Raw genomic sequence first — 60,252 nt, forward strand, 5'->3', positions numbered from 1 at the left:
GTGCAGGTGCTCGTTCAGTCTCTCCTCACTTCAAGACTTGACCACTGCAGCTCTCTTCTGGCTGGTCTCCCTCTGCGCACCATCAGACCCCTGCAGCTGATCCAGAACACAGCGGGTCGGGTCATCTTCAACGTTCCTAAATTCAGCCAAGTTCAGCTCCTCCTCTGCTGCGTTCTCTCTTCACTGGCTTCCTGTAGCTGCTGCCCTCATCAGATCGCTGTCTTCAAACCCAGACTGAAGACCCTCCTCTTCTGAGAGGATTTGGGTGCAGAGTACAGTATTATGGTCTCCTTATTGACTTGTGTTTAGTAGAGTCTAAGATTAGAGGGATCTTTTTATCAGGTACTGAATTGTTCAATGATTATCCTGAACAAATAACTGCTCTTTCTTGTATTGTTGAATTTGATTACTTGAACGTTTGTTTTATGGAGTGTTGCAATGTTCATTGTTCTTCAGTAGTGCTGAACAATATTGTAGTTATTTATAAGAAAAAATTACAGCTTGATTGGTTTAGTGTAATGATATGTCCATGTTAATGTGATGTCATCATTTGAAATTATTTATAGAATGAGAAGTGTATATAATTCTAATAAAAATATTTAATGTTTTTAACTATCTGTCAGGCCCTGGGTATCGTGCCCTCCCCCGGGGCGATCCTGGGTCACGGCCCACAGGCCCCTAAAACTCATAAAGAGGGCCGGCTCTGTCCTGGGGTGCTTCTTAGACCCAGTGCAGGTGGTGGGAGACAGGAGGATGACAACCAAGCTGGCATCCATGCTGGAGAACAGCTCCCACCCCATGCATGAGACTCTGGCAGCACTGGGCAGCTCCTTTAGCGACAGGCTGCTTCACCCCAAGTGTGTGAAGGAGCGGTATCGCAGGTCCTTCCTTCCTGCTGCCGTCAGACTACACAACCAGCACTGCTCCCAGCGGACCACATACACACACACTTAACTACACACACATGTTCATGTTCAGGGAATACTATGTGCAATATCCCACCCCCATGTGCAATTAAGAGTATTTTACTGTAAATAATATTGTTTATTGCTTTTTTAATTCTTATCTATATTGTGTGTATATAGTGTAAATTATTTATTTATCTAAATTTTTGTAACTGAGTGTCCTGCTATCCCTTTCTGCTGTTACACTGTGAATTTCCCCACTGCAGGACTAATAAAGGACTATCTTATCTTATCTTATCTTATCTTATCTTATAAGGACTTCCACCTCATTTCCGGTTCATTTGTGTTCATTTCGTGTTCATGTGTTGCACCTGGGACTGGGGGCATTTAAGGAGCCTCTCTACAGAGACTCACTGCTGTGTTCCTTTTGGCAGGTATTCTGAGTCTGGTTCTAGAGGCAAGCGTGCTATGCTGCTTCCAGTTCATGCTCCTTGACGGCTCAAGCTCACAGGGCATACTCAGGTTGGGCTTGCCCTGTAATCTAGTTCAGGCAACTGGTTCTCCAGCTACCCCTTTTGTTTACTCAAAGCTGGCTCTGGTTCTCAGTTCTAGTTTCCCCTGCATCCCAAGCTAGGCTTGTGGGTTTCTGTTGGTCCCTTCCCTCATTTAGATCTCAGTTCATTCCTGCTCATCCCGTCACTCCCGGCTCCTCCCAGTCCCAGGATTGTTGAGTTCACCATTTGGTTTGTCATCTGCTGTTTGTGCTCTAGTGTTGGCCATTAGTTTGCTGCACCTTGTTTGTACACCCTTTATGTTTGAATAAAATCTTGCTTAGTTTCATCTCTGCGAGTGTTCATCCTGTCTTTGTCTGGCCGCACACACTATGACACTATACACCATTGCTTATTTTGTCAAATATGTTTTATCTGCTGTCTAATTTCAAAAATATGGATGTTGGCAGTGACTTTCATGTACACTAGTGTATGCTGACATTGGAACCACTGTAAATATCATTTATAGCCATGTGTATTTAAGTCAAAGTTGGTATCAGTATCAGAATTGGAAAGAAAAAAGTGGTATAAATATGCTTCTTATTCAGATTGAATCTGTTAATGGAAATACTTTGAAAAGAAGTGAAGGTGTCAGAGTGTTTCTGATTAATATCTAAAGTATTTTGGTAAATTACGCATTCTCCACCTCCTCTGCCTGATCATTTAATTCTAATTTTAGCCTGCAGGAGGTGCTTCTGATCACTTATTCATTTTATTCACAGTGACTGTTTCTGTGTTTCGTGGTCTAATATTCAGTAGACCGAGCTTTATGTCTGAGGTTGTGCTGTTACCGTTTGAGTGTGAAAATTTAACACTAATTTAATTATTGAAATGAACTGATGTAGTTGCTAAAGAGCAGTGATGTTTACCTCCGTTTATCCAAGAGGGTTTGGAAACTCTACATTCTAGGATTAGATATGGTTTGTTACTACACCCAGGATTTGATTACATTCAGTGATAAGAGTGTTAGTGGGGTCAGGATGTTGGATGATGATCACCACCCCCCCTTTATCACCCCCAATTTACCAACTCATCCCAGATGTTTCGGATGGAGCTCCTCCACCACCATTCCAGAGAAAACAGTTCCTCCACTGCTCCACAGCTGCTGGAGGGCTTTATACCCCTCTAGCTCAGAGGAAGTTATTGGGGAGGAGATGGGGTGTAGTAATGGGGCAAGATGGGCTAAATGGGGCATTAAGGAAATGAGGTGGAGTAAAGTAACATTGAAGAGATGGTGTAGAGTAGTAGGGTGTCGAGATAGGGTGGAGTAATGGGTGGTTCAATAAAACGAGTGGAGTAATGAGGTGTTGAAGAGATGTGGTGGAGTAATGGGGCAATGAAGAGATGTGGAGCAATAGGGTGTTTAGGAGATGGAGTGGAGTAATGGAGCATTAAGAGGATGGGGTGGAGTAAAGGGGTGTTGAGGAGATGGGGAAGAGTCTTGGCTCAGGACACAGAAAGCCAGGCCTTGGCACTTTTTGTGAAACAGGTTTCTCAGGTATCTGATATTCATGATCTGATGCTGTTCTTCATATTTCACACTTTATTTTAATTAGTAAGGAAATGGAGACAAAGTCAAATAATTGTCCTTTGAAAAGAAACACATTAAATGCTTCCCAGTTTTATCACAGGAAGTGTGGAAATGAAGCCTGTTAATAAATCAGACTACAGAGAAGGACAATCTTCACTCAGGTTTAAAACCCCAACAGGATTAAAAAACATCACCAATAAACCCAGTTTAAATACGAGCTTGAGACCCAGACAGACACCAATTTATAGCATAATGCTAATTCTTGCTAATTCCTGCTTATTCGTGTTAATTAGGATTAAAGTTATCTAAGGCTAAAGCTAAGAGTATATAATCTCTATAGTAATCTTAGACCATTCGTTTCAATTCATTCCCCTTAATGGATCACTGGATACATTGATGAATTTCACTCAGATGTTTTATCAGATCTTCATGTTGTTTATCTTTCAGCTGTTTTGGATTTGGGTTGGTCATAATTGAGGACAGTGTCCCCTCTATCTTCTTCAGGAGCTTGACCTGTCTCTGAAGTTTCTCTCGTAACTCTGGGGAAACACGTGCAGGAAGTGAGGGAGGGTGAGCAATATCCACTGACCTTCAGATTCTGATAGATATAGATACTGATTTATTTATCTTCAGATATAGATACTGATTTATTCTGAAGCTCTGCAGGAAAGCTTCAGTCAGGGAGTGTTCGAACAGATCCACACTCACTAATTCTTATTTTACTCACCTGCAGTCTCGGCTGCTGCTGCTGTAGGGACTGGACCTGTGCTGCCTGATCTTTCACCTGGCGATTTGTGCCCAGGGGTTCCAGCCTAAAGAGGGAGGTAGAACATCAGTGTTTAGGTGCAGTGAGGGGTCAGTATGAGGGAGTGTGATCTACCGTGTTGAAGGCTGTAGTGGGTGTGACTCTTCTGCACTTGGTTTATTAAAGATAACATTGAATCCAGTAGAAATAAAGGGTATGCATTGATGACATGCCCCCTGACTGAGTGGTGAAGCACGGCTGCAGCTTTTATTGTGGAAAATGGCCAAACTGAGACCGAAACAAGCGATTATCTGCTCAAGGTAAAGGCAGCGACCCATCCACACTACTAAACAGCCATTGGTCCATGGACAGCACTGTGTATCCAGAAACGTCCAGCTAACTGAGGATCAAGTCTTACCCTCCTTTAGAGGATAAAGCCTCGTGTCTGAGAGTCGAGTGAATGGTCTTAGGAGGGTTTCTCACTGTTTTCAGGATCATTTAGTAGACAGGCTCATCCAGGTTTTGCTAGATTTACCTTTTAATCAATCTTAGCATTTTGCTAAATTGGCAACTAAAGTGAGCTTGTTTTTTCCCCTGCTTTCAGAGCGTTATTTCAGCACTCACTGAGCTCCCACATGTTTCAGTGCCTGGATTCCAGAACTTCAGTAATCCATTAGCTTCTCTGGTCTTTGTCCTTCAGCAGTCTGTAGAAGAAGAGCTCTGGATTCCTGCTCAATCTGTTTGTACAGTCAGTCGCACAGCAGCTCTTTCCTGCTTTTGTGTTTTAGCAGCGTTCACACTGAATGCTACAGCTGCCACTGCCACTCAGTGTGCGTGGCCACAGTGACCCCCGGCATCTGTGATGTTGTGCATACCCTCTATTATTTTAGATATTTTAAACATTCTTCTGTAATTTTGCATTCTTAATTACTGTTCATTTGCATAATAATTAAAAGTTAAATTATAACAGAATGTCTGTGTTGAAGGAATTCTGAAAATACCTGAGGTTTGATCCACTGTGTAACTTTCTCCAGTGCTCTCTGATTCCTGGAGCATTGCAGTAGTCCACTATCCTCGTGGAACAGACAGTCCACAGTGAGTGTATTCCCTCTGTCTACACTCCTGCTGCTGTCTGGTACCGTGGCCTCCGGGTCAGACGTGTGATGGAGAACCACTAGAACAGCAGGCTTGGTTTCTGTAGCAGCACAGAGCTTCATTCATTCACAGGAATATAGAGATGATCCTAACTGTCCTCAAACCCTAACAGTACTATTCTACCTTAAAGCTTCAGACTGAGCACACAGCTGCTACCTGATAACTGCTGAAGCTTCTTCAGAGCTGATTCAATGTCGGTTCCAGTTCGAGAGACAACAGGACAGAAAGCCAGAATGACATCACACTCCTCCACAGTAGACACCTCCTTCAGGCCGGGTTTACCGTCTATCAGCTTTCTTATGAATCCCTCATCTGAACCCAGAGTCTTTCCAGACACCCAGGACAGGAACTTCAGGTCTCCTAGAACAGAAAACACACAGTTATCATCCTGGTTCTGCTCTCAGCAGCTGTGTGTCAGCTCGGACGAGGGTGTGATGTGGTGTTCAGGGGCTGGATTGAGCAACAGAAACACAAGATTTTAAGAACAATCTCCACCTCTAATCCAGTTAAATTAGATATTACTGTCTAATATCTGTCATTATAACTATTTAAACTGATCATTTTAGAAGATTACCCTCTGAACTCTTTCAAGATGAGTGTGAGGCCATCGTTAGGTTAAAAACGTTAGATTAGAACATTTTTGGAGAATACCGGTTGTTCTTAGAATCTTTCTGAAGTGAAGAAAAATCTGAAAATTATTAGGAAGGTTTTGATAAAGAATATTAGTTCATCTTTTCATTCATATTTAGTCCATATTTAGAAAAAAAACCCATCCAAGCGGAATTTCTTTCTTAAGACTTTTGTAAATCTGGCTGCAGGTTTACACACGTTACTAAACTAACCTCGGCAACACATTAAATCTGTGCTGAGGTTTTGGTGTGTTGTAGAATTATATTTCATATTACGTGCTTTAGTGTTTGTTATGGTCTGTATTAGAGATGGGGAAAAATCGATTTGAATGTAAATGATTCTGAATCGATTCACAAATGTCAAATTGATTTTCTAAATGTAAAGGGTTTGGAGCGCATTGCATTATGGTAACTGTAGTGAGGTTGCAGTCGTGTGCAGCACCTGAAATGCTCTCTAGCGCCCTCATTTCTTTTTCTCTCTTTTTATGTTAGTCCCTCGGCTTCTTTAGTTTTATGTGCAATAAAAGCTCAGTACTTCACCGCCAGCCCAGTTTAACTCATCTTTGTCAGTGGAAGTGGCCCAAAATGAGCATTACCCCAGGATAGATTAAAGTTAAACTGTTAAACTGTGGAGCTTGTGTTGGAAAAGTTGCCCTGAGCAGTCACGACTACGGTCGAGAGGCTGAGATCTGGAAAGGTTACACAGGGTAAAACTACCTTTTCCACTGCAGCTCCAATACAGAACTTTCCAGTTCTCGCTACATTATTTGTTTCATTAATAAAAGATATTGGTCTAAAACATGAAATCAAAACAAAAATAAACCCTGTATAGAAAAAAGAAGCATTAATAATGCTCGGAGCCCTCTAAAACGTAATCGAATCAAATCCTGAGGTGCCTAGACCCCTAGTCTGCACCTAACTGTTTTAGTTCAGTTGATCTATTTTTCCTGGTGAAGGTAAGTGCACGGTTCTGTTCCACTGAAGAGTCACTAAGTAAGCAGTAGATAACACCTATTGTTGCTGCTGCCATTGTAACGAGGTATGGGTAAAACACTACAGCCTGTATCACACGCCTTTGTGTAGTTGTTAAGATTTCTCGGTTCATCCACCTAATCGTCACTAATTCTATGTCTTCGCTTTTTAAACTCTTGAACTAAGTAAAACCTAAAGTAGTGTCCTCACCAACAGAAACAATTTAACATAAGAGGTTTACTGTGCTACAGAACCCAAGCCTGCTGTTCTAGTGGTTCTCCATCACACATCTGACCCAGAGGCCACGGTACCAGACAGCGGCAGGAGTGTAGACAGAGGGAATACACTCACTGTGGACTGTCTGTTCCACGAGGATAGAGGACTGAATAATATATAAAGGATATAATGACTAAATGGACGGGTTGTGAATTTTCTTGCTCCATATTTTGTAAATTAGTCAGTTGTCCTCGTTTTAAAGGGACGCTTTTGTCTCCCTAATTTTGTTTTTATGTTGAAGCTGTGCTAAAGGTAATGCTTCATGACAGGCAGTTATGACATGTTAATAACGTAAACTGGCATTCACTCCACAACATCTCACCTGCAGCAGCTGGTGGCTCTTTTTTAGATTTTTTTACCTGTTTTTAAAAAAATGAAAAACAGAAAACAGACATTTACATTTGTACATTTGTTAACGGTGTTGTAGAGGGACTAATAACTGAAGGATTTCAGTCTGTTCATTAGCAGTTCTGTACATTTTCAGCAGTTAGGTATGCAGAAGGAGAACTCACCGGGGGTTCTGGACCTGTGGAACATCCTGTTAGAGAGGCAAAATATAAAACATCAATATCTGTTATAGCTGATCTTATTAGAATTTTTACCATGTTCCTTTTAGAATTCATATCACAGATCGAATGTGACCAGTAATAATATTGATTAACTCACTTGTTTTTGATCCATCCTCTTGATTGAGCTGAAAAGGAGAACATCAGTGTTTATCAGTGTTTACACAGTAAAGGATCTAAATGAGCATGTGTGACACTTATCCACTTTAATCCTCTATAAACTGTTTAAAACGAGTCATTTGAATATTTCATTGAATTTCAACACTTGACCAGCATAGGGTATGTTTGAATCTGAGAAGTTAGACATCCAACTTGTCCACTACCTTGACCATCAGACACCACCCTAGACCATCTGAAAGCAGCTAGCAATAAAAGCTCGTCTTAGCTGGGGTTTTCAGCAAGTCAGTCATAATCAGTTTTTGTCTGCAGCGTTCCCCACTGTTCCATCAGTGCATTTTAACACGCAGTGATAAATTTATCACACACAAATGATGAATTAGCCCCAGTAGACTAAACAATTACCCACATACATATTATTATTATTATTATTAATAATAAGAAGAAGAAGAGTAATAGTAATAAAATAGTAATAAAAATAATAATTGATTAAATACCGCGTCTTTTATCCACTTTGTGACTGCATCCACTGCTGGTCTCGTCTTTATTTCCACTTCTTTATCTTCTTGGAACAGACAGTCCACAGTGAGTGTATTCTCTCTTCTTACACTCCTGCTGCTGTCTGGAACCGGGGCTTCCGGGTCAGATGTGGGATGGAGAACCGTTAGATTAGAACATTTTTGGAGAATACCGGTTGTTCTTAGAATCTTTCTGAAGTGAAGAAAAATCTGAAAATTATTAGGAAGGTTTTGATAAAGAATATTAGTTCATCTTTTCATTCATATTTAGTCCATATTTAGAAAAAAAAACCATCCAAGCGGAATTTCTTTCTTAAGACACTTTTGTAAATCTGGCTGCAGGTTTACACACGTTACTAAACTAACCTCGGCAACACATTAAATCTGTGCTGAGGTTTTGGTGTGTTGTAGAATTATATTTCATATTACGTGCTTTAGTGTTTGTTATGGTCTGTATTAGAGATGGGGAAAAATCGATTTGGATGTAAATGATTCTGAATCGATTCACAAATGTCAAATTGATTTTCTAAATGTAAAGGGTTTGGAGCGCATTGCATTATGGTAACTGTAGTGAGGTTGCAGTCGTGTGCAGCACCTGAAATGCTCTCTAGCGCCCTCATTTCTTTTTCTCTCTTTTTATGTTAGTCCCTCGGCTTCTTTAGTTTTATGTGCAATAAAAGCTCAGTACTTCACCGCCAGCCCAGTTTAACTCATCTTTGTCAGTGGAAGTGGCCCAAAATGAGCATTACCCCAGGATAGATTAAAGTTAAACTGTTAAACTGTGGAGCTTGTGTTGGAAAAGTTGCCCTGAGCAGTCACGACTACGGTCGAGAGGCTGAGATCTGGAAAGGTTACACAGGGTAAAACTACCTTTTCCACTGCAGCTCCAATACAGAACTTTCCAGTTCTCGCTACATTATTTGTTTCATTAATAAAAGATATTGGTCTAAAACATGAAATCAAAACAAAAATAAACCCTGTATAGAAAAAAGAAGCATTAATAATGCTCGGAGCCCTCTAAAACGTAATCGAATCAAATCCTGAGGTGCCTAGACCCCTAGTCTGCACCTAACTGTTTTAGTTCAGTTGATCTATTTTTCCTGGTGAAGGTAAGTGCACGGTTCTGTTCCACTGAAGAGTCACTAAGTAAGCAGTAGATAACACCTATTGTTGCTGCTGCCATTGTGACGAGTTATGGGTAAAACACTACAGCCTGTATCACACGCCTTTGTGTAGTTGTTAAGATTTCTCGGTTCATCCACCTAATCGTCACTAATTCTATGTCTTCGCTTTTTAAACTCTTGAACTAAGTAAAACCTAAAGTAGTGTCCTCACCAACAGAAACAATTTAACATAAGAGGTTTACTGTGCTACAGAACCCAAGCCTGCTGTTCTAGTGGTTCTCCATCACACATCTGACCCAGAGGCCACGGTACCAGACAGCAGCAGGAGTGTAGACAGAGGGAATACACTCACTGTGGACTGTCTGTTCCACGAGGATAGAGGACTGAATAATATATAAAGGATATAATGACTAAATGGACGGGTTGTGAATTTTCTTGCTCCATATTTTGTATATTAGTCAGTTGTCCTCGTTTTAAAGGGACGCTTTTGTCTCCCTAATTTTGTTTTTATGTTGAAGCTGTGCTAAAGGTAATGCTTCATGACAGGCAGTTATGACATGTTAATAACGTAAACTGGCATTCACTCCACAACATCTCACCTGCAGCAGCTGGTGGCTCTTTTTTAGATTTTTTTTACCTGTTTTAAAAAAAATGAAAAACAGAAAACAGACATTTACATTTATACATTTGTTAACGGTGTTGTAGAGGGACTAAAAACTGAAGGATTTCAGTCTGTTCATTAGCAGTTCTGTACATTTTCAGCAGTTAGGTATGCAGAAGGAGAACTCACCGGGGGTTCTGGACCTGTGGAACATCCTGTTAGAGAGGCAAAATATAAAACATCAATATCTGTTATAGCTGATCTTATTAGAATTTTTACCATGTTCCTTTTAGAATTCATATCACAGATCGAATGTGACCAGTAATAATATTGATTAACTCACTTGTTTTTGATCCATCCTCTTGATTGAGCTGAAAAGGAGAACATCAGTGTTTATCAGTGTTTACACAGTAAAGGATCTAAATGAGCATGTGTGACACTTATCCACTTTAATCCTCTATAAACTGTTTAAAACGAGTCATTTGAATATTTCATTGAATTTCAACACTTGACCAGCATAGGGTATGTTTGAATCTGAGAAGTTAGACATCCAACTTGTCCACTACCTTGACCATCAGACACCACCCTAGACCATCTGAAAGCAGCTAGCAATAAAAGCTCGTCTTAGCTGGGGTTTTCAGCAAGTCAGTTATAATCAGTTTTTGTCTGCAGCGTTCCCCACTGTTCCATCAGTGCATTTTAACACGCAGTGATAAATTTATCACACACAAATGATGAATTAGCCCCAGTAGACTAAACAATTACCCACATACATATTATTATTATTATTATTAATAATAATAATAAGAAGAGTAATAGTAATAAAATAGTAATAAAAATAATAATTGATTAAATACCGCGTCTTTTATCCACTTTGTGACTGCATCCACTGCTGGTCTCGTCTTTATTTCCACTTCTTTATCTTCTTGGAACAGACAGTCCACAGTGAGTGTATTCTCTCTTCTTACACTCCTGCTGCTGTCTGGAACCGGGGCTTCCGGGTCAGATGTGGGATGGAGAACCACTAGAACAGCAGGCTTGGGTTCTGCATGAAAACAGTGAAACATTCATGTCCACCGTGTTCCAGTAACTCTGTCAGCCCAGAATCTTCCTTCAGAGAGGTTACTGCATTAATGCTCCAGTCTGAACACGGTGAACTGAGTACCTGATAACTTCTGATTCAGTTCTGCTTCAATGTTGGTTTCATCTGGACAGAACAGCAGACTGACATCAGCCTCTGCTTCGTTAGACACCTCCTTCAGGCCGTGGATTTCTGCCTTTAATGATTTAATAAACTTCTGAGCTGAAGGACGTTTCCAGTCCCACAGCAGCAGAACTTCAGCTCTCCTAGAACAGAAATAACACACCATCAGCATCCAGAGAAATCAGTGGTACACTACATGTCCAAATATTTGTGGACACGTATTCTCATTTAACCTGGTTGCCACAATGGAAATAAAACATCAGCACATTGGTTTAAAATGAAGTTCTTCAATTCTTGTTTGTGGCTTTATGAAATTTAACACTTGCCATTGTCAGATTTGTGGAGAATACACTCTCCTGAGACCGTCGAGGGGACAGATTCAGTGGACTCTTACTGATTTAACAGTGAAGTGAGCTCTGATTCACATTACCAGTCACTTCAGGAAGTGTTTCTGTAGAAAAGCTGCTGGAGTTCAACATCATTAACTTATCTAAAGAGACCAGAATTTAGTACCTTAATGTTCTGATAAATGGACCCTGGCAGTGAAAGTGAAGCGGCTCTCTGTGTTCTCTCTTCATCTTCTTTCACTAGACACATTTGACATTTGATCTTCATCTGATCTTCTCTGAGAGATGGAGGTGATCTGACTAAACTCTCACACCTGAAGAAACGCCTTTAATTACATTTATTAAACAGAATGAATAGAAATGTCATTTTCCTGTGAGGAGAAAGTTCACCCCCCACATTTATCACTCCTTCTAATGTGTAGAATCAGAGTCAGGAGCAGAAGATCAGCTGCAGATGATCAGATCATGGTTGGAGAGGATGATTCTGGACAGGATCTTTCCAGTTTTGTGTGTTTATATTATGTTCAAGATCATTAAAGATCAATAACCAAAGAACACTCACTGGGTTCATTGTGTCAGTGACACATGATGGACGTTAACATTTAAGGACATTAAGCAGTAGAAATGACCTTCTCAGTAACAGAGGAGCTGCTGTTGGGCCCTGAGTTCACTTATCTGTGACCCTTTCTGTTTCAGTCCAATCAGAAGCTAAACAGCCTCGTTTCAGCCCTGAATGCTAGTTTATCATTTGACTCACAAATAAGTAACTTCTCAAAGATGTTTTATCTCTTGAAAACATCAAGAATGCACGACACAGTGGTGGAACAGGTAGGAGCTGTGGGTTCAATCCTTGATCTGGTCTATGTCTGGGCAGTTCTCCCCTCTGCCCCTAGGGTGAGTGTGTGTGTGTGTGTGTGTGTGTGTATGTGTGTGTGTGTGTATGTGTGTGTGTGTGTGTGTGTGTGTAAGTGAGTGTGTGTGAGTGAGTGTGTGTGTGTGTATGTGTGTGTGTGTGTGTGTGTGTGTGTGGTACCCTCTGATGGACTGCCTCCCTGTCCAGGGTTTTTTTCTGTCTTGTATCCGAATGGGTTCTTCAACCACCCTGACCAGGAAGATAAGAACATTTAAAATAAGACCTGCTGACCTTACACAACGCTCAGAAATACAGTTTCAATCCACTAATCATGAACATGAAGGTGAATATTGGACTTTCAGTGATTTCTGTTCTCTTTCTGGGACAGAGTGAATATATCCACTCCTCCATTTAGATCATTAGTTGAGTGCTGCTGAAAGCTTAAGTTTCCAAGACAGAGAGCTCTTAACTTCAGTTGAAGATGTGTGATGTCACTCCTTCGGCCTTTATCTCTTCCTGTCTGCTCGTCCTCTGACACTGCTGACTCACGTGTCCCTTTCCATGCTTCCACATCACAGCTTTCCACCTTCTGATCTCTTACCACTTTGTGAACTCCCATAATAACCTGGTATTACCTGTTTGCTCACCTTGTATTTTAGGCATCTTCTTATGTGAGTCTTCTTTTACTCATCTAATCTGATGCAGGGAAATCAGACAGCATGCTATGTGGAATGTACAATAAGCAATCACAGTAATCACATCACATTAATCACATCATCTTAATCACATCAATCACAAACAAAGAGAGAGACAAGAGCACTGAACAGAAGACTGGACAGAGGAACAAGGACCAGGTCATTAATGGGGACGGACACAACACAGTGACAGGAACAGGGACAGAACTGAAGTAAAGGTAAAGACAGATCTGCAGGGAGGTGAAAATATTACATATCTGATTCAGCTGTTTTACAGAGTTCTGAACGAGCAGATCAGGAGTAACAGGTACTTACCTCCACCCACAGATCAGACGTCTGAATTTTCACTCAGCTGAACTGGAACCAAAAGTCCAGAACATTCTCAGAAGCTCCAGAATCATAAAATCATGATTATTCAGGTCTTTACTTACATTTAATATTTAAATTATTCTACAGAAAACACCTCATTAATATGCATTAATACATGCAACAGAAATCAGAGAAAACAAACACTGTAATAATCACACACACACACACACACACACACACAGCTCCTGAATAAATAACTGAACAGCTGTTTTTAAACAGAGCAGAAGAAATACTCTTCCTCTGAACTCACTCTTTACTGCCCTCCTCAGTTCACTGTGTAGAACTGCACTTCTCTAAATCACCCACTGCTGTTTGAATCAGAATCAGAAACATCTGATTCTTTATTTACAGAGAGTTTAGAATGAGCTTTAAGCTGGAGGTGTGTGAGATTAGACAGTATCTGAATATCAGCTTTAATGAGGTATTTTACAGTGAGCTACAGTGATCTTCTGTTCATGCTCATACCACCAGCATCTATCTGCTCCACCGTCCACAAACCTGAGTGATAGTGTGTAAGCAGCGAGACGACAGCTCCAGCATCTCAGTGTACTACAATTCCCTGTGTCCTCGAACCCCTGGACCTGCAGCCTTTATCTAAAAAACATTAATTACCAAAAGCTAAACTAAACAGATGAGTTTCAGCCTAGATTTAAAGACTGAGACTGAGAGTCTGAGTCCCCAACATTATCTGGAAGGCTATTCCAGAGTTGGGGGCTTTATAAGAAAAGGCTCCTCCCCCTGCTGAGGTTTTCTGAATTTTGGGAACGAGTAAGAGGCCAGCACCCTGAGATCTAAGTAGTCTTGATGGTTCGTAGAATACAATAAGATCCTGCAGGTACTCAGGAGCGAGGCCATGTAGGGCTTTATATGTTAATAGAAGAATTTTATAATCAGTGCTGAACTGAACTGGGAGCAGTGCAGTGCTGATAGAACTGGACTGATATGGTCAGATGTTCTAGGTTTAGTAAGAACCCTGACTGCAGTGTTCTGAAGCAGCTGAAGTTTATTGAGATTCCTGCTGGAACAACCTGACAGTAGTGCATTACAGTAATCTAGTCTTGAGGTCATAAAAGCGTGTACTAGCTTTTCTGCGTCTTGTAGTGATAAGGAGTTTCTTAGTTTGGAGATGTTCCTAAGCTGCATAAAGGCTGTTCTACTAATATTAGCTATATGTTGCTTAAATGATAAATCTGAGTCGAATGTGATGCCAAGATTTTTAGCTGCTAGACCAGGAATAATGGAAGCATCAGACAAGTCTAACATTAAGTCTGAGAGTTTATTTCTAGAGTCTTTTGGACCTAAAAGGAGAGCTTCAGTTTTGTCACTGTTGAGGAGAAGGAAGTCATGTGACATCCAGAGTTTTATATCCTTTACACAGTCCTCCATTTTCTGTAATCTAGGTTTAACATCAGGTTTGGCTGATATATAGAGCTGTGTGTCATCTGTAGAACAGTGGAAATGATTCTGAATCAGTCCAGCAGATTTTTCCTGTACAACATCCGGAGAATTCGACCCTTCCTCTCTAGAGAGTCGCCCAGGTGCTCGTTCAGTCTCTCCTCACTTCAAGACTTGACCACTGCAGCTGATCCAGAACACAGCGGGTCGGGTCGTCTTCAACGTTCCTAAATTCAGCCAAGTTCAGCTCCTCCTCTGCTGCGTTCTCTACACTGGCTTCCTGAAGCTGCTGCCCTCATCAGATCGCTGTCTTCAAACCCAGACTAAAGACCCTCCTCTTCTGAGAGGACTTGGGTGAAGAGTACAGTATTATGGTCTCCTTATTGACTTGTGTTTAGTAGAGTCTAAGATTAGAGGGATCTTTTTATCAGGTACTGAATTGTTCAATGATTATTCTGAACAAATAACTGCTCTTTCTTGTATTGTTGAATTTGATTACTTGAACGTTTGTTTTATGGAGTGTTGCAATGTTCATTGTTCTTCAGTAGTGCTGAACAGTTGTAGTTACAATTTGTAGTTGTAGTTACAAATTGTAGTTATTTACAAGAAAAAATTACAGCTTGATTGGTTTTGTGTAATGATATGTCCATGTTAATGTGATGTCATAATTTGAAATTATTTATAGAATGAAAAGTGTATATTATTCTAATAAAAAAATATATATATATAAATAAATATAATAATAATGTTTTTAACTATCTGTCAGGCCCTGGGTATCGTGCCCTCCCCCGGGGCAATCCTGGGTCACCGCCCACAGGCCCTTATAAGGACTTCCACCTCATTTCCGGTTCATTTGTGTTCATTTCGTGTTCATGTGTTGCACCTGGGACTGGGGGCATTTAAGGAGCCTCTCTACAGAGACTCACTGCTGTAAATTGATTCTCCACGCGTCCGTGGCGTGTTCCTTTTGGCAGGTATTCTGATCTGGTTCAAGTTATCTCCGAGTCTGGTTCTAGAGGCAAGTGTGTTACGCTGCTTCCAGTTCATGCTCCTTGGCGGCTCAAGCTCACAGGGCAGTCACAGCGTACTCAGGTTGGGCTTGCCCTGTAATCTAGTTCAGGCAGCTGGTTCTCCAGCTACCCCTTTTGTTTACTCAAAGCTGGCTCTGGTTCTTAGTTCTAGTTTCCCCTGCATCCCAAGCTAGGCTTGTGGGTTTCTGTTGGTCCCTTCCCTCATTTAGATCTCAGTTCATTCCTGCTCATCCCCTGTCACTCCCGGCTCCTCCCAGTCCCAGGATTGTTGTGTTCACCATTTGGTTTGTCATCTTCTGTTTGTGCTCTAGTGTTGGCCATTAGTTGCTGCACCTTGTTTGTACACCCTTTATGTTTGAATAAAATCTTGCTTAGTTTCATCTCTGCGAGTGTTCATCCCGTCTTTGTCTGGCCGCACACACTATGACACTATACACCATTGCTTATTTTGTCAAATATGTTTTATCGGCTGTCTAATTTCAAAAATATGGATGTTGGCAATGAAGTAATAATTGAAATGTACACTTTCATGTACACTAGTGTATGCTGACATTGGAACCACTGTAAATATAATTTATAGCCATGTGTATTTAAGTCAAAGTTGGTATCAGTATCAGAATTGGAAAGAAAAAAGTGGTATAAATATGCTTCTTATTCAGATTGAATCTGTTAATGGAAATACTTTGAAAAGAAGTGAAGGTGTCAGAGTGTTTCTGATTAATATCTAAAGTATTTTGGTAAATTACGCATACTCCACCTCCTCTGCCTGATCATTTAATTCTAATTTTAGCCTGCAGGAGGTGCTTCTGATCACTTATTCATTTTATTCACAGTGACTGTTTCTGTGTTTCGTGGTCTAATATTCAGTAGACCGAGCTTTATGTCTGAGGTTGTGCTGTTACCGCTTGAGTGTGAAAATTGAACACTAATTTAATTATTGAAATGAACTGATTTAGTTGCTAAAGAGCAGTGATGTTTACCTCCGTTTATCCAAGAGGGTTTGGAAACTCTACATTCTGGGATTAGATATGGTTTGTTACTACACCCAGGATTTGATTACATTCAGTGATAAGAGTGTTAGTGGGGTCAGGATGTTGGATGATGATCACCACTCCCCCTTTATCACCCCCCAACTTCCCAAGTCATCCCAGATGTTTCGGATGGAGCTCCTCCACCACCATTCCAGAGAAAACAGTTCCTCCACTGCTCCACAGCTGCTGGAGGGCTTTATACCCCTCTAGCTCAGAGGAAGTTATTGGGGAGGAGATGGGGTGTAGTAATGGGGCAAGATGGGCTAAATGGGGCATTAAGGAAATGAGGTGGAGTAAAGTAACATTGAAGAGATGGTGTAGAGTAATACAGTGTCAGGATGGGGTGGAGTAATGGGTGGTTCAGTAAAACGAGTGGAGTAATGAAGTGTTGAAGAGATGTGGTGGAGTAATGGGGCAATGAAGAGATGTGGAGCAATAGGGTGTTTAGGAGATGGAGTGGAGTAATGGAGCATTAAGAGGATGGGGTGGAGTAAAGGGGTGTTGAGGAGAGGAGGAAGAGTCTTGGCTCAGGACACAGAAAGCCAGGCCTTGGCACTTTTTGTGAAACAGGTTTCTCAGGTATCTGATATTCATGATCTGATGCTGTTCTTCATATTTCACACTTTATTTTAATTAGTAAGGAAATGGAGACAAAGTCAAATAATTGTCCTTTGAAAAGAAACACATTAAATGCTTCCCAGTTTTATCACAGGAAGTGTGGAAATGAAGCCTGTTAATCAGTCAGACTACAGAGAAGGACAACATTTATTACGTATACAGAGTAAAATACATCACAGCAATCTTCACTCAGGTTTAAAACCCCAACAGGATTAAAAAACATCACCAGTAAACCCAGTTTAAATACGAGCTTGAGACCCAGACAGACACCAATTTATAGCATAATGCTAATTCCTGCTAATTCCTGCTTATTTGTGTTAATTAGGATTAAAGTTATCTAAGGCTAAAGCTAAGAGTATATAATCTCTATAGTAATCTTAGACCATTCGTTTCATTTCATTCCCCTTAATGGATCACTGGATACATTGATGAATTTCACTCAGATGTTTTATCAGATCTTCATGTTGTTTATCTTTCAGCTGTTTTGGATTTGGGTTGGTCATAATTGAGGACAGTGTCCCCTCTATCTTCTTCAGGAGCTTGACCTGTCTCTGAAGTTTCTCTCGTAACTCTGGGGAAACACATGCAGGAAGTGAGGGAGGGTGAGCAATATCCACTGACCTTCAGATTCTGATAGATATAGATACTGATTTATTTATCTTCAGATATAGATACTGATTTATTCTGAAGCTCTGCAGGAAAGCTTCAGTCAGGGAGTGTTCGAACAGATCCACACTCACTAATTCTTATTTTACTCACCTGCAGTCTCGGCTGCTGCTGCTGTAGGGACTGGACCTGTGCTGTCTGGTCTTTCACCTGGCGATTTGTGCCCAGGGGTTCCAGCCTAAAGAGGGAGGTAGAACATCAGTGTTTAGGTGCAGTGAGGGGTCAGTATGAGGGAGTGTGATCTACCGTGTTGAAGGCTGTAGTGGGTGTGACTCTTCTGTGCTTGGTTTATTAAAGAAAAAATTGAATCCAGTAGAAATAAAGGGTATGCATTGATGACATGCCCCCTGACTGAGTGGTGAAGCACGGCTGCAGCTTTTATTGTGGAAAATGGCCAAACTGAGACCGAAACAAGCGATTATCTGCTCAAGGTAAAGGCAGTGATCCATCCACACTACTAAACAGCCATTGGTCCATGGACAGCACTGTGTATCCAGGAACGTCCAGCTAACTGAGGATCAAGTCTTACCCTCCTTTAGAGGATAAAGCCTCGTGTCTGAGAGTCGAGTGAATGGTCTTAGGAGGGTTTCTCACTGTTTTCAGGATCATTTAGTAGACAGGCTCATCCAGGTTTTGCTAGATTTACCTTCTAATCAATCTTAGCATTTTGCTAAATTGGCAACTACAGTGAGCTTGTTTTTTCCCCTGCTTTCAGAGCGTTATTTCAGCACTCACTGAGCTCCCACATGTTTCAGTGCCTGGGTTCCAGAACTTCAGTAATCCATTAGCTTCTCTGGTCTTTGTCCTTCAGCAGTCTGTAGAAGAAGAGCTCTGGATTCCTGCTCAATCTGTTTGTACAGTCAGTCGCACAGCAGCTATTTCCTGCTTTTGTGTTTTAGCAGCGTTCACACTGAATGCTGCCACTGCCACTCAGTGTGCGTGGCCACAGTGACCCCCGGCATCTGTGATGTTGTGCATACCCTCTATTATTTTAGATACTTTAAACATTCTTCTGTAATTTTGCATTCTTAATTACTGTTCATTTGCATAATAATTAAAAGTTAAATTATAACAGAATGTCTGTGTTGAAGGAATTCTGAAAATACCTGAGGTTTGATCCACTGTGTAACTTTCTCCAGTGCTCTCTGATTACTGTAGCATTGCAGTAGTCCACTATCCTCGTGGAACAGACAGTCCACAGTGAGTGTATTCCCTCTGTCTACACTCCTGCTGCTGTCTGGTACCATGGCCTCCGGGTCAGATGTGTGATGGAGAACCACTAGAACAGCAGGCTTGGTTTCTGTAGCAGCACAGAGCTTCATTCATTCACAGGAATATAGAGATGATCCTAACTGTCCTCAAACCCTAACAGTACTATTCTACCTTAAAGCTTCAGACTGAGCACACAGCTGCTACCTGATAACTGCTGAAGCTTCTGCAGAGCTGATTCAATGTCGGTTCCAGCTCGAGAGGCAACAGGACAGAAAGCCAGAATGACATCACACTCCTCCACAGTAGACACCTCCTTCAGGCCGGGTTTACCGTCTATCAGCTTTCTTATGAATCCCTCATCTGAACCCAGAGTCTTTCCAGACACACAGGACAGGAACTTCAGGTCTCCTAGAACAGAAAACACACAGTTATCATCCTGGTTCTGCTCTCAGCAGCTGTGTGTCAGCTCAGACGAGGGTGTGATGTGGTGTTCAGGGGCTGGATTGAGCAACAGAAACACAAGATTTTAAGAACAATCTCCACCTCTAATCCAGTTAAATTAGACATTACTGTCTAATATCTGTCATTATAACTATTTAAACTGATCATTTTAGAAGCTTATCCTCTGAACTCTTTCAAGATGAGTGTGAGGCCATCGTTAGGTTAAGAATGTTAGATTAGAACATTTTTGGAGAATACCGGTTGTTCGTAGAATCTTTCTGAAGTGAAGAAAAATCTGAAAATTATTAGGAAGGTTTTGATAAAGAAAATTAGTTCATCTTTTCATTCATATTTAGTCTATATTTAGGAAAAAAGCCCATCCAAGCGGAATTTCTTTCTTAAGACACTTTTGTAAATCTGGCTGCAGGTTTACACACATTACTAAACTAACCTCGGCAACACATTAAATCTGTGCTGAGGTTTTGGTGTGTTGTAGAATTATATTTCATATTACATGCTTTAGTGTTTGTTATGGTCTGTATTAGAGGTGGTGAAAAATCGATTCGGATGTAAATGATTCTGAATCGATTCACAAATGTCAAATTGATTTTCTAAATGTAAAGGGTTTGGAGCGCATTGCATTATGGTAACTGTAGTGAGGTTGCAGTCGTGCCCTCGAGCCCTCTAAAACGTAATCGAATCAAATCATGAGGTGCCTAGAAATTCCGACCCCTAGTCTGCACCTAATTGTTTTAGTTCAGTTGATCTATTTTCCCTGATGAAGGTAAGTGCATGGTTCTGTTCCACTGAAGAGTCACTAAGTAAGCAGTAGATAACTGTCATGATCCACACGGTCTGACAAGAATGGGTGAACACTCGCAGGGGACCAAGGCGAGAGAGTTTATTGGTCACAATAAACCGTAAACAAAACAGAAATGCAGCAATGATTACCAGGGTTAAGGAAGAACTAAACAAACCATACTGGGCAAACAAAAGGAACACACCTGGGGCTGGTGAGGCACTAGGGCAGTGCTAGCTGCCGGGACTGAGCCAATACCATTACTCAGAAACAAACCTCCAAGCCGAGCCTGGAGAAACTAAGAACTAGAACATATAGAGGAGCGCTAGTCAGGCGCATTGAACTTACTAGACTTGAGAGCGTGAGGAGTCAGCCGCCAAACCTAGACGACTGATCCGGTCCGACGATGAGGAGAGCTAACTACTGAAACGAGCTGGAGAGTCGCTCACTCCCGGAGCTCCTGGACCCAAGCTCGCTGAACCCATGAAGCTTGGCGAGAGATCGCCGCAGACATGCAGTAGCTCCCTAATGGGGCAGTGGTGGCTCAGCGGTTAGAGCGCCGGGATATCGATAACAGGGTTGTGGGTTCGATTCCCGGGCTCGGCAAGCTGCCACTGTTGGGCCCTTGAGCAAGGCCCTTTACCCTCTCTGCTCCCCGGGCGCTGGAGTTGGCTGCCCACCGCTCTGGGGGTGTGTCTGTACTCACTGCCCCTAGTTCACTAGTGTGTGTGTGTACTCACTGCCCCTAAAACATGTGTGTGTGTGTGTGTTCACTACCAGATGGGTTAAATGCACTGTACACTGTACAGTGACAAATACGTGCACCTTTACTGGACCTTTACTGCACCTTTAGCTTTCCCTGCTAAGCTAGCTAGGTTGAAAGAGTCCTCTGTACAAGGATGGACTCTACAGACTAGACCAATGAATCCTGAGTCTCTACCATGAACAACCTGTACAATACCATAAACAATAACCTGGGTGCATGAGGTGCACTAAGGGTAATCCTCGGCAACCGGCAGCTGACACTAGCCCTCCTTAAATACACCAGCCCACAGGTGTAACACATAAACCAAACGATGAACAGACACATGACAAACAACCTAAAACCAAGATGGTGACGAGGGGGGTCAACACAAGAGTCCTTTTCAACATAAAAGTACAGAACATAACTTAACATGACATGAACATGACAAGACTTTGAAGGGGGAGTTCTTGATCGCCTGTGAGCCGTGGCCCGAGACCGCCCCTGGGGCGGGCACGGCGGCGCGGGCGTGACAATAACCTATTGTTGCTGCTGCCATTGTAACGAGTTATGGGTAAAACACTACAGCCTGTATCACACGCCTTTGTGTAGTTGTTAAGATTTCTCGGTTCATCCACCTAATCGTCACTAATTCTATGTCTTCGCTTTTTAAACTCTTGAACTAAGTAAAACCTAAAGTAGTGTCCTCACCAACAGAAACAATTTAACATAAGAGGTTTACTGTGCTACAGAACCCAAGCCTGCTGTTCTAGTGGTTCTCCATCACACATCTGACCCAGAGGCCACGGTACCAGACAGCAGCAGGAGTGTAGACAGAGGGAATACACTCACTGTGGACTGTCTGTTCCACGAGGATAGAGGACTGAATAATATATAAAGGATATAATGACTAAATGGACGGGTTGTGAATTTTCTTGCTCCATATTTTGTAAATTAGTCAGTTGTCCTCGTTTTAAAGGGACGCTTTTGTCTCCCTAATTTTGTTTTTATGTTGAAGCTGTGCTAAAGGTAATGCTTCATGACAGGCAGTTATGACATGTTAATAACGTAAACTGGCATTCACTCCACAACATCTCACCTGCAGCAGCTGGTGGCTCTTTTTTAGATTTTTTTACCTGTTTTTAAAAAAATGAAAAACAGAAAACAGACATTTACATTTATACATTTGTTAACGGTGTTGCAGAGGGACTAAAAACTGACCAGGAAGATAAGAACATTTAAAATAAGACCTGCTGACCTTACACAACGCTCAGAAATACAGTTTCAATCCACTAATCTTGAACATGAAGGTGAATATTGGACTTTCAGTGATTTCTGTTCTCTTTCTGGGACAGAGTGAATATATCCACTCCTCCATTTAGATCATTATTTGAGTGCTGCTGAAAGCAAGTTTCCAAGACAGAGAGCTCTTAACTTCAGTTGAAGATGTGTGATGTCACTCATTCGGCCTTTATCTCTTCCTGTCTCCTCGTCCTGTTGCACGTTTGTTCTGACTCCTCACTAGAATATCAACTGCAAAAACTCATAACTCTGTTTGTGCTGTACTTGAAGATGTGCTTTGCAGTTCCTGTCCACACTTCTGACAGCAGCCAGAGGTGCAGATACCGAAGCAGACACCGCAGTTCCAGTGACCTCATTTACCCCCCCTGTTCTGATACCAAGGTGATGGTGACTGGAGGACTGTGGAAGTGCCAGTCTGCAGAAGGCAGAGTTCATCTCAGCTTCTGCTTCTGCTCGCTCTCTGAACCTCCTGACTCTGACTGAGACGTGGATCACCCCAGAGAGCTCTGCACCTCCAGCTGCTTTGTCGTCCACCTTTGCCTTTTCCCACTCTCCACGAAGGACTGGCAGGGGCGGCGGCACAGGCTCGCTCCTCTCTCCTCTGTGGCGCTTCACCCCGCCCTCTTTTTTTAATCTTGATGTTTCCTCTTTTGAACACCGTGCTGTTCCTGTCTCTTCTCCCACTAGACTCACATCACTGTTCTCTATCCTCCTCCTGGTCCTTTGGGCAGTTTCGTTGATGAACTGAACGTTCTCTTGAGTGGACTCCCTGTTGACGCCTCACTTATTCTACTTGGCGACTTTAGCCTTCCATCAGAGAAGCTCCAGTCTTCATGCCTTCTTCCATTGCTCTCATCCTTTGGTCTCACGTCCAGCCAGTCTGCACCAGCACACAGAGCAGGGAACACTCTGGACCTGATCTTCAGCAGACCTGTCCCTGCTCTGGACGTGGCTGTGACTCCTCTGGACTTCTCTGATCACCACTTTCTCTCCTTCTCACTCCCCCTCTGTGCTCCTTCAACCTAGGTTCTTGGTCCTTTTCTTCTCTCACTCTACACTCGCTCTCTTGGTAAAGTGATCTCCTCTCATGGATTCTCTTACCACTGTTACGCCGATGACAGTCAACTCAAGCTCTCTTTCCCACAGTCTGACACACAGGTCTCCACCTGCATCTCAGCATGTCAAGTCAAGTCAAATTTATTTGTATAGCGCTTTTTACAACTGTTGTCGTCACAAAGCAGCTTTACATAATTAGTACTTAATAAAGGACAGAGACAGAGAAGAAAGAAGGAATAACATGAAGGGTCAAAGACCCCCGTGAGCAAACCAACGGCGACAGTGGCAAGGAAAAACTCCCTCAGAGCTGGAGGAAGAAACCTTGGGAGGAACCAAGGGACTCACAAAATGACCAAAGCAAATACAACAGAAATTTGATAGTGGTGATATTAATAGTGTCAGACAGGCACAAGTCCATCTAGGTTTCAGCATGGCCACCAAACAGGCAGCAGCGGACACGGACACGGGCGTACCCTGAGAGCATGTCTCACTGATGTCTCTTCTTGGATGAAGGCTCACCACCTCACACTCAACCCCAGCAAGACGGAGCTGCTGTACATCCCGGGAACTGCTGGACCTAAAAACGATCTTGCCATCTCCTTTGAGAACTCACTGGTCACTCCTTCTACAGAAGCTGGAAGTCTTGGTGTAGTCATGGATGATCAGTTATCGTTCTCAGGTCATGTTGCAGTTCTGACTCGGTCCTGCAGATTCCTCCTGTACAACATCCGGAGAATTCCACCCTTCCTCTCTAGAGAGTCGCCCAGGTGCTCTTTCAGTCTCTCCTCACTTCAAGACTTGACCACTGCAGCTCTCTTCTGGCTGGTCTCCCTCTGTGCTCCTAAGTTCAGCCATGTTCAGCTCCTCCTCTGCTGGGTTCTCTCTTCACTGGCTTCCTGTAGCTGCTGCCCTCATCAGATTCAGAGCCCTGACTCTGGTCTACAAAGCCAAGACTGGACCAGCCAGCCCCTCCGTACTTGATGGCGATGGTCAAAAGCCGATCTGCACCAAGAGCCCATCCAGCTTCAAGTACGGCTTGGCTCGACCCGCCATCCTTTAAGATCCACGGAAGATGAGCGTCCAGACTTTTTACTGTCCTGCACCGAAGTGGTGGAACGAACTTGTCCAAACAGCAGAGTCCAACGCTCACTGTCTTCAAACCCAGACTGAAGACCCTCCTCTTCTGAGAGGACTTGGGTGAATAGCAGAGTGGTCTCCTTACTGACTTGTGTTTAAAAGAATCTAAGATTGGAGGTATCTTTGAATTTTTGGTCCAATTCTAACTAGCTGAGGTTTTTCTTGGGTAAATAGTAAAGCACTTCTGTAAGTCGCTCTCGATAAGAGCATCTGCTAAATGCCTCAAATGTAAATGTATGCCTTGCTACGCCAGTGCCCTCCACATCGGCCCCTGCTACAACGGCGCCCTCTGCATCCGTACCCGTGTCGGGTCCAGAGCCTGCGGCTCCTTGGCCCTACTGTCAGCCGCCCACAGGCTCACATAAGGACTTTTGTTGTGTTTTCGTTCTGGTTTTGATTCACAGACTCGGTTCTTGTTCATTTGTGTTCATGTTTGTTCAATGTTCACGTGTTTTGATTCAGGTTTGTCATGACTTGTTTTGTTGATGTGTTTCACCTGAGACGGGGGGTACTTAAGGGGCGTCGACGCTCTGTTCGACACCGAGAATTAAATGGATAAACGGTTAAGAAACCTCGAGGTAGTCCGAGAGGTTCTCGTCTGTAACCACGTAGTGTTTAGGCCAGCTTCCACTCGACTCTGTTGTTTACGAGCAAGCCACAAGGTTCTAGCATTCAGCGAGGTTTGCTCGCTATCCGCGGTAAGATACCCACGACTCACGTTCCAGCTAGGCGACCCTATGCCACGCAACATTTCCAGGTTGGGTCGGCCTAGCCGCTTTTGCCAAGTAGCTGGTTCTCCAGCTAAATCCCCCGTCTCAGGTCTGTTTGTTTTCAGATTTGCCATGTTCTGGTAATGTTGATCACTGTATTCAGGTTTATGATCTTTAGCTGCTGCATCTTTTGCTCACTTGCCCCGTTTGTTTGTCTGGTTTTGTTAAATAAACTACTTACATTGAGTCCATCTCTGCGAGTGTTCATCCCTCTGTGTCTGGCCTAACCCGCCATGACAGATATGTATAGATTTTTAAAATATATCGGGATGTATACAGAGGGATATTCAGGGATATACTAAACTAATATACTTTTGTTACTTATTTCATAAAAAAACATTCTCTATTAAATAAGCTACAGCATACAATGTAAAATGTCCTTAGACTACCCTTTTTTTTAGAAGTATACCCTACTTTTGTTTTTAAAAACAAAAACCTTTTATATAGGCCTACTAACTTCAAATTGTAACAAAATGTAAATCAATCTCTAATGTACAGTGAGGTGTTAATAATATTTCATTAGAGTTAAATTAGCTTTCATTTAACAAAGTTCTATTTAACATACAGTTATTAAAAAGTCAACTAATTTATTACAGGACATGGCATGGATGATAACAGTTTGACCTGTGTTTATATAATGTTCATAAAATATTTTTACAATTTTTTCAAAAAGTCTATAATATGGTATTGTGTATCGCCATTCAGCTAAAATATATTGAGAGGATTTTTGTCACCCAGCCCTACATTGCATTATGGTACACTGTATTGCCAAAAGTAATCGCTTGCCTGCCTTCGTACGCATATGAACTTGAGTGACATCCATTCTTAATCCAAAGGGTTTAATATGATGTCGGACCACTCTCTGCAGCTATGGCAGCTTCAGCTCTTTTGGGAAGGCTTTCCACAGGGTTTAGGAAAGAAGCGCATGTGTGAGGTCAGACACTGATGTTGGACAAGAAGGCCTGGCTCGTAGTTTGCGCTCTAATTCATCCCAAAGCTCTCTCACTCATCCATGTCTTAATGGACCTTGCTTGTTGCATTGGTGCGCAGTCATGTTGAACCAGGAAGGGGTCGTCCCCAAACTGTTCCCACAAAGCTGGGAGCATGAAACTGACCAAAATCTCTTGGTCTGCTGAATCATTTAGGGTTCCTTTCACTTTCACAGGGGCCAAACCCAACTCCTGAAAAACAACCCCACACCATGATCCCCCCTCCACCAAACTTTACACTCAGCACAATGCAGTCAGACAAGTACCGTTCTCCTGGCAACTGCCAAACCCAGACTCGTCTATCAGATTGCCAGATGGAGAAGTGTGATTGGTCTAGAGTCCAGTGGCAGCGTGCTTTACACCACTGCATCCGACGTCTTGCATTGTGCTAGCTGATGTAAGGCTTGGATGCAGCTGCTCAGCCGTAAACCCATTCCACTAAGCTCTCTACGATCTCTGTTCCAGAGCTAATCTGAAGACCACATGAAGTTTGGAGGTCTGTAGCGGTCAACTCTGCAGAAAGTCGGTGACCTCTGCACACAATGCGCCTCAGCATCCGCTGACCCTGCTCTTTCATTTTACATGGCTGACGGCTTCGTGGCTGAGCTGCTATCGTTCTCACTGTGGAAAATTTAGTAGTGAGGAAATTGTATAACGTGGCGTCCGATCACAGTCTCATGCTGGAATTTACTGAGCTCCTAAAAGCGACCCATTCTTCCACTAATGTTTGTGAAATGTTTGATTGGTTTTATAAACCTGTGGCTATAGAATTGATTGGAACACCTGAATTCAGTGACTTGGATGGGTGAGTGAATACTTTTGGCAATATAGTGTAACTGTATTGAGTTTTTCTGTAGTTGCAGCCGCATGCAGCACCTGAAATCCTCTCTGTCACTTCCTTGCTTCCTTTTCTCTCTTTTTCATGTTAGCCCCTCATCTTCTGCCATCCCAGGTTAACTCATCTCGGCCAGTGGAAAAGTGCCACAAATTATAAGCATTACCCCAGAATAGACTGGAAGTTAAACTTCTGGCCCTGGAGCTAGTGTTGGAAAGGTAACACAGGGCTTTTGCGCTATGTTGCGTAATACGGAGCAGAGATACAGCAGAGTCTCATGGCAAAAGCAAAGTGTGAAGACAAAAAGGGTTTACCCACCATCCAAAGCAAACCCAGTGGTGGGGTGTCATGGCTTGGGCATGTCTTTTTCTCAAACATTATGGAGGGCACTCTATAACAATGTGTATGATGTGTATTAGACTAGCCTTCATAGGAGCTTTATATGCAGACTTACCTGCATTTTCTGCTGCTGCCGGTTCAGACTCTCCTCCCTCTCGCTGAAAGATAGTGGGAATGATAGAGTACAGTTTACAGCTCTCTCTGAATGTGGAGTTTCCATTTAGAGTTTTAGTGCAGTTTATTGCTTCAGTAAATAAACAGCAGTAAAGTGTGTAGAATGAGAGTACTGACTAAACCCTCACCTGGGGGACTGGACCTGTGCTGTCTGGCAGGATGCACCACAAAGAGTCTACAAATGGATTCATTAGACAAAACATACAATAGACCTAATTTAGTATCAGTGCTGGAGAATACAGTACATATGATAATAATAATAATAATAATAACCAGTAGTAAATTGATGAGGCATGACTTACCCCTCTGTGATACACCCTGACTTCTCTCCTAAAAAGAAAGAGAAAGCATCAGTGTTTAGGTGCAGTGAGGGATCTGTTTGAGTGTGATATAACATGTTGAAGACTGCGGTGTGTGAGATTCTGTTGTTCCGGATACATTAAAAGATAACGGAATTATATTACTAATCTCAAACTGTAATGCTGTACTTTGGTGTCCTTCACATGTGAACATACATTTCATTCATATTTAAGCAGCAGTTAAATTATAACAGAATGTCTGTGTTGAAGGAATTCTGAAAATACCTGAGGTTTGATCCACTGTGTAACTTTCTCCAGTGCTCTCTGATTCCTGGAGCATTGCAGTAGTCCTCTATCCTCGTGGAACAGACAGTCCACAGTGAGTGTATTCCCTCTGTCTACACTCCTGCTGCTGTCTGGTACCGTGGCCTCCGGGTCAAATGTGTGATGGAGAACCACTAGAACAGCAGGCTTGGTTTCTGTAGCAGCACAGAGCTTCATTCATTCACAGGAATATAGAGATGATCCTAACTGTCCTCAAACCCTAACAGTACTAGTCTACCTTAAAGCTTCAGACTGAGCACACAGCTGCTACCTGATAACTGCTGAAGCTTCTTCAGAGCTGATTCAATGTCGGTTCCAGTTCGAGAGACAACAGGACAGAAAGCCAGAATGACATCACACTCCTCCACAGTAGACACCTCCTTCAGGCCGGGTTTACCGTCTATCAGCTTTCTTATGAATCCCTCATCTGAACCCAGAGTCTTTCCAGACACCCAGGACAGGAACTTCAGGTCTCCTAGAACAGAAAACACACAGTTATCATCCTGGTTCTGCTCTCAGCAGCTGTGTGTCAGCTCGGACGAGGGTGTGATGTGGTGTTCAGGGGCTGGATTGAGCAACAGAAACACAAGATTTTAAGAACAATCTCCACCTCTAATCCAGTTAAATTAGATATTACTGTCTAATATCTGTCATTATAACTATTTAAACTGATCATTTTAGAAGATCACACTCTGAACTCTTTCAAGATGAGTGTGAGGCCATCGTTAGGTTAAGAACGTTAGATTAGAACATTTTTGGAGAATACCGGTTGTTCGTAGAATCTTTCTGAAGTGAAGAAAAATCTGAAAATTATTAGGAAGGTTTTGATAAAGAATATTAGTTCATCTTTTCATTCATATTTAGTCCATATTTAGGAAAAAAACCCATCCAAGCGGAATTTCTTTCTTAAGACACTTTTGTAAATCTGGCTGCAGGTTTACACACGTTACTAAACTAACCTCGGCAACACATTAAATCTGTGCTGAGGTTTTGGTGTGTTGTAGAATTATATTTCATATTACGTGCTTTAGTGTTTGTTATGGTCTGTATTAGAGGTGGTGAAAAATCGATTCGGATGTAAATGATTCTGAATCAATTCACAAATGTCAAATTGATTTTCTAAATGTAAAGGGTTTGGAGCGCATTGCATTATGGTAACTGTAGTGAGGTTGCAGTCGTGTGCAGCACCTGAAATGCTCTCTAGCGCCCTCATTTCTTTTTCTCTCTTTTTATGTTAGTCCCTCGGCTTCTTTAGTTTTATGTGCAATAAAAGCTCAGTACTTCACCGCCAGCCCAGTTTAACTCATCTTTGTCAGTGGAAGCGGCCCAAAATGAGCATTACCCCAGGATAGATTAAAGTTAAACTGTTAAACTGTGGAGCTTGTGTTGGAAAAGTTGCCCTGAGCAGTCACGACTACGGTCGAGAGGCAGAGATCTGGAAAGGTTACACAGGGTAAAACTACCTTTTCCACTGCAGCTCCAATACAGAACCTTCCAGTTCTCACTACATTATTTGTTTCATTAATAAAAGATATTGGTCTAAAACATGAAATCAAAACAAAAATAAACCCTGTATAGAAAAAAGAAGCATTAATAATGCTCGGAGCCCTCTAAAACGTAATCGAATCAAATCCTGAGGTGCCTAGACCCCTAGTCTGCACCTAATTGTTTTAGTTCAGTTGATCTATTTTTCCTGGTGAAGGTAAGTGCACGGTTCTGTTCCACTGAAGAGTCACTAAGTAAGCAGTAGATAACACCTATTGTTGCTGCTGCCATTGTAACGAGTTATGGGTAAAACACTACAGCCTGTATCACACGCCTTTGTGTAGTTGTTAAGATTTCTCGGTTCATCCACCTAATCGTCACTAATTCTATGTCTTCGCTTTTTAAACTCTTGAACTAAGTAAAACCTAAAGTAGTGTCCTCACCAACAGAAACAATTTAACATAAGAGGTTTACTGTGCTACAGAACCCAAGCCTGCTGTTCTAGTGGTTCTCCATCACACATCTGACCCAGAGGCCACGGTACCAGACAGCAGCAGGAGTGTAGACAGAGGGAATACACTCACTGTGGACTGTCTGTTCCACGAGGATAGAGGACTGAATAATATATAAAGGATATAATGACTAAATGGACGGGTTGTGAATTTTCTTGCTCCATATTTTGTATATTAGTCAGTTGTCCTCGTTTTAAAGGGACGCTTTTGTCTCCCTAATTTTGTTTTTATGTTGAAGCTGTGCTAAAGGTAATGCTTCATGATAGGCAGTTATGACATGTTAATAACGTAAACTGGCATTCACTCCACAACATCTCACCTGCAGCAGCTGGTGGCTCTTTTTTAGATTTTTTTACCTGTTTTTAAAAAAATGAAAAACAGAAAACAGACATTTACATTTATACATTTGTTAACGGTGTTGTAGAGGGACTAAAAACTGAAGGATTTCAGTCTGTTCATTAGCAGTTCTGTACATTTTCAGCAGTTAGGTATGCAGAAGGAGAACTCACCGGGGGTTCTGGACCTGTGGAACTTCCTGTTAGAGAGGCAAAATATAAAACATCAATATCTGTTATAGCTGATTTTATTAGAATTTTTACCATGTTCCTTTTAGAATTCATATCACAGATCGAATGTGACCAGTAATAATATTGATTAACTCACTTGTTTTTGATCCATCCTCTTGATTGAGCTGAAAAGGAGAACATCAGTGTTTATCAGTGTTTACACAGTAAAGGATCTAAATGAGCATGTGTGACACTTATCCACTTTAATCCTCTATAAACTGTTTAAAACGAGTCATTTGAATATTTCATTGAATTTCAACACTTGACCAGCATAGGGTATGTTTGAATCTGAGAAGTTAGACATCCAACTTGTCCACTACCTTGACCATCAGACACCACCCTAGACCATCTGAAAGCAGCTAGCAATAAAAGCTCGTCTTAGCTGGGGTTTTCAGCAAGTCAGTTATAATCTGAAATGTCTGCAGCGTTCCCCACTGTTCCATCAGTGCATTCTAACACGCAGTGATAAATTTATCACACACAAATGATGAATTATCCCCAGTAGACTAAACAATTACCCACATACATATTATTATTATTATTATTAATAATAATAATAAGAAGAAGAAGAAGAAGAAGAATAGTAATAAAAATAATAATTGATTAAATACCGTGTCTTTTATCCACTTTGTGACTGCATCCACTGCTGGTCTCGTCTTTATTTCCACTTCTTTATCTTCTTGGTACAGACAGTCCACAGTGAGTGTATTCTCTCTTCTTACACTCCTGCTGCTGTCTGGAACCGGGGCTTCCGGGTCAGATGTGGGATGGAGAACCACTAGAACAGCAGGCTTGGGTTCTGCATTAAAACAGTGAAACATTCATGTCCACCGTGTTCCAGTAACTCTGTCAGCCCAGATTCTTCCTTCAGAGAGGTTACTGCATTAATGCTCCAGTCTGAACACGGTGAACTGAGTACCTGATAACTTCTGATTCAGTTCTGCTTCAATGTTGGTTTCATCTGGACAGAACAGCAGACTGACATCAGCCTCTGCTTCGTTAGACACCTCCTTCAGGCCGTGGATTTCTGCCTTTAATGATTTAATAAACTTCTGAGCTGAAGGACGTCTGTTTCCAGTCCCACAGCAGCAGAACTTCAGCTCTCCTAGAACAGAAATAACACACCATCAGCATCCAGAGAAATCAGTGGTACACTACATGTCCAAATATTTGTGGACACGTATTCTCATTTAACCTGGTTGCCACAATGGAAATAAAACAGCAGCACATTGGTTTAAAATGAAGTTCTTCAATTCTTGTTTGTGGCTTTATGAAATTTAACACTTGCCATTGTCAGAATTGTGGAGAATACACTCTCCTGAGACCGTGGAGGGGACAGATTCAGTGGACTCTTACTGATTTAACAGTGAAGTGAGCTCTGATTCACATTACCAGTCACTTCAGGAAGTGTTTCTGTAGAAAAGCTGCTGGAGTTCAACATCATTAACCTATCTAAAGAGACCAGAATTTAGTACCTTAATGTTCTGATAAATGGACCCTGGCAGTGAAAGTGAAGCGGCTCTCTGTGTTCTCTCTTTATCTCCTTTCACTAGACACGTTTGACATTTGATCTTCATCTGATCTTCTCTGGGAGATGGAGGTGATCTGACTAAACTCTCACACCTGAAGAAACGTCTTTAATTACATTTATTAAACAGAATGAATAGAAATGTCATTTTCCTGTGAGGAGAAAGTTCACCCCCCACATTTATCACTCCTTCTAATGTGTAGAATCAGAGTCAGGAGCAGAAGATCAGCTGCAGATGATCAGATCATGGTTGGAGAGGATGGTTCTGGACAGGATCTTTCCAGTTTTGTGTGTTTATATTATGTTCAAGATCATTAAAGATCAATAACCAAAGAACACTCACTGGGTTCATTGTGTCTGACACAGTGACACATGATGGACGTTAACATTTAAGGACATTAAGCAGTAGAAATGACCTTCTCAGTAACAGAGGAGCTGCTGTTGGGCCCTGAGTTCACTTATCTGTGACCCTTTCTGTTTCAGTCCAATCACAAGCTAAACAGCTAAACTCGTTTCAGCCCTGAATGCTAGTTTATCATTTGAATCACAAATAAGTAACTTCTCAAAGATGTTTTATCTCTTGAAAACATCAAGAATGCACGACCAGTGGTGGAACAGGTAGGAGCTGTGGGTTCAATCCTTGATCTGGTCTATGTCTGGGCAGTTCTCCCCTCTGCCCCTAGGGTGAGTGTGTGTGTGTATGTGTGTGTGTGTGTGTGTGTGTGTGTGTGTGTGTGTGTGTGTGTGGTACCCTCTGATGGACTGCCTCCCTGTCCAGGGTTTTTTTCTGTCTTAAATCCGGATGTGTTCTTCAACCACCCTGACCAGGAAGATAAGAACATTTAAAATAAGACCTGCTGACCTTACACAACGCTCAGAAATACAGTTTCAATCCACTAATCATGAACATGAAGGTGAATATTGGACTTTCAGTGATTTCTGTTCTCTTTCTGGGACAGAGTAAATATATCCACTCCTCCATTTAGATCATTAGTTGAGTGCTGCTGAAAGCTTAAGTTTCCAAGACAGAGAGCTCTTAACTTCAGTTGAAGATGTGTGATGTCACTCATTCGGCCTTTATCTCTTCCTGTCTCCTCGTCCTCTGACACTGCTGACTCATGTGTCCCTTTCCATGCTTCCACATCACAGCTTTCCACCTTCTGATCTCCTCACACTGTGTGAACTCCCATAATAACCAAACATACTCACCAACTGCCTTTCCAAGATCCATGCTCTTATGTGAGAGTCTTCTTTTACTCATCTAATCTGATGAAGGGAGATCAGACAGCATGTCACAAGCAATCACATCATTAATAAACTGAAGTAAAGAGTTCTGAACGAGCCGATCAGGAGTATCAGGTACTTACCTCCACCCACAGATCAGATGTCTGAATTTTCACTCAGCTGAACTGAAACCAAAAGTCCAGAACATTCTCAGAAGCTCCAGAATCATAAAATCAGACTCCTGATTATTTATGTCCTCACTTACATTTAATATTTAATCTCTAATATTCTAATATTCTACAGAAAACACCTCATTAATATGCATTAATACATGCAACAGAAATCAGAGAAAACAAACACTGTAATAATCACACACACACACACACACACACACACACACACACAGCTCCTGAATAAATAACTGAACAGCTGTTTTTAAACAGAGCAGAATAAATTCTTACAGTTTCTGTAACACTCCGACTGTCTGATGGAGTTTACCTCAGCAGCTCCTGCAGATCTGTCGGTATAAACCCTTTCACTTTTACTTTCCTCTTCCTCTGAACTCACTCTTTACTGCCCTCCTCAGTTCCCTGTGTAGAACTGCACTTCTCTAATTCACCCACTGCTGTTTGAATCAGAATCAGAAACATCTGATTCTTTATTTACAGAGAGTTTAGAATGAGCTTTAAGTCCTTTATAAGCTGGAGGTGTGTGAGATTAGACAGTATCTGAATATCAGCTTTAATGAGGTATTTTACAGTGAGCTACAGTGATCTTCTGTTCATGCTCATACACGTAACAGGTCTGAATAATACTGTAGTGGTACACTAATAATAATGCTTCATTAATAATAAATAATTAACAGAAAGTTCATTATTAAGGGGTTACTTCTGAGAGGATTTTATAGAGAGCAGAGAATGTTGATCAGTATCTGAGTGTGTCTGACGACTCCGGCAGGTCTGACTATAACAGCCTAATTAAAAGGAGAGAGCCAGAAGGTAACACAGACACGGGAGCTCCCTGAAACACTAGCGTCCATCTGCTCCACCGTCAACAAACCTGAGTGATGGCGTGTAAGCAGCGAGACGACAGCTCCAGCATCTTAGTGTACTACAATTCCCTGGGTCCGCGAACCCCTGGACCTGCAGCCCTTATCTAAGAAACATTAATTACCAAAAGCTGAACTAAACAGATGAGTTTCAGCCTAGATTTAAAGACTGAGACTGAGTCTGAGTCCCGAACATTATCTGGAAGGTTATTCCAGAGTTAGAGGCTTTATAAAAAAAAGGCTCCTCCCCCTGCTGGGTTTTTGAAATTTGGGAACTACTAAGAAGCAGCACCCTAAGATCTAAGGAATGGTAGTGTATGTAATGGTAAATTAGATCTGGCAGGTGCTCAGGAGGTCATGCAGGGCTTTATATGTTAATAGAAGATTTTAGATTTATCGTCAGGTTTGGCTGATATATAGAGTTGTGTGTCATCTGCAGAACAGTGGAAATTAACGCCATGTCTGCTTATAACTGAGCCCAGTGCTAACATGTGTAATGTAAATAATAGCGGTCCTAGAATAGAGCCTTGTGGAACTCCATATCTTACTTCTGTGTAATTTGAAGATAAATCTTTTATCTTTAGGAACTGACAGTGTTCAGTTAGATATGCACAAGTGCCACACAGAACAAGTGCATACAGACATTACAACACAGTGCAGACACATTTCTCCGATGGAGCAATCAGTCCTGCAGATTTCTCCTGTACAACATCCGGAGAATTCGACCCTTCCTCTCTAGAGAGTCGTGCAGGTGCTCGTTCAGTCTCTCCTCACTTCCAGACCATCAGACCCCTGCAGCTGATCCAGAACACAGCGGGTCGGGTCGTCTTCCACGTTCCTAAATTCAGCCAAGTTCAGCTCCTCCTCTGCTGCGTTCTCTACACTGGCTTCCTGTAGCTGCTGCCCTCATCAGATCGCTGTCTTCAAACCCAGACTGAAGACCCTCCTCTTCTGAGAGGATTTGGGTGCAGAGTACAGTATTATGGTCTCCTTATTGACTTGTGTTTAGTAGAGTCTAAGATTAGAGGGATCTTTTTATCAGGTACTGAATTGTTCAATGATTATCCTGAACAAATAACTGCTCTTTCTTGTATTGTTGAATTTGATTATTTTAACGTTTGTTTTATGGAGTGATGCAATGTTCATTGTTCTTCAGTAGTGCTGAACAATATTGTAGTTATTTACAAGAAAAAATTACAGCTTGATTGGTTTTGTGTAATGATATGTCCATGTTAATGTGATGTCATAATTTGAATGAGAATGAGAAGTGTATATTATTCTAATAAAAATATTTAATGTTTTTAACTATCTGTCAGGCCCTGGATATCGTGCCCTCCCCCGGGGCGATCCTGGGTCACCGCCCACAGGCCCTTATAAGGACTTCCACCTCATTTCCGGTTCATTTGTGTTCATTTCGTGTTCATGTGTTGCACCTGGGACTGGGGGCATTTAAGGAGCCTCTCTACAGAGACTCACTGCTGTAAATTGATTCTCCACGCGTCCGTGGCGTGTTCCTTTTGGCAGGTATTCTGAGTCTGGTTTTAGAGGCAAGCGTGCTACGCTGCTTCCAGTTCATGCTCCTTGGCGGCTCAAGCTCACGGGGCAGTCACAGCATACTCAGGTTGGGCTTGCCCTGTTATCTAGTTCAGGCAGCTGGTTCTCCAGCTACCCCTTTTGTTTACTCAAAGCTGGCTCTGGTTCTCAGTTCTAGTTTCCCCTGCATCCCAAGCTAGGCTTGTGGGTTTCTGTTGGTCCCTTCCCTCATTTAGATCTCAGTTCATTCCTGCTCATCCCCTGTCACTCCCGGCTCCTCCCAGTCCCAGGATTGTTGTGTTCACCATTTGGTTTGTCATCTGCTGTTTGTGCTCTAGTGTTGGCCATTAGTTTGCTGCACCTTGTTTGTACACCCTTTATGTTTGAATAAAATCTTGCTTAGTTTCATCTCTGCGAGTGTTCATCCCGTCTTTGTCTGGCCGCACACACTATGACACTATACACCATTGCTTATTTTGTCAAATATGTTTTATCTGCTGTCTAATTTCAAAAATATGGATGTTGGCAGTGAAGTAATAATTGAAATGTACACTTTCATGTACACTAGTGTATGCTGACATTGGAACCACTGTAAATATCATTTATAGCCATGTGTATTTAAGTCAAAGTTGGTATCAGTATCAGAATTGGAAAGAAAAAAGTGGTATAAATATGCTTCTTATTCAGATTGAATCTGTTAATGGAAATACTTTGAAAAGAAGTGAAGGTGTCAGAGTGTTTCTGATTAATATCTAAAGTATTTTGGTAAATTACGCATACTCCACCTCCTCTGCCTGATCATTTAATTCTAATTTTAGCCTGCAGGAGGCGCTTCTGATCACTTATTCATTTCATTCACAGTGACTGTTTCTGTGTTTCGTGGTCTAATATTCAGTAGACCGAGCTTTATGTCTGAGGTTGTGCTGTTACCGTTTGAGTGTGAAAATTTAACACTAATTTAATTATTGAAATGAACTGATGTAGTTGCTAAAGAGCAGTGATGTTTACCTCCGTTTATCCAAGAGGGTTTGGAAACTCTACATTCTGGGATTAGATATGGTTTATTACTACACCCAGGATTTGATTACATTCAGTGATAAGAGTGTTAGTGGGGTCAGGATGTTGGATGATGATCACCACCCCCCCTTTATCACCCCCAATTTACCAACTCATCCCAGATGTTTCGGATGGAGCTCCTCCACCACCATTCCAGAGAAAACAGTTCCTCCACTGCTCCACAGCTGCTGGAGGGCTTTATACCCCTCTAGCTCAGAGGAAGTTATTGGGGAGGAGATGGGGTGTAGTAATGGGGCAAGATGGGCTAAATGGGGCATTAAGGAAATGAGGTGGAGTAAAGTAACATTGAAGAGATGGTGTAGAGTAGTAGGGTGTCGAGATAGGGTGGAGTAATGGGTGGTTCAATAAAACGAGTGGAGTAATGAAGTGTTGAAGAGATGTGGTGGAGTAATGGGGCAATGAAGAGATGTGGAGCAATAGGGTGTTTAGGAGATGGAGTGGAGTAATGGAGCATTAAGAGGATGGGGTGGAGTAAAGGGGTGTTGAGGAGAGGAGGAAGAGTCTTGGCTCAGGACACAGAAAGCCAGGCCTTGGCACTTTTTGTGAAACAGGTTTCTCAGGTATCTGATATTCATGATCTGATGCTGTTCTTCATATTTCACACTTTATTTTAATTAGTAAGGAAATGGAGACAAAGTCAAATAATTGTCCTTTGAAAAGAAACACATTAAATGCTTCCCAGTTTTATCACAGGAAGTGTGGAAATGAAGCCTGTTAATCAGTCAGACTACAGAGAAGGACAACATTTATTACGTATACAGAGTAAAATACATCACAGCAATCTTCACTCAGGTTTAAAACCCCAACAGGATTAAAAAACATCACCAGTAAACCCAGTTTAAATACGAGCTTGAGACCCAGACAGACACCAATTTATAGCATAATGCTAATTCCTGCTAATTCCTGCTTATTCGTGTTAATTAGGATTAAAGTTATCTAAGGCTAAAGCTAAGAGTATATAATCTCTATAGTAATCTTAGACCATTCGTTTCAATTCATTCCCCTTAATGGATCACTGGATACATTGATGATTGATGATTGATGAATTTCACTCAGATGTTTTATCAGATCTTCATGTTGTTTATCTTTCAGCTGTTTTGGATTTGGGTTGGTCATAATTGAGGACAGTGTCCCCTCTATCTTCTTCAGGAGCTTGACCTGTCTCTGAAGTTTCTCTCGTAACTCTGGGGAAACACATGCAGGAAGTGAGGGAGGGTGAGCAATATCCACTGACCTTCAGATTCTGATAGATATAGATACTGATTTATTTATCTTCAGATATAGATACTGATTTATTCTGAAGCTCTGCAGGAAAGCTTCAGTCAGGGAGTGTTCGAACAGATCCACACTCACTAATTCTTATTTTACTCACCTGCAGTCTCGGCTGCTGCTGCTGTAGGGACTGGACCCGTGCTGTCTGGTCTTTCACCTGGCGATTTGTGCCCAGGGGTTCCAGCCTAAAGAGGGAGGTAGAACATCAGTGTTTAGGTGCAGTGAGGGGTCAGTATGAGGGAGTGTGATCTACCGTGTTGAAGGCTGTAGTGGGTGTGACTCTTCTGTGCTTGGTTTATTAAAGATAACATTGAATCCAGTAGAAATAAAGGGTATGCATTGATGACATGCCCCCTGACTGAGTGGTGAAGCACGGCTGCAGCTTTTATTGTGGAAAATGGCCAAACTGAGACCGAAACAAGCGATTATCTGCTCAAGGTAAAGGCAGTGATCCATCCACACTACTAAACAGCCATTGGTCCATGGACAGCACTGTGTATCCAGAAACGTCCAGCTAACTGAGGATCAAGTCTTACCCTCCTTTAGAGGATAAAGCCTCGTGTCTGAGAGTCGAGTGAATGGTCTTAGGAGGGTTTCTCACTGTTTTCAGGATCATTTAGTAGACAGGCTCATCCAGGTTTTGCTAGCTTTACCTTCTAATCAATCTTAGCATTTTGCTAAATTGGCAACTACAGTGAGCTTGTTTTTTCCCCTGCTCTCAGAGCGTTATTTCAGCACTCACTGAGCTCCCACATGTTTCAGTGCCTGGGTTCCAGAACTTCAGTAAACCCCCCCCCCCCCCCCGCCACCTGTGATGTTGTGCATACCTTCTATTACTTTAGATGTTTTAAACATTTTTCTGGTTGCATTCTTAATTACTGTTCATTTGCATAATAATTAAAACAGAATGTCTGTGTTGAAGGAATTCTGAAAATACCTGAGGTTTGATCCACTGTGTAACTTTCTCCAGTGCTCTCTGATTACTGGAGCATTGCAGTAGTCCTCTATCCTCGTGGAACAGACAGTCCACAGTGAGTGTATTCCCTCTGTCTACACTCCTGCTGCTGTCTGGTACCGTGGCCTCCGGGTCAGATGTGTGATGGAGAACCACTAGAACAGCAGGCTTGGTTTCTGTAACAGCACAGAGCTTCATTCATTCACAGGAATATAGAGATGATCCTAACTGTCCTCAAACCCTAACAGTACTATTCAACCTTAAAGCTTCAGACTGAGCACACAGCTGCTACCTGATAACTGCTGAAGCTTCTTCAGAGCTGATTCAATGTCGGTTCCAGCTCGAGAGGCAACAGGACAGAAAGCCAGAATGACATCACACTCCTCCACAGTAGACACCTCCTTCAGGCCGGGTATACCGTCTATCAGCTTTCTTATGAATCCCTCATCTGAACCCAGAGTCTTTCCAGACACACAGGACAGGAACTTCAGGTCTCCTAGAACAGAAAACACACAGTTATCATCCTGGTTCTGCTCTCAGCGGCTGTGTGTCAGCTCAGACGAGGGTGTGATGTGGTGTAGGTGTACATCAAATTCAGGTTGACACACGTTACTAAACTAACTGAGGATGCTGAGTTAGTTACACCTCTCAGACAGATTTACACTGAGATTAGTAGAAGCCTGATATTAACAGTTGTCATTGTACTATTTTTTTTAACTTCAACATGTAGAAATACAGCAGGTGAAATAAGTAAAGTAAGTAAATATTTTTCTAAAAGTGCTTTTGACATGAAATTCCCACCAGGTGTCAGTAGCAACCCATTCAATCCACACATGCAAAGAAATCAAGACAGACACATTGATCTTATTTCACCAGTTGTAGATAGATAATCATTCAAAGGCAAAGGCAGAAACATTTAAAGGTCGTTTGTCATACTCATATTTATGTCTGTCACTAGTTGCACTGCAGATTCTTTATTGTGCAGAAGCCAAATCAAACACAGGCACTCACACTTGCAAACTTAAAAAAACAAAGAAACAACAGGGACACAACAGAGACACAACAGAGACATAACAAAGACATACAGTAACAGGACATACGACTGGGGCACTGATGGGGAACAGGACAGAAGACGCCACATGAAACAGAACAGGAGACAAAACAGGACTGGTACACAATGGAGAGACCAAACAGAAGAAGACATCAGAGACGGGACACTAAACTAAACACACAGGTAACACAAGATGATTAGGCATATGTACGGACCTTGGAAGGTATAAACTGACATCACCAGAGTGACTGATCATGAGTGCAGGGGCAGGTGACAAGAAGGTCACTATGGTAGCTGACTCTGGTGGGATCCAGTGTTCCCAGAACGGTTGTGGGAAATCCTGACTCCAGACACGGTCCTTGGAGGAATCACTGTCTCCGTGTTTAGCTTGTTCTTTCTCCTTTCTACCACTTTCTAGCGCTTTTCCTCGTAACTGCTTTTAGGTTGTGTTTACAGTCCACAGGTTTATTAAAAAGCGGAGTACCCCACAACAACCTTATTTCGGTGCCTAAATCAGCTGAAAGCGGTAAGTTTGTATGTTATTATGGCTGTTGCTGGACTTTTTGAGTGTGAGAAGTGTGGCATGTTTAGTCTAGACCCTTTTCCCACCGCTAGTGATAATGATAGTGTTTGCACTAAATGTGAGTTAGTAGCTCTCTGGTGGAAAAGGTGGAGCAGTTAGAGGTGTGCAACATGGGGTTACTGAAGGATAGAGAGCAAGAGTTGCCCCCCGTTGCCTCAGGGAGAGCTAGCACCGCCCCCCCCACTCCGGTGTTAGAGCCCTCACAGCGGGCGAATGGGTGACGTCTCGGCGGCATAGCCGGAAAGCTAAGGCTAATGCTAGCGCAAAGGCCGAAGCTAGCCCACCGGAACACCACGCTCCCCCCCCGCTCAACGAAACACCCGCTGAGGAGCCTGTTCACAGTACTCTGGTCATAGGAGACTCTATTGTTCGACACGTGAAGATAGCTCGTCCTTTAGGGGCTCCAGCAGTGACCGTTAGCTGTTTACCGGGAGCCAGAGCGCCGGACATTAGCGGCAACCTTAAGTGGCTAGCAAACAGGAGATATTCAAGGATAGTGATTCATGTAGGGGCCAATGATATTCGTCTGCGGCAGTCAGAAATAACTAAGGATAATATTAAAGAGGTGGTTAAACTGGCCCAGACGATGTCCGATGCCGTAATTTGCTCTGGTCCCATCCCAATGAGGCGCGGCGCTGAGTCCTACAGCCGACTCACAGCGCTGAACCGCTGGATGTCCAAGTGGTGTTCGGAAAATCATGTGGGCTTCATAGATAACTGGTTAAAGTTTGAGGGCTAGCCTGGTTTTTTAGGTAGGGATGGTGTCCACCCCACGCGGGAGGGTGCTGCCTTACTTTCGTGCAGCATAGCGCATAGTCTGCTAGTTAGTTGCAGAGGAGTGTAAAGGCTGCTGACAGTCCAGAGCCGGGACCAGGCCGCAGACAGACAGGCTAAACCCACCGTCTGAGAGCTGCTCTGAGGCTCTGAGGCGTCACCCAGGTTTCACCGTATTGAGACTGTGTCTGTGCCCCGAATTAAACCCAAACAGAGAACATCTAGATCAGCTTGTTTTAATACTTTAATCAGTGTTAAAATCTCTCAATCAAATGATAACAGCAGCACCTCAGACCTAAAGCTCGCTCTACTTAACATTAGATTACTATCCTCAGGATATAAATATGTACATAGTCCTAGATTATCAGGCAGAGGAGGTGGAGTATGTATAATCTCCCAGAATGCACTAGAGATTATTCAACAGCACTGTAACACCTTCACTTCTTTTGAGATTCTCTACATTAATATATCAAATCCAGACACTAATAAAAATACTTTCACACTGATTCATATCTATAGGCCTCCAGGCCCGACTCTGAATTTAGTGATTTTGCTGCAGAGACAAAGTTATAATAGTAGGAGACTTTAATATTCATTTAGAAAAAGCAGACCATCCATTCACAAAGGCGTCAATCTTAGATTCTGTCAGAATCACACAAACCGTAACTGGACCCACACATCACTGTAACCATACCCTAGATCTAGTCCTGATCCTGGGTTTTAGCATTGATCATCTAAATATTCTACCTCAGAGCTCAGTCATATCAGACCATTATCTGATCTCCTTTGAGCTTCATCTTAGGCTAAATGTTCATTTGTCCCCCGACACTGTCTAAAGCGCTCAGTGACCCCAATGACCGCTGTACAGTTTACTGAGAACCTCCCCCCTATCGACCTTAGCTTACACTCCGTCAGACCAAACGGAGCTCGTTAAATTAACAAACGATCTAGAGAATACCCTTCGATCAACCCTATACAAAGTAGCAGCGTTTAAAAATAAAATGATGAGGCAAAAAAGGCTCGCACCGTGGTCCAGTGATCAAACTCCTACCTTAAAACAAACAGTGCGGAAACTAGAGGGGAAACAGCGGACGACCAAACTAGAGGTGTTCCACTCTGCATGGAAGGACGGCCTTAGTTAATATAGAAAGACTCTCATTAAAGCTCGCACAGTGTATCTGGCCTCGCTGATCGAGAAAAACAATCCCAGAATTCTTTTTACTGAAATCTCTAAACTTACTAAAATCCAGGCAGATTCTCAACCCCAGATTCCAACATCTTTAACCAGTCATGTTTTTATGGACTATTTTAATAATAAAATAGAAAATATTAGACAACAAATCCAACCCTGCGTATTAAATCAAACATGGCCGTCACCTGGTGGAGCTGCTTTAGAACTTAGTTGTAGAACAAAGGCTGGAAGCCTTCTGCCCACTTCCACAGCCTGAACTAGAACTAATGATTTCCTCAGATAATTCTACAACCTGTCCACTCGACCCGATTCCCTCTAAATTGCTAAAAGAAATTCTCCCAATTATAATCAGACCTCTTTTAACAATTGTAAATTCATCTCTTAGCCTTGGGCATGTACCCCAAACCCTTAAAATAGCAGTTATAAAACCTTTAATCAAGAAACCAAATCTTGATCCTAGCGTATTATCTAATTATAGACCCATCTCAAACTTAACATTCGTATCTAAGATATTAGAAAAAGCTGTGGCCCAACAACTCTGCTTATACCTGAGTAAAAATGACATGTATGAGAAATTCCAGTCTGGATTTAGACCCAATCACAGCACAGAGACAGCCCTAGTGAAGATTACGAATGATCTCCTTCTTGCCTCTGATCAAGGCTACGTATCTTTATTAGTCCTACTAGACCTTAGTGCAGCCTTTGATACAATAGATCATTCTATATTACTAGAAAGATTAGAGAAAATGGTTGGAATCACAGGGACAGCCCTATCATGGTTCCAATCATATCTAACGGGACGCTTCCAATTTGTAAAGATAAATGATTTATCTTCAAACTACACAGAAGTAAGATATGGAGTTCCTCAAGGCTCAATTTTAGGACCACTATTATTTACAGTATACATGTTACCACTGGGCTCAGTTATAAGCAGACATGGTGTTCATTTCCACTGTTCTGCAGATGACACACAGCTCTATATATCAGCCAAACCTGATGATAAATTTAGATTACAGAAAATGGAGGACTGTGTAAAGGATATAAAACTCTGGATGTCACATAACTTCCTTCTCCTCAACAGTGACTAAACCCAGCTTCTCCTTTTAGGTCCAAAAGACTCTAGAACTAAACTCTCAGACTTAATGTTAGACTTGTCTGATGCTTCCATCATTCCTGGTTTAGCAGCTAAAAATCTTGGCATCACATTCGACTCAGATTTATCATTTGAGCAACATCTAGCTAATATTAGTAGAACAGCCTCTATGCAGCTTAGGAACATCTCCAAACTAAGAGACTCCTTATCACTACAGGACGCAGAAAAGCTAGTACACGCTTTTATCACCTCAAGGCTAGATTACTGTAATGCACTACTGTCAGGTTGTTCCAGCAGGAACCTCAATAAACTTCAGCTGGTTCAGAACACTGCAGTCAGGGTTCTTACTAAACCTAGAACATCTGACCATATCAGTCCAGTTCTATCAGCACTTCATTGGCTCCCAGTTCAGTTCAGCACTGATTATAAAATTCCTCTATTAACATATAAAGCCCTACATGGTCTCGCTCCTGAGTACCTGCAGGATCTTATAGTATATTACGAACCATCAAGACTACTTAGATCTCAGGGTGCTGGCCTCTTACTCGTGCCCAAAATTCAGAAAACCTCAGCAGGGGGAGGAGCCTTTTCTTATAAAGCCCCCAACTCTGGAATAACCTTCCAGATAATGTTCGGGACTCAGACACAGTCTCAATCTTTAAATCTAAACTGAAAACTTATATGTTTAGTTTAGCTTTTGGTAATTAATGTTTCTTAGATAAGGGCTGCAGGTCCAGGGGTTCGCGGACCCAGGGAATTGTAGTACACTGAGATGCTGGAGCTGTCGTCTCGCTGCTTACATGCCATCACTCAGGTTTGTTGACGGTGGAGCAGATAGATGCTGGTGTTCTCAGGGTACGCCCGTGTCCGTGTTACCTTCTGGCTCTCTCCCTTTAATTATGCTGTGATAATCAGACCTGCCGGAGTCGTCAGACATACCCTGATGCTGATGCTCAACATTCTCTGCCCTCAATAAAATTTCTCTTAGAACTAACTTTTCTCTCTTTACCTTCTTCGAGTAAATGGCCACCCAGCCCGACCTGCAGGAAGACTGCCCGCTGACGTCCCCTCTACCTGCATCTAACCAGCTGCCACCTACCAGTCCGGCCAGCGGGTCCCCCCCAACCCACCACCACCCATGGCTCACCCGCCTGCCGCTGCTGCCTGTTTGGTGGCCGTGCTGAAACCTAGATGGACTCGTGTCTGTCTGACACTATTAATATCACCACTATTAACTTTCTGTTGTATCTGCTTTGATCATTTTTATCATTAATGTTTAAATAGTTCTGGCCAGAGGAGGATGGATCCCCCTTGTGAGTCTTGGTTCCTCCCAAGGTTTCTTCCTCCAGCTCAGAGGGAGTTTTTCCTTGCCACTGTCGCCGTTGGCTTGCTCACGGGGGTCTTTGACCCTTCATGTTATTCCTTCTTTCTTCTCTGTCTCTTATGTAAAGCTGCTTTGTGACGACAACAGTTGTAAAAAGCGCTATACAAATAAATTTGACTTGACTTGACTTCCCCCTGGCAAGATCAGATTTCCCACATTCGCCTGAGAATAAGGTAGAGCCGGAGGTGTCCCTGTGCTCTCTTGAGCACCAGACAGGGCCTGGCACCTGACAGAGGCTTCAGAATTCTTTTTGTGGCATAGTGTCTAAGGGCTGCTAGTAATGGGACAGGATTAGAAGGGGCTACGGGAAAGGAGTGTCAGAGACCACCAGTTTAGTCACAGGACCTGCCTTAGCAACTAATGTAGGAACTACAGGGACTATGACCACTGACATGGTGTCAGGTTTGGTTAAAGTCATTGGCATTGGGACACTGTGGAGACAAGGGAGGCGACACAGACCAAAAGGGTAGGAAAGCTTCAAACCGAGTAGAACTTTGCTACAGTTAACGCCACATGTGACGTTCAGTATGCTGAGTTGATTTCAACTGGAGGATGTTATTGCTGAAAGAATTGTTTTATTATTGTACAAAAGCAATATTCATCATACATTATGTCAGAAATATTAATAACAAACGGCAGTCTCTCCACCACCTCTTCAATTCTCAGACTCACCTGCACATGCTGCAGGCTGTTCTGCTGGGTCCAGCGTTTTTACCTTCTGGTGAAATAAAATGGAGTTTTAGATGTGTTTAGCTATTAGTTGCACTAAAGTATTTGTCTTGGTTGTGGAGCTTGAAAGTGGAGGCAGACGTAAATGCAAGTATTTATTAATCAGAAAACCAAACTAAGCAAACAGGATACAAAAGAACACAAACTGGAGATCAAACCAAAACCCAGTGAAACTAACAAAAGAAACAAACAGATAAGGAACAAACAGGCCAAGCTACCATGAACTGCCATGAACACACATACACCTGAAAATGTACAAGACCAGACAAAGAATGCTGAAACAAAGGGAGTACTTAAACAAAGACCTACAAGCAACACCTGAGACAAACAAGAGGGTGGTGTCACAAAGGAGGCACAGGTGGGATAATGACAAGGTGGGGCTAAGGGCGGAGACAAGAAACAAACAAACTGAACCATTTGCTGATGTACTCATGACAGGGCAAAACAGACTCAGACCAGGGAGGGAAAACACAAGGGCAAGACAAAGACACCTGTTACAGTATTAAATTTATTTTGTTCAGACATTATATACACATTTATATTCAAAGAAGATCATTTCACAGCTGTGTTGGGAATAACATAAAACACACATTGATAATAATGACATACTCACATGTTTCTTTCTTTTCACCTGAAAAGGCAGAACATCACTGTTTATAAGCAGTGCAAATCTATAAGAGCATGTGGAACAACATATATATATATTGTGTGTGTGTGGGGGGGGGGGCAATATTGTAAATAGACAGTATGTATAGTGTATATAATGTGTGTAATGTATTGTGTGTATTGTGTATAATGTGTGTATGTGTAGTATAAGTTACTGTGTAAATATTCAGTATTTTAATTTATTATTTTTTTACAACCATGAAGGATGATGTACCTTTAACACCTGTGTAATGCAACATGACAATAAACATGACTTGATTTGAAATAGTTATATATTAATAATATTAATATGTTAATAATATGAAGTATTACACAGTAATTAATGTACATAGTAGTCATAATAATTTGTGGTAAGTAATAATAGTAAATAGTAGCAACTAGTAAAGAATAGTAAGTTGTAGTCATAAAAAGTAGTAGGTAGTAATACTAGTAAACAGTAATAAGTTGTAGATGGTAGTGTGCAGTGAAGTATAGTGGTACACTACAATAGGAAGGAGTAGTTTATCATTTTAAAGAGGCTTGACTGCTGTAGTACTTTTTGCAGTTCTTTGATACTCATTTTGGTCTGTACTGTGTCAGTCTTTGCTTTTATTTGTTCTCTTTTTGTGGACCATATCCTTGATTTTGCTTCTGAAATCTCTTGTTTTCATTCTTTTGGCATTCTGTTGGTGGGTCCTAGAAGAAGGTGTCCACTTTAAATCTCTACTCTACTCTCGATTCTCTGAAGCTGCAGTTCACTAGTTTTTAATTCTGAATCCAAGCTGACAGGAGGCAAAACAGTGGTCACTCTGGGCTCAAAATCGTCTCTCGGCTTTGTGTGAATTGTTCAAAGATGCTACCTGGCTTAAAAATATCCAGCATGCTAAATATCTGGACCTGTCGTCGAAATCCTGTAGTGTGAAAAGTGTTACGACCAGGTTATGACTGTGAGTGCGGTGTCGCTTCAGCCAATGAGAACGCAAAGAGGGAGAAAAGCCGAGAAGAAAGTGACTCTGAATCCGATTCTTATCATTTATCTTTTTTTCAGCACATTTCAGTGCACAAATAAATGTAACCGCTTGCTTCTTGCAGACATCCACATCCATGTTTTTTTAAAAACATGTTCTCATAAACGGTATCGAGTCATCCTGTGTTTTCGTGACAGAGCGAGAGCAGGCAGACCCGTCTGCGATTTCTCCTGGAACAGTCGTGTAATGTGTGACCTGCTGTTGTTGCCGTGTAGTGTGCAAACCACTTAAACATACAATCCTGTGACAGAAAGGTGTGACCGTCACAGACTCAGCAGAGTTGGAGTGTAGGGTAGCCCTGTAAAGCATCATGAGCAGTTACTGCAGGACATGGTCCAGTAGTTGTCTGCATTAATTAAGGCTCTTCAGCCCAGTGCTGATGCACCACCCACCCAACTTGTTGAGGCAGCTGAGGCAGCCTCCACCGCAGCTTCTCCCCTTGCTGTGGCTGCCTTGGTGTGTGGGGTTTCCCATGTAGCTAACCCTGAGAGGTATGCCAGGGATCCTATTGGGCATTATAAGTAACAGGTAATGCCTTTTGGGCTCAGGAATGCCCCAGCATTCTGACCAGAAGCCCACTGTCCCACCACTGCTATCTACCTAATGACTAAAGTTAAAGTTTACATGGTCTCTATTTTCTACTATCATTATTATATTATAAACATGTTAGCACGCCGGAGCAGAAGAACAATGTTGGTGGTACAGTGACTTGTTACAATGCCATTTATAAAAAAGCACTAAAGAAATTGATTTGATTTGATTAAGGCCATGGTGGCCCCGCCCGACTTCTTCGACTGGCCTATAGACCAGGCTCCAAAAACACCAAGCCAGATAATCTGTCCAGACAGCAGGCATCTCCAGGGCCTGACCCCAGTCCAGAACCCATTATTCCCACTCCTGAAATCATGGCTCGCTTCAATGGGATTTGGCGACCATTTACATTTCAAGGCATTTAGCTGACGCTCTTATCCGACTTACAAGGTTACTCGTATTACAAAGGTGGGCCAACCTAGAGTTAGGAGTCTTGCTCTAAGAACTCTTATTGGTGTAGCACAGCATAGTCAGCCAGACCAGGAATCGAACGCCAGTCTCCCACATGGTGTGGTAGCACACTGGCAGGTAGTGGTGTTATCTGTTGCACCACACCCTCTTGGGGGCTCTCTGACAACAGCCAGATCAAGGGGGCCCTCCAGCAGGATGTATTTTCCAACAGTGGTAATGTTGTGAGTCATGTCCTGGGGGCCTATCTCCTAATTTGCAGGCCATCCAAGAGTGACCTGGAATTTTTGTGCAGGCAATTCTGGTGGCCTAGCATGGAGAAGGATCTTCATGCCTTCCCTGTGGGCATGTGAGATATGTGCACACAACAAGGTGCCTAGCTCACCTCCATCCACAAGTTTGTGGCACTGCCCAAGCTTCCATCTGCCAAGGAGACAGTGAAGCTCTTGGTACAACATGTGGTCAAGGTACATGACATGACAAGTAATCTGTTACATGACTGGGGACCCTTTTGGGAGTAAATGCATCAACAACCAATTCAACAATTAGTCACAACATTGTCAGATTTTAGAAGTAAAAATTCAGTTTATCTGCTTATGTACTTACACCTGTTCATTCCACCATGTTAAACACTTCTAAGATGGCGGCATGAGCATGTCTAGGTTTCAGATGAGGTTTCAGAGCACCTGTCACTGCAAAATCAGTTTGAGAATAGAGAAATTTGAACACCTTCTCCTAGGGCCTACGCACCCACCCAAAAGATTTCTCAAAACCATGAAGCAAAAGCAAATGAGGAACTTTGGAAATGAGAAGCAAAGCATTTCGATGCAAAAGCATTGATCAGAAAAAGGCACAAAAAGAAGACAAATGAAAGAAAAACTGGCTCATTACAGGCCAAAATAAATATTACAACTGCAAAGAGTAACAATGAAGCATGTTTAAAAGTTATATGTCTGATGTAGTTTTATATGTTTTGTATTTACAACATTCTTTTTCATTTTGATTCTCAACATTTGTCTTGCAGATCTTATTGCTTTGTGTAAAACATCTGGCACAAAATGAACTTGCAATAGTAGTCATTATAAAACGTAGTAATTAGCAAATGGTAGTATGTAGTGAAGTATGTAAGTAGTGATGTAGTAAAGTAGTAAGTAGTGATCATAAATAGTAGCAATAGTAAATAGTAAATAGTGAAAAATAGTAAATATTAGTAGGTAGCATTTAGTAATATCATAAATAGTAAACAGCTGAGTAGTAAATAGTAGTATGTGGTAATATTAAACAGTAGGTAGTATTAAGTAGTAATTGTAAGTAGTGAATATCATGAAGTACTTTTTGTAAATAAGAAATAGTGATATGTAGTAAAAATTGAATAGCAGTAAGTCGTAATATTGAAAGGTAATAAGTAGTAATGGTAATGCATAATAAACACTGTGTAAAAGTAGTAAATATGGTTTATTGTGGTAAATATGAAAAAGGTTTATTTTGTTTTTGGATGTTTTTGGGCCTCATTAGCAGTTCTGTACATTTTCAGCAGTAAAGTGTGCAGAATGAGAACTCACTGGGGGTTCTAGACCTGTGGGACCTGTTTTAGTCAAGCAAAAAACAAAAAAACTGAAATATCTATTATCAAATTGATTTTATTTTACTTTTAAACAAAAGACTCTTAATGCTATATTACTTTATTCATAATATCACTTATCTAATATAATAGAGAACATAAACCACCAGTGATAATAATGAGAAACTCACGTGTTTCTGATTCATCCTGTTTTATTATCTGAAAAACATTAAAACATCAATGTTACATGCAGTGAGGAGTATTCATATTAGCAGTTAGTAACATTTATCCACATGTATACACGTGTAAATGTTTATAAAATAAAGTTTTGTTTAGCATTTAGATTGTAGTAAAGGGTAGTTTTTAGTAAATTGCAATAAGCAGTAAATAGTAAGTAGTAACAAGTAAATAGTAGTAAGTAGTAAGTGAGTGAGTGAGTGAGTGAGTAAGTGGTGAATTGTAGTATTCAGTAAAGTAGTAAATAATAACTAGTAAATAGTATTTTTGTGACAATGTTTGAGAATCCCCTGTTACTTGTTTTCTTGTTGCTCTCCACCAAACTATTTCCCAGTATTATATCTTTGAGCAGAAGAACAATGAGACCAGATCATTCATTACTATTTTGTCACTTCTGTAGTAGCATTATGACTGTAACAATGAAGATTATGGAACATACAAAGGATCAGCTCACCTGCCTAATGGACCAGAGTGCATAAACTGAATCTACATAAACTGAAATCAGACATTTGCCTATTACAAGAAACCCATCTACCCATCATACAGGGGCAGATTCTCAGAAACTCAAGGCAGGATGGATTGGCCAGACCTACCACTCAACCTCCATTATCTTCAGCAAAGCCAACTGAGAAAATTAACATAATTGCAGTAGAAGATATCATTGGAAACATAGGTATCATACAGCAGTAAAAGAAACATTTAGAATTTACTACTCAAATTTGTACACCCTGGACCATACCACTACATTTACCAAAGCTAGCACTTTTCTGAGAAGTGTCTCCCTCCTCAAATTATCCACTGACCAAGCACATTATCTGGACACACCACATTCCATAAGTGAACTAGAAAAAGCACTACAACTTATGCCTAATAATACGTCCCCAGGTTTAGATGGGTTCCCTGCAGAATTTTATAAACACTTTTGGCCTCTCTTCTCTCCTCTACTTTTTAACATGATTCTGAAACCCTCCAGAATTCCCCATCATATGAATACAGCTTTGATCACACTTAATCTCAAACCGAACACAAATCCCACACAATGTTCTAGCTACCGTCCGATATCTTAAGTACAGACATACAACCTGCCACCAAACTGCAAAATTCAATATTTACAGCTCAAAGAGATTATTAAAAAAAATGTAATTGATATCACAATTTTCAAAAAACTTCCTGCTACTTCAGAAAACGGTCTCCTGGTGCTGAAGCAGCTCTTTTGGGCAGTTTTGATTCCACTGAATGAAGTGTACTGCAGGAGTATTACAAGGAGGACATTGAGGGGATTACACACTGCATGATGGACTACATGAACTTTTGCATGGACATTGTTCCTGTGAAAACGGTGTGCTGCTTTGCTAATAACAAGCCCAGAACAAAATGATCAATAAAGCACTGGTACAATTTGCTAATTGAATATTACATTTTGCTGTTTATGTTATGTGTCTGTAAGTAACTTTTATCCTGAGTTATTAAGCCTAGAACACCAGCATGTAGCTGCCCACATGGTGCAAGCCTCAGGTTCATATCGGATATTCAGATGTCCAATACAGTGATTTTGGCCAGTATCGAACCAATACTGAGTATCTGATTGGCGAACCCCTAGTAAACACTAGTAAATTGTAACAGTAGTAAAAAAGTGACTAGTAGAAAGTAGTAATCATAAATAGTATACAGTAGCAAGTAGCAATAAGTAGTAATCATACAAAGTAGTATGTAGTAAATAGTAGTGATAATAGTACATACTAGTAAATGCTGTGCAATAGTAGTAAATGCAGTCTATTGGAGCAAATAATAAAAAGGATAAAAAAAAGGTGGTAAAAAAAAAATGCGGATTTGCTGATTTAACTGCATTAGCAGTTCTGTACATTTTTAGCAGTGAAGTGTGGAGAATGAGAACTCACTGAGGTGCCTGGACCTGAGAGGCTTTCTGTTAGTGAATCAAAACACAAACCACCAGAATTATCTGTTAAGAGTATTATCAAATATATAACATACATTATTTACATATAAAAAATACATTTATTTTAAAACTAGTTTTTTTGCCATGTTATGTTATTAAAAAACACAAATTCACAGATATAATGTTAACATTAAAATATCAGCCAAAATAATGAGGTACTTACGTCTTTTTGATTCATTGTGTTCTTTTAGCTGAAAAAGAACCAAGTTGTGTTTATAAGCAGTGAAGAATCTATATGAAGATGTGCAACATACCTTCACATTATTCATAAATGCTTTAAAAACTTAAACAAATGGAGTTTAAGCAAATTTTAGCTGGAATTTTAGCAGGACAGTTATAATCACTCTTAAAACATTCACAGTGTTAATCACTGTTAGATTGTATCAGTGTATGTTATGTTAAATGTTATGTATCTCCTGTACACTAAACAATTAACCTCATAAAATAAGATTAATGAAATGATAAAAAACTGTATTAGATGAAGAAATACCGGTTTTAGCCACTCTGTTATTGTTTGTAGTGCTTTCTGATTCATCTGGCTTTCCAGTTTTCTTTTCTTTCCTTTTTGGTACAGAACATCCACAATGAGTGTATTCTTCCTTTCTGCATGTCTGCTGTCTGGTACAAAGTCGAATGTCTGATGGAGCACCACTACAACAGTAGGCTTGGTGTCTGTAGTGAAATAGTGATACATACATTCATAGTGTTTTACCAGTACTGTATCAATATCTGTGGTGATACTGCTGACCATAAAGCAGTTTTTAACACCGGTAGGGTAAAATGGTATCAGTAATCCCTAATACTATAAATATTTCTGCTATGCTGTACCCAGATTCTCCATTACCTTTAAAACTTTACTACACTGATTAAACAGTGACACACAGCCGAGTACCTGAGAGTTCCTTGTTTTGCAGCTGTGCTTCAATGTTGGTTCCATTTGGACAGAAAAGCATAATGGCATCACTCTTGTCTGCTTTAGATTCCTTCAGCAGTACTTCTGCTTTTAAATGTTTCATAATTTTTTTAGCTGGAGAATTTGTGCTTTCAGCTGCATAACAGTAGACCTTCAGCTTTCCTAGAACAGAAATTACACACCATCAACATCCAGAAAGGCCACTGTTTTTAAACCAATAGCATGATGATGATTTTGTGGTTCTTTTGTAAGAACATATATTTTAATCTGATGTTTACCATAAAATATCTATTTTTTGTGTTTAAATTCAAGCATTAAAATGACAGATTAAAAAAAAAGTCACATTAGCTTGTACAACACATGGGTCCTAGTAACAGCTGGTAGTTTATAGCAGCGGTGGGTTAATCTCCTCTAATTGTGAGTTAGTTTATAGCAGCGGTGGGTTAATCTCCTCTGTAATTGTGAGTTAGTTTATAGCAGCGGTGGGTTAATCTCCTCTGTAATTGTGAGTTAGTTTATAGCAGCGGTGGGTTAATCTCCTCTGTAATTGTGAGTTAGTTTATAGCAGCGGTGGGTTAATCTCCTCTAATCGTGAGTTAGTTTATAGCAGCGGTGGGTTAATCTCCTCTAATTGTGAGTTAGTTTATAGCAGCGGTGGGTTAATCTCCTCTAATCCTGAGTTAGTTTATAGCAGCGGTGGGTTAATCTCCTCTAATAGTGAGTTAGTTTATAGCAGTGGTGGGTTAATCTCCTCTAATCGTGAGTTAGTTTATAGCAGTGGTGGGTTAATCTCCTCTAATTGTGAGTTAGTTTATAGCAGCGGTGGGTTAATCTCCTCTAATAGTGAGTTAGTTTATAGCAGCGGTGGGTTAATCTCCTCTAATCGTGAGTTGGATTATAGCAGTGGTGGGTTAATCTCCTCTAATAGTGAGTTAGTTTATAACAGTGGTGGGTTAATCTCCTCTAATCGTGAGTTAGTTTATAGCAGTGGTGGGTTAATCTCCTCTAATTGTGAGTTAGTTTATAGCAGCGGTGGGTTAATCTCCTCTAATCGTGAGTTAGTTTATAGCAGCGGTGGGTTAATCTCCTCTAATCGTGAGTTGGATTATAGCAGTGGTGGGTTAATCTCCTCTAATCGTGAGTTAGTTTATATCAGCGGTGGGTTAATCTCCTCTAATAGTGAGTTAGTTTATAGCAGCGGTGGGTTAATCTCCTCTAATCCTGAGTTAGTTTATAGCAGCGGTGAATTAATCTCCTCTAATCCTGAGTTAGTTTATAGCAGCGGTGGGATAATCTCCTCTAATTGTGAGTTAGTTTATAGCAGCGGTGGGATAATCTCCTCTAATTGTGAGTTAGTTTATAGCAGCGGTGGGTTAATCTCCTCTAATCCTGAGTTAGTTTATAGCAGCGGTGGGTTAATCTCCTCTAATCGTGAGTTAGTTTATAGCAGTGGTGGGTTAATCTCCTCTAATTGTGAGTTAGTTTATAGCAGCGGTGGGTTAATCTCCTCTAATTGTGAGTTAGTTTATAGCAGCGGTGGGTTAATCTCCTCTAATAGTGAGTTAGTTTATAGCAGCGGTGGGTTAATCTCCTCTAATCGTGAGTTGGATTATAGCAGTGGTGGGTTAATCTCCTCTAATAGTGAGTTAGTTTATAACAGTGGTGGGTTAATCTCCTCTAATCGTGAGTTAGTTTATAGCAGTGGTGGGTTAATCTCCTCTAAATGTGAGTTAGTTTATAGCAGCGGTGGGTTAATCTCCTCTAATCGTGAGTTAGTTTATAGCAGTGGTGGGTTAATCTCCTCTAATCGTGAGTTGGATTATAGCAGTGGTGGGTTAATCTCCTCTAATCGTGAGTTAGTTTATATCAGCGGTGGGTTAATCTCCTCTAATAGTGAGTTAGTTTATAGCAGCGGTGGGTTAATCTCCTCTAATCCTGAGTTAGTTTATAGCAGCGGTGAATTAATCTCCTCTAATCCTGAGTTAGTTTATAGCAGCGGTGGGTTAATCTCCTCTAATTGTGAGTTAGTTTATAGCAGCGGTGGGATAATCTCCTCTAATCCTGAGTTAGTTTATAGCAGCGGTGAATTAATCTCCTCTAATCCTGAGTTAGTTTATAGCAGCGGTGGGTTAATCTCCTCTAATTGTGAGTTAGTTTATAGCAGCGGTGAATTAATCTCCTCTAATTGTGAGTTAGTTTATAGCAGCGGTGGGTTAATCTCCTCTAATTGTGAGTTAGTTTATAGCAGCGGTGGGTTAATCTCCTCTAATCATGAGTTGGATTATAGCAGCGGTGGGTTAATCTTCTTCGTATTCATGAGTTAGTTTATAGCAGCGGTGGGTTAATCTTCTTCGTATTCATGAGTTAGTTTATAGCAGCGGTGGGTTAATCTCCTCTAATCGTGAGTTGGATTATAGCAGTGGTGGGTTAATCTCCTCTGTAATCGTGAGTTAGTTTATAGCAGCAGTGGGTTAATCTCCTCTGTAATCGTGAGTTAGTTTATAGCAGTGGTGGGTTAATCTCCTCTAATAGTGAGTTAGTTTATAGCAGTGGTGGGTAAATCTCCTCTAATCGTGAGTTGGATTATAGCAGCGGTGGGTTAATCTCCTCTGTAATCGTGAGTTAGTTTATAGCAGTGGTGGGTTAATCTCCTCTAATCGTGAGTTAGTTTATAACAGTGGTGGGTTAATCTCCTCTAATCGTGAGTTAGTTTATAGCAGCGGTGGGTTAATCTCCTCTGTAATCGTGAGTTAGTTTATAGCAGTGGTGAATTAATCTCCTCTAATAGTGAGTTAGTTTATAACAGTGGTGGGTTAATCTTCTTCGTATTCATGAGTTAGCTTATAGCAGTGGTGGGTTAATCTCCTCTAATCGTGAGTTGGATTATAGCAGTGGTGGGTTAATCTCCTCTAATAGTGAGTTAGTTTATAGCAGCGGTGGGTTAATCTCCTCTAATCGTGAGTTGGATTATAGCAGTGGTGGGTTAATCTCCTCTAATAGTGAGTTAGTTTATAGCAGCGGTGGGTTAATCTCCTCTGTAATCGTGAGTTAGTTTATAGCAGTGGTGGGTTAATCTCCTCTAATCGTGAGTTAGTTTATAGCAGCGGTGGGTTAATCTCCTCTGTAATCGTGAGTTAGTTTATAGCAGTGGTGAATTAATCTCCTCTAATAGTGAGTTAGTTTATAACAGTGGTGGGTTAATCTTCTTCGTATTCATGAGTTAGTTTATAGCAGTGGTGGGTTAATCCCCTCTAATCGTGAGTTGGATTATAGCAGCGGTGGGTTAATCTCCTTCGTATTCATGAGTTAGTGTATCACTCCTCTCTTATTCACTCTATAGGCTTCCAGTTCAGTTCCACATTGGCTACAACATTGTGTTTATGTCATTTAATGCCCGATTTAATTGTCCTTCTCTCCTTGTCCTTGCCAGCACATGATTGGTATTGCTTTTTATTTTAGTTAGTATTGTTAGTATTAGGATTAATTAAATACTAATATTAGTGCTAGTATTGTTTCAATGCTTTTCATTTAAAAAATATTATTTTAATTCTTTTCCAAAATGATGTTTCCCAAAAATGTAGATTACTTTGAGACTACATAACAAAATAAGAGCGATTAGAATAAATATTATAATAAAAGTATTTAATTATATACTGAAAGAACAGGCAGCACATCTAAGTTTTACGTTCTTTGGTAAAGTTCCACCTCTTTGCTCCTCTTCTGCAGTCCTGTCTCTCGTTTCTCTCTGGCTCCGCCCTCTTGTTATTATAGATTCCTCTGCTTTATCTCTTCCTGTCTGCTCGTCCTCTGACACTGCTGACTCACGTGTCCCTTTCCATGCTTCCACATCACAGCTTTCCACCTTCTGATCTCTTACCACTTTGTGAACTCCCATAATAACCTGGTATTACCTGTTTGCTCACCTTGTATTTTAGGCATCTTCTTATGTGAGTCTTCTTTTACTCATCTAATCTGATGCAGGGAAATCAGACAGCATGCTATGTGGAATGTACAATAAGCAATCACAGTAATCACATCACATTAATCACATCATCTTAATCACATCAATCACAAACAAAGAGAGAGACAAGAGCACTGAACAGAAGACTGGACAGAGGAACAAGGACCAGGTCATTAATGGGGACGGACACAACACAGTGACAGGAACAGGGACAGAACTGAAGTAAAGGTAAAGACAGATCTGCAGGGAGGTGAAAATATTACATATCTGATTCAGCTGTTTTACAGAGTTCTGAACGAGCAGATCAGGAGTAACAGGTACTTACCTCCACCCACAGATCAGATGTCTGAATTTTCACTCTGCTGAACTGAAACCAAAAGTCCAGAACATTCTCAGAAGCTCCAGAATCATAAAATCATGATTATTCAGGTCTTTACTTACATTTAATATTTAACCTCTAATATTCTAATATTCTAATATTCTACAGAAAACATCTCATTAATATGCATTAATACATGCAACAGAAATCAGAGAAAACAAGCACTGTAATAATCACACACACACACACACACACACACACACACACACAGCTCCTGAATAAATAACTGAACAGCTGTTTTTAAACAGAGCAGAATAAATACTTACAGTTTCTGTAACACTCCGACTGTCTGATGGAGTTTACCTCAGCAGCTCCTGCAGATCTGTGGGTATAAACCCTTTCACTTTTACTTTCCTCTTCCTCTGAACTCACTCTTTACTGCCCTCCTCAGTTCACTGTGTAGAACTGCTTGCCAAGAAAACAGTAGAACGATTCTTTATCGTTTTTCGAGTTTTTTACTTCTATTATTTATATTTTGTATATATTGGTATTTTATCTATGTTTTGCATCTAAATGTCTCGCTGTCCCTGTTCTGCTGTGGCACTGTGAATTTTCCCACTGTACTAATAAAGGATAATCTTAATAAGCTGATTTGACCTGCTAATAGTTTTCCTTCTGAGCCTTCTTCAGAACTCATTTAATGAAATGATATACAATATCTACCAAGGTGATTGAGCAGCTATCAAAATCTATAGCTGCTTGTACAATGACACCACCGCCTGTTGCTAGCTGTGTAGTGCATACACTCAGAGACACATGGCTGAAAGAAGTTAATGAGGCCACCTGACTGCATTCACTGCTCCACCGTGGACTTGAATACTTTGCTGGGTCACTGTCCCTGCACTCATGTGGTTCTAATCATATTTCTTATAGAAATTAATGTGTCTTAATGACAGGTTTAAATTGGCTCCCTCTAGTCCTCCACATGGTGTTCCTCAGGGCTCCGTCCTTGGCCTGTTACTCTTTAGTACCTAATGCTTAATGTTGGCAACCTCATCAGAAAGCAATGCCTCATTACAAAACAATGCCTTTAGTTTTACTGCCATGTGAATGATACTCAATCTACATACTCACTGAGCCTATAAATAGGCTGCCAGCCCCTGCTCTAGTTCTCAGGCTGGCTGACAAAATCCTTGATGGCCACCATTAAAAAATCATAAAGCATTCATCCTGATTTTACCTCCTCCTCCTCCTTGGAAACATAATATTGGTCATTTTAGATCCCATGTTACAGAGTCCGAAGATTGTGTCTAAAGATTGGACACAGGGTCTGAAGGGAAACTGAACACCTGAACAGGGGGACTGGACAAGAGACTGGACTAGTGACTGAATGGGCAGACAGACAGGACAGGAGATAGGAGCTCTGGACAGAAGACTGGACAGTTGTTAATGGGGACAGGAAAAGAGACAGACATAGGGACGTAAAAGTATATATATGTCAGATATATGACACAAGCGAGGCACACCTGACCGGAGTGTGGGCTATGATGGACAATTACACACATTACACATAATTGAAATGTGTCAGGTACAGATATTACTGTTACTGATATTACTATATTACTAGTACATTATAACAGTGCAGAGTCAGGCAGATAAGTAGAATCCATGTGCACCCAGACCTTATTGAACATACAATGTAGGGAAAATCAGGGAACAGATGTAAATTGATGTTTTTATCAGGGTCTCTCCAGATGACTTTTTTTTTGTAACCCGTCTTTGTAGAGAAGCACAATAAATATTGATTAATTCACCATTTGTGTGATTTGCACAACAATACTCACCTTAGCACTGTAAAATTCCTTTTACTAACCGTCTCCTTTTAGACAGGGTCATACGTTGGTCCCTCACTGAAGTCTCTGCTAGAAGCTCCCAAGACATCAGTAAGGCTCTCCTCCATGTACTGGCTATTTCCAGCCAATGGCCTACATGTAGAATTTACCTCAACATGAAGTGGTAATCATATCACAACCCACCCCTCTCTTTGCTCAGTGGTCCAGAACTAATGGTCTTAAATCAGACAGTCACAATAGTCTATAGGATTGATCTTTGTCTGACCTCTTTGCCAGGGCCTTTTAACATCGTGTAAACCTCATTTCATGAGACACAGATTTCTCAGTTTAAATCTCCTCAGCAGTTTAGATGTTAGGTTAATCAAGCTGAGTCTGATGTGCTGCAGCCAATCATACAGGAGAGATTAGTTTGTCCCGCCTCAGCTGCTGCTGATTGGGTATGACTAGTGCAGCAG

At 41.4% G+C, this 60,252-nt stretch overlaps 2 protein-coding genes and 1 long non-coding RNA gene across 7 annotated transcripts; all 3 read right to left on the reverse strand.

Annotated features, from left to right (window-relative positions):
* Nucleotides 1–3,149: 3,149 nt before the first annotated feature.
* On the reverse strand, nucleotides 3,150–23,558 carry LOC140562113 (uncharacterized). Of its 4 annotated transcripts, XM_072687558.1 has the most exons (13): nucleotides 12,275–12,585; nucleotides 10,856–11,037; nucleotides 10,548–10,735; nucleotides 10,034–10,061; nucleotides 9,880–9,905; nucleotides 9,689–9,726; nucleotides 7,945–8,175; nucleotides 7,431–7,458; nucleotides 7,277–7,302; nucleotides 7,087–7,123; nucleotides 4,734–5,247; nucleotides 3,715–3,799; nucleotides 3,150–3,526 (listed from the first exon to the last, which is right to left on the reverse strand). In XM_072687558.1, exons 5-11 carry the CDS (start codon nucleotides 9,902–9,904, stop codon nucleotides 5,012–5,014), a joined length of 621 nt encoding a protein of 206 aa, XP_072543659.1. In that variant the 5' UTR covers nucleotide 9,905; nucleotides 10,034–10,061; nucleotides 10,548–10,735; nucleotides 10,856–11,037; nucleotides 12,275–12,585; the 3' UTR covers nucleotides 3,150–3,526; nucleotides 3,715–3,799; nucleotides 4,734–5,011. The 4 variants fall into 4 exon arrangements, with proteins under 4 accessions (XP_072543659.1, XP_072543739.1, XP_072543911.1 ...); XM_072687638.1 differs by lacking the exons at nucleotides 10,856–11,037; nucleotides 12,275–12,585 and adding an exon at nucleotides 22,193–23,558 and having other exon boundaries at nucleotides 10,548–10,684; XM_072687810.1 differs by lacking the exon at nucleotides 7,945–8,175.
* On the reverse strand, nucleotides 17,363–34,178 carry LOC140561983 (uncharacterized). Of its 2 annotated transcripts, XM_072687356.1 has the most exons (18): nucleotides 34,095–34,178; nucleotides 33,777–33,818; nucleotides 33,619–33,675; nucleotides 33,161–33,229; nucleotides 31,801–31,986; nucleotides 31,493–31,680; nucleotides 30,979–31,006; nucleotides 30,825–30,850; nucleotides 30,635–30,671; nucleotides 28,590–28,793; nucleotides 28,280–28,473; nucleotides 27,998–28,025; nucleotides 27,824–27,870; nucleotides 27,637–27,679; nucleotides 19,316–19,519; nucleotides 19,006–19,199; nucleotides 17,993–18,077; nucleotides 17,363–17,804 (listed from the first exon to the last, which is right to left on the reverse strand). In XM_072687356.1, the coding sequence occupies exons 3-18, from the start codon at nucleotides 33,668–33,670 to the stop codon at nucleotides 17,647–17,649; spliced, it is 1,743 nt and encodes a 580-aa protein (XP_072543457.1). In that variant the 5' UTR covers nucleotides 33,671–33,675; nucleotides 33,777–33,818; nucleotides 34,095–34,178; the 3' UTR covers nucleotides 17,363–17,646. The 2 variants fall into 2 exon arrangements, with proteins under 2 accessions (XP_072543457.1, XP_072543534.1); XM_072687433.1 differs by lacking the exons at nucleotides 17,363–17,804; nucleotides 17,993–18,077 and having other exon boundaries at nucleotides 19,065–19,215.
* Nucleotides 34,179–38,019: 3,841 nt separating this feature from the next.
* On the reverse strand, nucleotides 38,020–39,675 carry LOC140561946 (uncharacterized). The gene is made up of 3 exons (XR_011980113.1): nucleotides 39,501–39,675; nucleotides 38,664–38,748; nucleotides 38,020–38,475 (listed from the first exon to the last, which is right to left on the reverse strand). It is a non-coding gene; the product is annotated as an uncharacterized lncRNA (long non-coding RNA).
* Between the last annotated feature and the right edge of the window lie 20,577 nt (nucleotides 39,676–60,252).

The sequence above is a fragment of the Salminus brasiliensis genome, chromosome 1, assembly GCF_030463535.1.
Source record: "Salminus brasiliensis chromosome 1, fSalBra1.hap2, whole genome shotgun sequence".
In the NCBI taxonomy this organism is placed as follows: domain Eukaryota; kingdom Metazoa; phylum Chordata; class Actinopteri; order Characiformes; family Bryconidae; genus Salminus; species Salminus brasiliensis.

Coding starts and splice junctions, on each gene's coding strand:
- LOC140561983 (XM_072687356.1), bottom strand. CDS start 33,670: ATGAGTAAAAGAAGACTCTCACATAAGAGCATGGATCTTGGAAAGGCA. Junction 27,871..27,997: donor TCAGGGTGTATCACAGAGGG/GTAAGTCATGCC, acceptor ATCCATTTGTAG/ACTCTTTGTGGTGCATCCTG. Junction 19,520..27,636: donor GGCAGCAGCAGAAAATGCAG/GTAAGTCTGCAT, acceptor TTTCTGTTCTAG/GAGACCTGAAGTTCCTGTCC.
- LOC140562113 (XM_072687638.1), bottom strand. CDS start 9,904: ATGTTCCACAGGTCCAGAACCCCCG. Junction 8,176..9,688: donor AGAGCCACCAGCTGCTGCAG/GTGAGATGTTGT, acceptor AATAATTTTCAG/ATTTTTCTTCACTTCAGAAA. Junction 7,459..7,944: donor CAAAGTGGATAAAAGACGCG/GTATTTAATCAA, acceptor TCTCCTTTTCAG/CTCAATCAAGAGGATGGATC.